The sequence below is a fragment of the Saccoglossus kowalevskii genome, chromosome 2, assembly GCF_978046115.1.
Source record: "Saccoglossus kowalevskii chromosome 2, keSacKowa6.1, whole genome shotgun sequence".
NCBI classification, from domain to species: Eukaryota; Metazoa; Hemichordata; class Enteropneusta; family Harrimaniidae; genus Saccoglossus; species Saccoglossus kowalevskii.
The window spans coordinates 37881317-37953405 of NC_140642.1; the positions used below are offsets into that span (position 1 = coordinate 37881317).

General features: G+C 36.7%; 7 protein-coding genes and 2 pseudogenes across 7 annotated transcripts; all 9 read right to left on the reverse strand.

Annotated features, from left to right (window-relative positions):
* Positions 1-23822: 23822 nt before the first annotated feature.
* Positions 23823-24350, reverse strand: LOC146748997 (uncharacterized). The gene has a single exon (XM_085505820.1). It carries the CDS (start codon positions 24348-24350, stop codon positions 23823-23825), a length of 528 nt encoding a protein of 175 aa, XP_085361946.1.
* A 35-nt stretch (positions 24351-24385) lies between these two features.
* On the reverse strand, positions 24386-25344 carry LOC146748998 (uncharacterized). Its single transcript, XM_085505821.1, has 2 exons — positions 25289-25344; positions 24386-25193 (listed from the first exon to the last, which is right to left on the reverse strand). The coding sequence occupies exons 1-2, from the start codon at positions 25342-25344 to the stop codon at positions 24386-24388; spliced, it is 864 nt and encodes a 287-aa protein (XP_085361947.1).
* Positions 25345-25514: 170 nt separating this feature from the next.
* LOC146748999 (uncharacterized) lies at positions 25515-26219 on the reverse strand. Its single transcript, XM_085505822.1, has one exon. The coding sequence runs from the start codon at positions 26217-26219 to the stop codon at positions 25515-25517; it is 705 nt and encodes a 234-aa protein (XP_085361948.1).
* Positions 26220-33711: 7492 nt separating this feature from the next.
* LOC144356877 (uncharacterized) lies at positions 33712-34220 on the reverse strand (annotated as a pseudogene).
* Positions 34221-34720: 500 nt separating this feature from the next.
* Positions 34721-35679, reverse strand: LOC146749000 (uncharacterized). The gene is made up of 2 exons (XM_085505823.1): positions 35624-35679; positions 34721-35528 (listed from the first exon to the last, which is right to left on the reverse strand). Exons 1-2 carry the CDS (start codon positions 35677-35679, stop codon positions 34721-34723), a joined length of 864 nt encoding a protein of 287 aa, XP_085361949.1.
* Positions 35680-35849: 170 nt separating this feature from the next.
* LOC146749001 (uncharacterized) lies at positions 35850-36554 on the reverse strand. Its single transcript, XM_085505824.1, has one exon. The coding sequence runs from the start codon at positions 36552-36554 to the stop codon at positions 35850-35852; it is 705 nt and encodes a 234-aa protein (XP_085361950.1).
* Positions 36555-43770: 7216 nt separating this feature from the next.
* On the reverse strand, positions 43771-44572 carry LOC146749002 (uncharacterized; annotated as a pseudogene).
* A 500-nt stretch (positions 44573-45072) lies between these two features.
* On the reverse strand, positions 45073-46031 carry LOC146749003 (uncharacterized). Its single transcript, XM_085505825.1, has 2 exons — positions 45976-46031; positions 45073-45880 (listed from the first exon to the last, which is right to left on the reverse strand). The coding sequence occupies exons 1-2, from the start codon at positions 46029-46031 to the stop codon at positions 45073-45075; spliced, it is 864 nt and encodes a 287-aa protein (XP_085361951.1).
* A 170-nt stretch (positions 46032-46201) lies between these two features.
* Positions 46202-46858, reverse strand: LOC146749004 (uncharacterized). Its single transcript, XM_085505826.1, has one exon. The coding sequence runs from the start codon at positions 46856-46858 to the stop codon at positions 46202-46204; it is 657 nt and encodes a 218-aa protein (XP_085361952.1).
* Between the last annotated feature and the right edge of the window lie 25231 nt (positions 46859-72089).

Genomic DNA, 72089 nt, shown 5'->3' on the forward strand with positions numbered 1-72089 from the left:
TAGAATGTTTAAAAATTTGCACGTATTTTCAATGCACAACTCCCTCTTGCGGTCGGCTATAGTGGATGTCAGCTATTAACATTGCGTACAAAGCTGTACAAAGTGAGTGCAAAGTTGGTAGAATAGCGTGTATGTTTGAACTAAGTTGTTGTCATGTCTAACCGTAAAATTATAAAGTACGGAAAGTGAATAAAAAGCAAGTGAACGTCTCGTATATTAGAATAGTGCCCTATGAGCTTACCGTAGCATGTTCTAAAACATCCTAAAACGATAGGAAAAGCGTTAGAAAAGTAGGTGGGTTTGCTAATACATTTTACCTAAGTCATTGTAATATCGACAACACGGTTAAAAATATAGTAAAATGGGCAAATGTGTTGGAAAAGTCGTATACATTAGCAGATTATATCACTATGAAATCGTGAAATGATAAACAAACTGATTACAAAGTAGTGAAAACTAGTTGTAAAGTTAGCAAAATTACATGGAAATGTGACCTATGTTGTTATATTATCGACACCCATAGTTAAATGTTAGGAAAAGTGAATTAATATGTCGTAAATGGCCGTTTACTAACGTACTGAATTTCGAAGCATGGATAGGTCATAGGTCAACTTACGAAAGACACACGTGATACGAATTACAATTCGAAACACTTTGAAATATTAAATGGCCGTCAATTCGAATAAAATTCAAATGATCCCAGTAGTCGAGTGATCATGTGATGGACCTGTCACAAAAGTTAAGATCAATAGGGCGTGCCTCGTAATTGCATGGGAGACTTCTTGAGCTAACAAGCTTGTTAAATACATTTTTTTTGGTTCCGAAACAAACATAGAAAAGACATAAAGTATTTTTTGTATTTTTATTTTTGAAATGTAACACCTTTATAGCAGAAAGTCGTGCTGGTTATTTTGGTAATTTAAGTTTATAGAATGTTTAACAATTTGCACGTATTTTCAATGCACAACTCCCTCTTGCGGTCGGCTATAGTGGATGTCAGCTATTAAAATTGCGTACAAAGCTGTACAAAGTGAGTGCAAAATTGGTAGAATAGCGTGTATGTTTGAACTAAGTTATTGTCATATCTAACCGTAAACTTATGAAGTATGGAAAGTGAATAAAATGCAAGTGAACGTCTCGTATATTAGAATAGCGCCATATGAGCTTACCGTAGCATGTTCTAAAACATCCTAAAACGATAGGAAAAGCATTAGAAAATTAGGTGGGTTTGCTAATACATTTCACCTAAGTCATTGTAATATCGACCCCACAGTTAAAAATATAGTAAAATGGGTAAATGTGTTGAAAAAGTCTTATACATTAGCAGATTATACCACTATGAAACCGTGAAATGATAAACAAACTGATTACAAAGTAGTGAAAAGTGGTTGTAAAGTTAGCAAAATTACATGGAAGTGTGACCTATGTTGTTATATTATTGAGACCCATAGTTAAATGTTAGGAAAAGTGAATTAATATGTCGTAAATGGCCGTCTACTAACGAACAGACTTTCGAAGCATGGATAGGTCATAGGTCAACTTACGAAAGACACACGTGAAACGAATGACAATTCGAAACACTTTCAAACATTAAATGGCTGCCATTTCGAATAAAATTCAAATGATCCCAGTAGTCGAGTGATCATGTGATGGACCTGTCACAAAAGTTAAGATCAATAGGGCGTGCATCGTAATTGCATGGGAGACCACTTGAGCTAACAAGCTTGATAAGTACATTTTTTATTGGTTCCGAAACAAACATGGAAAAGACATAAAGTACTTTTTTGTATTTTATTTTTGAAATGCAACACCTTTATAGCAGAAAGTCGTGCTGGTTATTTTGATAATTTAAGTTTATAGAATGTTTAAAAATTTGCACGTATTGTCAATGCACAACTCCCTCTTGCGGTCAGCTATAGTGGATGTCAGCTATTAAAATTGCGTACAAAGCTGTACAAAGTGAGTGCAAAGTTGGTAGAATAGCGTGTATGTTTGAACTAAGTTGTCATATCTAACCGTAATATTATAAAGTACGGAAAGTGAATACAATGCAAGTGAACGTCTCGTATATTAGAATAGTGCCCTACGAGCTTACCGTAGCATGTTCTAAAACATCCTAAAACGATAAGAAAAGCATTAGAAAAGTAGGTGGGTTTGCTAATACATTTTACCTAAGTCATTGTAATATCGACATCACGGTTAAAAATATAGTAAAATGGGCAAATGTGTTGAAAAAGTCTTATACATTAGCAGATTATACCACTATGAAACCGTGAAATGATAAACAAACTGATTACAAAGTAGTGGAAAGTAGTTGTAAAGTTAGCAAAATTACATGGAAATGTGACCTATGTTATTATATTATTGAGACCCATAGTTAAATATTAGGAAATTTAAAGTGAATTAATATGTCGTAAATGGCCGTTTACTAACGTACTGACTTTCGAAGCATGGATAGGTCATAGGTCAACTTACGAAAGACACACGTGAAACGAATGACAATTCGAAACACTTTCAAACATTAAATGGCCGCCAATTCGAATAAAATTCAAATGATCCCAGTAGTCGAGTGATCATGTGATGGACCTGTCACAAAAGTTAAGATCAATAGGGCGTGCCTCGTAATTGCATGGGAGACCACTTGAACTAACAAGCTTGTTAAATACATTTTTTTTTGGTTCCGAAACAAACATGGAAAAGACATAAAGCATTTTTTTGTATTTTTATTATTGAAATGTAACACCTTTATAGCAGAAAGTCGTGCTGGTTATTTTGATAATTTAAGTTTATAGAATGTTTATAAATTTGCACGTATTTTCAATGCACAATTCCCTCTTGCGGTCGGCTATAGTGGATGTCAGCTATTAAAATTGCGTACAAAGCTGTACAAAGTGAGTGAAAAGTTGGTAGAATAGCGTGTATGTTTGAACTAAGTTGTTGTCATATCTAACCGTAAAATTATAAAGTACGGAAAGTGAATAAAATGCAAGTGAACGTCTCGTATATTAGAATAGTGCCATATGAGCTTACCGTAGCATGTTCTAAAACATCCTAAAACGATAGGAAAAGCGTTAGAAAAGTAGGTGGGTTTGCTAATACATTCTACGTAAGTCATTGTAATATCGACCCCACAGTTAAAAATATAGAAAAAATAAGCAAATGTGCTGAAAAAGCCTCATATATTAGCAGATTATACCACTATGAATCCGTGAAATGACAAAAAAACTGATTACAAAGTAGTGAAAAGTGGTTGCAAAGTTAGCAAAATTACATGGAAATGTGACCTATATTGTTATATTATCGACACCCATAGTTAAATGTTAGGAAAAGTGAATTAATATGTCGTAAATGGCCGTTTACTAACGTACTGACTTTTGAAGCATGGATAGGTCATAGGTCAATTTACGAAAGACACACGTGAAACGAATGACAATTCGAAACACTTTCAAATATTAAATGGCCGCCAATTCGAATAGAAATCAAATGATCCCAGTAGTCGTGTGATCATGTGATGGACCTGTCACAAAAGTTAAGATCAATAGGGCGTGCCTCGTAATTGCATGGGAGACTACTTGAGCTAACAAGCTTGTTAAATACATTAGTTTTGGTTCCGAAACAAACATGGAAAAGACATAAAGTATTTTTTTGTATTTTTATTATTGAAATGTAACATCTTTAAGCAGAAAGTCGTGCTGGTTATTTTGATAATTTAAGTTTATAGAATGTTTAAAAATTTGCACGTATTTTCAATGCACAACTCCCTCTTGCGGTCGGCTATAGTTGATGTCAGCTATTAACATTGCGTACAAAGCTGTACAAAGTGAGTGCAAAGTTGGTAGAATAGCGTGGATGTTTGAACTAAGTTGATGTCATGTCTAACCGTAAAATTATAAAGTACGGAAAGTGAATAAAATGCAAGTGAACGTCTCGTACATTAGAATAGTGCCCTATGAGCTTACCGTAGCATGTTCTAAAACATCCTAAAACGATAGGAAAAGCGTTAGAAAAGTAGGTGGGTTTGCTAATACATTTTACCTAAGTCATTGTAATATCGACCCCACAGTTAAAAATATAGAAAAAATAAGCAAATGTGCTGAAAAAGCCTCATATATTAGCAGATTATACCACTATGAATCCGTGAAATGACAAACAAACTGATTACAAAGTAGTGAAAAGTGGTTGCAAAGTTAGTAAAATTACATGGAAATGTGACCTATGTTGTTATATTATCGACACCCATAGTTAAATGTTAGGAAAAGTGAATTAATATGTCGTAAATGGCCGTTTACTAACGTACTGACTTTTGAAGCATGGATAGGTCATAGGTCAATTTACGAAAGACACACGTGAAACGAATGACAATTCGAAACACTTTCAAATATTAAATGGCCGCCAATTCGAATAGAAATCAAATGATCCCAGTAGTCGTGTGATCATGTGATGGACCTGTCACAAAAGTTAAGATCAATAGGGCGTGCCTAGTAATTGCATGGGAGACTACTTGAGCTAACAAGCTTGTTAAATACATTAGTTTTGGTTCCGAAACAAACATGGAAAAGACATAAAGTATTTTTTTGTATTTTTATTATTGAAATGTAACACCTTTAAGCAGAAAGTCGTGCTGGTTATTTTGATAATTTAATTTTATAGAATGTTTAAAAATTTGCACGTATTTTCAATGCACAACTCCCTCTTGCGGTCGGCTATAGTTGATGTCAGCTATTAACATTGCGTACAAAGCTGTACAAAGTGAGTGCAAAGTTGGTAGAATAGCGTGGATGTTTGAACTAAGTTGTTGTCATGTCTAACCGTAAACTTATAAAGTATGGAATGTGAATAAAATGCAAGTGAACGTCTCGTATATTAGAATAGCGCCATATGAGCTTACCGTAGCATGTTCTAAAACATCCTAAAACGATAGGAAAAGCATTAGAAAATTAGGTGGGTTTGCTAATACATTTTACCTAAGTCATTGTAATATCGACCCCACAGTTAAAAATATAGTAAAATGGGTAAATGTGTTGAAAAAGTCTTATACATTAGCAGATTATACCACTATGAAACCGTGAAATGATAAACAAACTGATTACAAAGTAGTGAAAAGTAGTTGTAAAGTTAGCAAAATTACATGGAAGTGTGACCTATGTTGTTATATTATTGAGACCCATAGTTAAATGTTAGGAAAAGTGAATTAATATGTCGTAAATGGCCGTCTACTAACGAACAGACTTTCGAAGCATGGATAGGTCATAGGTCAACTTACGAAAGACACACGTGAAACGAATGACAATTCGAAACACTTTCAAACATTAAATGGCTGCCATTTCGAATAAAATTCAAATGATCCCAGTAGTCGAGTGATCATGTGATGGGCCTGTCACAAAAGTTAAGATCAATAGGGCGTGCATCGTAATTGCATGGGAGACCACTTGAGCTAACAAGCTTGTTAAGTACATTTTTTATTGGTTCCGAAACAAACATGGAAAAGACATAAAGTACTTTTTTGTATTTTATTTTTGAAATGCAACACCTTTATAGCAGAAAGTCGTGCTGGTTATTTTGATAATTTAAGTTTATAGAATGTTTAAAAATTAGCACGTATTGTCAATGCACAACTCCCTCTTGCGGTCAGCTATAGTGGATGTCAGCTATTAAAATTGCGTACAAAGCTGTACAAAGTGAGTGCAAAGTTGGTAGAATAGCGTGTATGTTTGAACTAAGTTGTCATATCTAACCGTAATATTATAAAGTACGGAAAGTGAATACAATGCAAGTGAACGTCTCGTATATTAGAATAGTGCCCTACGAGCTTACCGTAGCATGTTCTAAAACATCCTAAAACGATAAGAAAAGCATTAGAAAAGTAGGTGGGTTTGCTAATACATTTTACCTAAGTCATTGTAATATCGACATCACGGTTAAAAATATAGTAAAATGGGCAAATGTGTTGAAAAAGTCTTATACATTAGCAGATTATACCACTATGAAACCGTGAAATGATAAACAAACTGATTACAAAGTAGTGGAAAGTAGTTGTAAAGTTAGCAAAATTACATGGAAATGTGACCTATGTTATTATATTATTGAGACCCATAGTTAAATATTAGGAAATTTAAAGTGAATTAATATGTCGTAAATGGCCGTTTACTAACGTACTGACTTTCGAAGCATGGATAGGTCATAGGTCAACTTACGAAAGACACACGTGAAACGAATGACAATTCGAAACACTTTCAAACATTAAATGGCTGCCAATTCGAATAAAATTCAAATGATCCCAGTAGTCGAGTGATCATGTGATGGACCTGTCACAAAAGTTAAGATCAATAGGGCGTGCCTCGTAATTGCATGGGAGACCACTTGAACTAACAAGCTTGTTAAATACATTTTTTTTTGGTTCCGAAACAAACATGGAAAAGACATAAAGCATTTTTTTGTATTTTTATTATTGAAATGTAACACCTTTATAGCAGAAAGTCGTGCTGGTTATTTTGATAATTTAAGTTTATAGAATGTTTATAAATTTGCACGTATTTTCAATGCACAATTCCCTCTTGCGTTCGGCTATAGTGGATGTCAGCTATTAAAATTGCGTACAAAGCTGTACAAAGTGAGTGCAAAGTTGGTAGAATAGCGTGTATGTTTGAACTAAGTTGTTGTCATATCTAACCGTAAAATTATAAAGTACGGAAAGTGAATAAAATGCAAGTGAACGTCTCGTATATTAGAATAGTGCCCTATGAGCTTACCGTAGCATGTTCTAAAACATCCTAAAACGATAGGAAAAGCGTTAGAAAAGTAGGTGGGTTTGCTAATACATTTTACGTAAGTCATTGTAATATCGACCCCACAGTTAAAAATATAGAAAAAATAAGCAAATGTGCTGAAAAAGCCTCATATATTAGCAGATTATACCACTATGAATCCGTGAAATGACAAACAAACTGATTACAAAGTAGTGAAAAGTGGTTGCAAAGTTAGCAAAATTACATGGAAATGTGACCTATGTTGTCATATTATCGACACCCATAGTTAAATGTTAGGAAAAGTGAATTAATATGTCGTAAATGGCCGTTTACTAACGTACTGACTTTTGAAGCATGGATAGGTCATAGGTCAATTTACGAAAGACACACGTGAAACGAATGACAATTCGAAACACTTTCAAATATTAAATGGCCGCCAATTCGAATAGAAATCAAATGATCCCAGTAGTCGTGTGATCATGTGATGGACCTGTCACAAAAGTTAAGATCAATAGGGCGTGCCTCGTAATTGCATGGGAGACTACTTGAGCTAACAAGCTTGTTAAATACATTAGTTTTGGTTCCGAAACAAACATGGAAAAGACATAATGTATTTTTTTGTATTTTTATTATTGAAATGTAACACCTTTAAGCAGAAAGTCGTGCTGGTTATTTTGATAATTTAAGTTTATAGAATGTTTAAAAATTTGCACGTATTTTCAATGCACAACTCCCTCTTGCGGTCGGCTATAGTTGATGTCAGCTATTAACATTGCGTACAAAGCTGTACAAAGTGAGTGCAAAGTTGGTAGAATAGCGTGGATGTTTGAACTAAGTTGATGTCATGTCTAACCGTAAAATTATAAAGTACGGAAAGTGAATAAAATGCAAGTGAACGTCTCGTACATTAGAATAGTGCCCTATGAGCTTACCGTAGCATGTTCTAAAACATCCTAAAACGATAGGAAAAGCGTTAGAAAAGTAGGTGGGTTTGCTAATACATTTTACCTAAGTCATTGTAATATCGACCCCACAGTTAAAAATATAGAAAAAATAAGCAAATGTGCTGAAAAAGCCTCATATATTAGCAGATTATACCACTATGAATCCGTGAAAGGACAAACAAACTGATTACAAAGTAGTGAAAAGTGGTTGCAAAGTTAGCAAAATTACATGGAAATGTGACCTATGTTGTTATATTATCGACACCCATAGTTAAATGTTAGGAAAAGTGAATTAATATGTCGTAAATGGCCGTTTACTAACGTACTGACTTTTGAAGCATGGATAGGTCATAGGTCAATTTACGAAAGACACACGTGAAACGAATGACAATTCGAAACACTTTCAAATATTAAATGGCCGCCAATTCGAATAGAAATCAAATGATCCCAGTAGTCGTGTGATCATGTGATGGACCTGTCACAAAAGTTAAGATCAATAGGGCGTGCCTAGTAATTGCATGGGAGACTACTTGAGCTAACAAGCTTGTTAAATACATTAGTTTTGGTTCCGAAACAAACATGGAAAAGACATAAAGTATTTTTTTGTATTTTTATTATTGAAATGTAACACCTTTAAGCAGAAAGTCGTGCTGGTTATTTTGATAATTTAATTTTATAGAATGTTTAAAAATTTGCACGTATTTTCAATGCACAACTCCCTCTTGCGGTCGGCTATAGTTGATGTCAGCTATTAACATTGCGTACAAAGCTGTACAAAGTGAGTGCAAAGTTGGTAGAATAGCGTGGATGTTTGAACTAAGTTGTTGTCATGTCTAACCGTAAAATTATAAAGTACGGAAAGTGAATAAAAAGCAAGTGAACGTCTCGTATATTAGAATAGTGCCCTATGAGCTTACCGTAGCATGTTCTAAAACATCCTAAAACGATAGGAAAAGCGTTAGAAAAGTAGGTGGGTTTGCTAATACATTTTACCTAAGTCATTGTAATATCGACAACACGGTTAAAAATATAGTAAAATGGGCAAATGTGTTGGAAAAGTCGTATACATTAGCAGATTATATCACTATGAAATCGTGAAATGATAAACAAACTGATTACAAAGTAGTGAAAACTAGTTGTAAAGTTAGCAAAATTACATGGAAATGTGACCTATGTTTTATATTATTGAGACCCATAGTTAAAAGTTAGGAAAAGTGAAGTAATATGTCGTAAATGGCCGTTTACTGACGTACTGACTTTCGAAGCATGGATAGGTCATAGGTCAACTTACGAAAGACACACGTGAAACGAATGACAATTCGAAACACTTTCAAACATTAAATGGCCGCCAATTCGAATAAAATTCAAATGATCCCAGTAGTCGAGTGATCATGTGATGGACCTGTCACAAAAGTTAAGATCAATAGGGCGTGCCTCGTAATTACATGGGAGACTACTTGAACTAAAAAGCTTGTTTATTACATTTTTTTTTGGTTCCGAAACAAACATGGAAAAGACATAAAGTATTTTTTTGTATTTTTATTTTTGAAATGTAACACCTTTACAGAAGAAAGTTGTGATGGTTATTTTGATAATTTAAATTTATAGAATGTTTAGAAATGTGCACGTATTTTCAATGCACAACTCCCTCTTGCGGTCGGCTATAGTGGATGTCAGCTATTAAAATTGCGTACAAAGCTGTACAAAGTGAGTGCAAAATTGGTAGAATAGCGTGTATGTTTGAACTAAGTTGTTGTCATATCTAACCGTAAACTTATAAAGTATGGAAAGTGAAAAAAATGCAAGTGAACGTCTCGTATATTAGAATAGCGCCATATGAGCTTACCGTAGCATGTTCTAAAACATCCTAAAACGATAGGAAAAGCATTAGAAAATTAGGTGGGTTTGCTAATACATTTTACCTAAGTTATTGTAATATCGACGACACGGTTAAAAATATAGTAAAATGGGCAAATATGTTGGAAAAGTCTTATACATTAGCAGATTATACCACTATGAAACCGTGAAATGATAAACAAACTGATTACAAAGTAGTGAAAAGTAGTTGTAAAGTTAGCAAAATTACATGGAAATGTGACCTATGTTGTTATATTATTGAGAGCCATAGTTAAATGTTAGGAAAAGTGAAGTAATATGTCGTAAATGGCCGTTTACTGACGTACTGACTTTCGAAGAATGGATAGGTCATAGGTCAACTTACGAAAGACACACGTGAAACGAATGACAATTCGAAACACTTTCAAACATTAAATGGCCGCCAATTCGAATAAAATGCAAATGATCCCAGTAGTCGAGTGATCATGTGATGGACCTGTCACAAAAGTTAAGATCAATAGGGTGTGCCTCGTAATTACATGGGAGACTACTTGATCTAACAAGCTTGTTAAATACATTGTGTTTGGTTCCGAAACAAACATGGAAAAGACATAAAGTATTTTTTTGTATTTTTATTTTTGAAATGTAACACCTTTATAGCAGAAAGTTGTGCTGGTTATTTTGATAATTTAAGTTTATAGAATGTTTAAAAATTTGCACGTATTTTCAATGCACAACTCCCTCTTGCGGTCGGCTATAGTGGATGTCAGCTATTAAAATTGCGTACAAAGCTGTACAAAGCGAGTGCAAAGTTGGTAGAATAGCGTGTATGTTTGAACTAAGTTGTTGTCATATCTAACCGTAAAATTATCAAGTACGGAAAGTGAATAAAATGCAAGTGAACGTCTCGTATATTAGAATAGTGCCTTATGAGCTTACCGTAGCATGTTCTAAAACATCCTAAAACGATAGGAAAAGCATTAGAAAAGTAGGTGGGTTTGCTAATACATTTTACCTAAGTCATTGTAATATCGACCCCACAGTTAAAAATATAGAAAAAATGAGCAAATGTGTTGGAAAAGCCTGATATATTAGCAGATTATACCACTATGAATCCGTGAAATGATAAACAAACTGATTACAAAGTAGTGAAAAGTGGTTGTAAAGTTAGCAAAATTACGTGGAAATGTGACCTATTTTGTTATATTATTGAGACCCATAGTTAAATATTAGGAAAAGTGAATTAATATGTCGTAACTGGCCGTTTACTAACGTACTGACTTTCGAAGCATGGATAGGTCATAGGTCAACTTACGAAAGACACACGTGAAACGAATGACAATTCGAAACACTTTCAAACATTAAATGGCCGCCAATTCGAATAAAATGCAAATGATCCCAGTAGTCGAGTGATCATGTGATGGACCTGTCACAAAAGTTAAGATCAATAGGGTGTGCCTCGTAATTACATGGGAGACTACTTGATCTAACAAGCTTGTTAAATACATTGTGTTTGGTTCCGAAACAAACATGGAAAAGACATAAAGTATTTTTTTGTATTTTTATTTTTGAAATGTAACACCTTTATAGCAGAAAGTTGTGCTGGTTATTTTGATAATTTAAGTTTATAGAATGTTTAAAAATTTGCACGTATTTTCAATGCACAACTCCCTCTTGCGGTCGGCTATAGTGGATGTCAGCTATTAAAATTGCGTACAAAGCTGTACAAAGCGAGTGCAAAGTTGGTAGAATAGCGTGTATGTTTGAACTAAGTTGTTGTCATATCTAACCGTAAAATTATAAAGTACGGAAAGTGAATAAAATGCAAGTGAACGTCTCGTATATTAGAATAGTGCCTTATGAGCTTACCGTAGCATGTTCTAAAACATCCTAAAACGATAGGAAAAGCATTAGAAAAGTAGGTGGGTTTGCTAATACATTTTACCTAAGTCATTGTAATATCGACCCCACAGTTAAAAATATACAAAAAATTAGCAAATGTGTTGGAAAAGCCTCATATATTAGCAGATTATACCACTATGAATCCGTGAAATGATAAACAAACTGATTACAAAGTAGTGAAAAGTGGTTGTAAAGTTAGCAAAATTACATGGAAATGTGACCTACATGTATTTTGTTATATTATTGAGACCCATAGTTAAATATTAGGAAAAGTGAATTAATATGTCGTAACTGGCCGTTTACTAACGTACTGACTTTCGAAGCATGGATAGGTCATAGGTCAACTTACGAAAGACACACGTGAAACGAATGACAATTCGAAACACTTTCAAACATTAAATGGCCGCCAATTCGAAAAAAATTCAAATGATCCCAGTAGTCGAGTGATCATGTGATGGGCCTGTTACAAAAGTTAAGACCTATCGGGCGTGGCTAGTAATTGCGCGGGAGACTACTTGAGCTAACAAGCTGGTGAAATTCAATTTTTTGGTTCTGAAACAAACATGGAAAAGACATAACGCATTTTTTTGTATTTTTATTATAGAAATATAACACCTTTAAAGTAGAAAGTCGTGCTGGTTATTTTGATAATTTAAGTTTATAGAAAGTTTAAAAATTTGCACGTATTTTCAATGCACAACTTCCGCTTGCGGTCTGCTATAGTGGATGTCAGCTATTAAAATTGCGTACAAAGCTGCACAAAGTGAGTGCAAAGTTGGTAGAATAGCGTGTATGTTTGAACTAAGTTGTTTTCATATCTAACCGTAAAATTATAAAGTACGGAAAGTGAATAAAATGCAATTGAACGTCTCGTATATTAGAATAGTGCCCTATGAGCTTACCGAAGTATGTTCTAAAACATCCTAAAACGATAGGAAAAGCATTAGAAAAGTAGGTGGGTTTGCTAATACATTTTAGCTAAGTCATTGTAATATCGACCCCACAGTTAAAAATATAGAAAAAATGAGCAAATGTGTTGGAAAAGCCTCATATATTAGCAGATTATACTACTATGAATCCGTGAAATGATAACCAAACTGATTACAAAGTAGTGAAAAGTGGTTGTAAAGTTAGCAAAATTACATGGAAATGTGACCTATGTTGTTATATTATTGAGACCCATAGTTAAATATTAGGAAAAGTGAATTAATATGTCGTAAATGGCCGTTTACTAACGCACTGACTTTCGAAGCATGGGTAGGTCATAGGTCAACTTACGAGAGACACACGTGAAACGAATGACAATTCGAAACACTTCCACAGATTAAATGGCCGCCAATTCGAAACAATTCAAATGATCCCAGAAGTCGATTGATTATGTGATGGGCCTGTTACAAAAGTTAAGATCTATCGGGCGTGGCTAGTAATTGAACGGGAGACTACTTGAGCAATCAAGCTGGTGAAATTTATTTTTTTGGTTACGAAACAAACATGGAAAAGACATAACGCATTTCTTTGTATTTTTATAATTGTAATGTAAAACCTTTATAGCAGAAAGTCGTTCTCATTATTTTGATAATTTAAGTTTATAGAATGTTTAAATATTTGCACGTATTTTCAATGCACAACTCCCTCTTGCGGTCGGCTATAGTTAATGTCAGCTATTAAAATTGAGTACAAAGCTGTACAAAGTGAGTGCAAAGTTGGTAGAATAGCGTGGATGTTTGAACTAAGTTGTTGTCATGTCTAACCGTAAAATTATAAAGTACGGAAAGTGAATAAAATGCAAGTGAACGTCTCATATATTAGAATAGTGCCCTATGAGCTTACCGTAGCATGTTCTAAAACATCCTAAAACGATAGGAAAAGCGTTAGAAAAGTAGGTGGGTTTGCTAATACATTTTACGTAAGTCATTGTAATATCGACCCCACAGTTAAAAATATAGAAAAAATGAGCAAATGTGCTGGAAAAGCCTCATATATTAGCAGATTATACCATTATGAATCCGTGAAATGACAAACAAACTGATTACAAAGTAGTGAAAAGAGGTTGCAAAGTTAGCAAAATTACATGGAAATGTGACCGTTGTTGTTATATTATCGACACCCATAGTTAAATGTTAGGAAAAGTGAATTAATATGTCGTAAATGGCCGTTTACTAACGTACTGACTTTTGAAGCATGGATAGGTCATAGGTCAACTTACGAAAGACACACGTGAAACGAATGACAATTCGAAACACTTTCAAACATTAAATGGCCGCCAATTCGAATAAAATCCAAATGATCCCAGTAGTCGAGTGATCATGTGATGGACCTGTCACAAAAGTTAAGATCAATAGGGCGTGCCTGGTAATTGCGTGGGAGACTACTTGAGCTAACAAGCTTGTTAATTACATTTTTGTTTGGTTCCGAAACAAACATGGAAAAGACATAAAGTATTTTTTTGTATTTTTATTTTTGAAATGTAACACCTTTTTAGCAGAAAGTCGTGCTGGTTATTTTGATAATTTAAGTTTATAGAATGTTTAAAAATGTGCACGTAGTTTCAATGCACAACTCCCTCTTGCGGTCGGCTATAGTGGATGTCAGCTATTAAAATTGCGTACAAAGCTGTACAAAGTGAGTGCAAAGTTGGTAGAATAGCGTGTATGTTTGAACTAAGTTGTTGTCATATCTAACCGTAAAATTATAAAGTACGGAAAGTGAATAAAATGCAATTGAACGTCTCGTATATTAGAATAGTGCCCTATGAGCTTACCGAAGCATGTTCTAAAACATCCTAAAACGATAGGAAAAGCATTAGAAAAGTAGGTGGGTTTGCTAATACATTTTAGCTAAGTCATTGTAATATCGACCCCACAGTTTAAAATATAGAAAAAATGAGCAAATGTGTTGGAAAAGCCTCATATATTAGCAGATTATACTACTATGAATCCGTGAAATGATAAACAAACTGATTACAAAGTAGTGAAAAGTGGTTGTAAAGTTAGCAAAATTACATGGAAATGTGACGTATGTTGTTATATTATTGAGACCCATAGTTAAATATTAGGAAAAGTGAATTAATATGTCGTAAATGGCCGTTTACTAACGCACTGACTTTCGAAGCATGGGTAGGTCATAGGTCAACTTACGAGAGACACACGTGAAACGAATGACAATTCGAAACACTTACACAGATTAAATGGCCGCCAATGCGAAAAAATTCAAATGATCCCAGTAGTCGAGTGATCATGTGATGGGCCTGTTACAAAAGTTAAGACCTATCGGGCGTGGCTAGTAATTGCGCGGGAGACTACTTGAGCTAACAAGCTGGTGAAATTCATTGTTTTGGTTCTGAAACAAACATGGAAAAGACATAACGCATTTTTTTGTATTTTTATTATAGAAATATAACACCTTTATAGTAGAAAGTCGTGCTGGTTATTTTGATAATTTAAGTTTATTGAAAGTTTAAAAATTTGCACGTATTTTCAATGCACAACTTCCGCTTGCGGTCTGCTATAGTGGATGTCAGCTATTAAAATTGCGTACAAAGCTGTACAAAGTGAGTGCAAAGTTGGTAGAATAGCGTGTATGTTTGAACTAAGTTGTTGTCATATCTAACCGTAAAATTATAAAGAACGGAAAGTGAATAAAATGCAATTGAACGTCTCGTATATTAGAATAGTGCCCTATGAGCTTACCGAAGCATGTTCTAAAACATCCTAAAACGATAGGAATAGCATTAGAAAAGTAGGTGGGTTTGCTAATACATTTTAGCTAAGTCATTGTAATATCGACCCCACAGTTAAAAATATAGAAAAAATGAGCAAATGTGTTGGAAAAGCCTCATATATTAGCAGATTATACTACTATGAATCCGTGAAATGATAAACAAACTGATTACAAAGTAGTGAAAAGTGGTTGTAAAGTTAGCAAAATTACATGGAAATGTGACCTATGTTGTTATATTATTGAGACCCATAGTTAAATATTAGGAAAAGTGAATTAATATGTCGTAAATGGCCGTTTACTAACGCACTGACTTTCGAAGCATGGGTAGGTCATAGGTCAACTTACGAGAGACACACGTGAAACGAATGACAATTCGAAACACTTACACAGATTAAATGGCCGCCAATTCGAAAAAATTCAAATGATCCCAGTAGTCGAGTGATCATGTGATGGGCCTGTTACAAAAGTTAAGACCTATCGGGCGTGGCTAGTAATTGCGCGGGAGACTACTTGAGCTAACAAGCTGGTGAAATTCATTGTTTTGGTTCTGAAACAAACATGGAAAAGACATAACGCATTTTTTTGTATTTTTATTATAGAAATATAACACCTTTATATTAGAAAGTCGTGCTGGTTATTTTGATAATTTAAGTTTATTGAAAGTTTAAAAATTTGCACGTATTTTCAATGCACAACTTCCGCTTGCGGTCTGCTATAGTGGATGTCAGCTATTAAAATTGCGTACAAAGCTGTACAAAGTGAGTGCAAAGTTGGTAGAATAGCGTGTATGTTTGAACTAAGTTGTTGTCATATCTAACCGTAAAATTATAAAGAACGGAAAGTGAATAAAATGCAATTGAACGTCTCGTATATTAGAATAGTGCCCTATGAGCTTACCGAAGCATGTTCTAAAACATCCTAAAACGATAGGAATAGCATTAGAAAAGTAGGTGGGTTTGCTAATACATTTTAGCTAAGTCATTGTAATATCGACCCCACTGTTAAAAATATAGAAAAAATGAGCAAATGTGTTGGAAAAGCCTCATATATTAGCAGATTATACTACTATGAATCCGTGAAATGATAAACAAACTGATTACAAAGTAGTGAAAAGTGGTTGTAAAGTTAGCAAAATTACATGGAAATGTGACCTATGTTGTTATATTATTGAGACCCATAGTTAAATATTAGGAAAAGTGAATTAATATGTCGTAAATGGCCGTTTACTAACGCACTGACTTTCGAAGCATGGGTAGGTCATAGGTCAACTTACGAGAGACACACGTGAAACGAATGACAATTCGAAACACTTCCACAGATTAAATGGCCGCCAATTCGAAACAATTCAAATGATCCCAGAAGTCGATTGATCATGTGATGGGCCTGTTACAAAAGTTAAGATCTATCGGGCGTGGCTTGTAATTGCACGGGAGACTACTTGAGCAATCAAGCTGGTGAAATTTATTTTTTTGGTTCCGAAACAAACATGGAAAAGACATAACGCATTTTTTTGTTTTTTTATTATTGTAATGTAACACCTTTATAGCAGAAAGTCGTTCTCATTATTTTGATAATTTAAGTTTATAGAATGTTTAAATATTTGCACGTATTTTCAATGCACAACTCCCTCTTGCGGTCGGCTATAATTAATGTCAGCTATTAAAATTGCGTACAAAGCTGTACAAAGTGAGTGCAAAGTTGGTAGAATAGCGTGTATGTTTGAACTAAGTTGTTGTCATATCTAACCGTAAAATTATAAAGTACGGAAAGTGAATAAAATGCAATTGAACGTCTCGTATATTAGAATAGTGCCCTATGAGCTTACCGAAGCATGTTCTAAAACATCCTAAAACGATAGGAAAAGCGTTAGAAAAGTAGGTGGGTTTGCTAATACATTTTACGTAAGTCATTGTAATATCGACCCCACAGTTAAAAATATAGAAAAAATGAGCAAATGTGCTGGAAAAGCCTCATATATTAGCAGATTATACCATTATGAATCCGTGAAATGACAAACAAACTGATTACAAAGTAGTGAAAAGTGGTTGCAAAGTTAGCAAATTTAAATTACATGGAAATGTGACCTATGTTGTTATATTATCGACACCCATAGTTAAATGTTAGGAAAAGTGAATTAATATGTCGTAAATGGCCGTTTACTAACGCACTGACTTTCGAAGCATGGGTAGGTCATAGGTCAACTTACGAGAGACACACGTGAAACGAATGACAATTCGAAACACTTTCAAACATTAAATGGCCGCCAATTCGAATAAAATCCAAATGATCCCAGTAGTCGAGTGATCATGTGATGGACCTGTCACAAAAGTTAAGATCAATAGGGCGTGCCTCGTAATTGCGTGGGAGACTACTTGAGCTAACAAGCTTGTTAATTACATTTTTGTTTGGTTCCGAAACAAACATGGAAAAGACATAAAGTATTTTTTTGTATTTTTATTTTTGAAATGTAACACCTTTTTAGCAGAAAGTCGTGCTGGTTATTTTGATAATTTAAGTTTATAGAATGTTTAAAAATTTGCACGTATTTTCAATGCACAACTCCCTCTTGCGGTCGCCCATAGTGGATGTCACCTATAAAAATTGCGTACAAAGCTGTACAAACTGAGTGCAAAGTTGGTAGAATAGCGTGTATGTTTGAACTAAATTGTTGTCATATCTAACCGTAAAATTATAAAGTACGGAAAGTGAATAAAATGCAATTGAACGTCTCGTATATTAGAATAGTGCCCTATGAGCTTACCGAAGCATGTTCTAAAACATCCTAAAACGATAGGAAAAGCATTAGAAAAGTAGGTGGGTTTGCTAATACATTTTAGCTAAGTCATTGTAATATCGACCCCACAGTTTAAAATATAGAAAAAATGAGCAAATGTGTTGGAAAAGCCTCATATATTAGCAGATTATACTACTATGAATCCGTGAAATGATAAACAAACTGATTACAAAGTAGTGAAAAGTGGTTGTAAAGTTAGCAAAATTACATGGAAATGTGACCTATGTTGTTATATTATTGAGACCCATAGTTAAATATTAGGAAAAGTGAATTAATATGTCGTAAATGGCCGTTTACTAACGCACTGACTTTCGAAGCATGGGTAGGTCATAGGTCAACTTACGAGAGACACACGTGAAACGAATGACAATTCGAAACACTTACACAGATTAAATGGCCGCCAATGCGAAAAAATTCAAATGATCCCAGTAGTCGAGTGATCATGTGATGGGCCTGTTACAAAAGTTAAGACCTATCGGGCGTGGCTAGTAATTGCGCGGGAGACTACTTGAGCTAACAAGCTGGTGAAATTCATTGTTTTGGTTCTGAAACAAACATGGAAAAGACATAACGCATTTTTTTGTATTTTTATTATAGAAATATAACACCTTTATAGTAGAAAGTCGTGCTGGTTATTTTGATAATTTAAGTTTATTGAAAGTTTAAAAATTTGCACGTATTTTCAATGCACAACTTCCGCTTGCGGTCTGCTATAGTGGATGTCAGCTATTAAAATTGCGTACAAAGCTGTACAAAGTGAGTGCAAAGTTGGTAGAATAGCGTGTATGTTTGAACTAAGTTGTTGTCATATCTAACCGTAAAATTATAAAGAACGGAAAGTGAATAAAATGCAATTGAACGTCTCGTATATTAGAATAGTGCCCTATGAGCTTACCGAAGCATGTTCTAAAACATCCTAAAACGATAGGAATAGCATTAGAAAAGTAGGTGGGTTTGCTAATACATTTTAGCTAAGTCATTGTAATATCGACCCCACAGTTAAAAATATAGAAAAAATGAGCAAATGTGTTGGAAAAGCCTCATATATTAGCAGATTATACTACTATGAATCCGTGAAATGATAAACAAACTGATTACAAAGTAGTGAAAAGTGGTTGTAAAGTTAGCAAAATTACATGGAAATGTGACCTATGTTGTTATATTATTGAGACCCATAGTTAAATATTAGGAAAAGTGAATTAATATGTCGTAAATGGCCGTTTACTAACGCACTGACTTTCGAAGCATGGGTAGGTCATAGGTCAACTTACGAGAGACACACGTGAAACGAATGACAATTCGAAACACTTACACAGATTAAATGGCCGCCAATTCGAAAAAATTCAAATGATCCCAGTAGTCGAGTGATCATGTGATGGGCCTGTTACAAAAGTTAAGACCTATCGGGCGTGGCTAGTAATTGCGCGGGAGACTACTTGAGCTAACAAGCTGGTGAAATTCATTGTTTTGGTTCTGAAACAAACATGGAAAAGACATAACGCATTTTTTTGTATTTTTATTATAGAAATATAACACCTTTATATTAGAAAGTCGTGCTGGTTATTTTGATAATTTAAGTTTATTGAAAGTTTAAAAATTTGCACGTATTTTCAATGCACAACTTCCGCTTGCGGTCTGCTATAGTGGATGTCAGCTATTAAAATTGCGTACAAAGCTGTACAAAGTGAGTGCAAAGTTGGTAGAATAGCGTGTATGTTTGAACTAAGTTGTTGTCATATCTAACCGTAAAATTATAAAGAACGGAAAGTGAATAAAATGCAATTGAACGTCTCGTATATTAGAATAGTGCCCTATGAGCTTACCGAAGCATGTTCTAAAACATCCTAAAACGATAGGAATAGCATTAGAAAAGTAGGTGGGTTTGCTAATACATTTTAGCTAAGTCATTGTAATATCGACCCCACAGTTAAAAATATAGAAAAAATGAGCAAATGTGTTGGAAAAGCCTCATATATTAGCAGATTATACTACTATGAATCCGTGAAATGATAAACAAACTGATTACAAAGTAGTGAAAAGTGGTTGTAAAGTTAGCAAAATTACATGGAAATGTGACCTATGTTGTTATATTATTGAGACCCATAGTTAAATATTAGGAAAAGTGAATTAATATGTCGTAAATGGCCGTTTACTAACGCACTGACTTTCGAAGCATGGGTAGGTCATAGGTCAACTTACGAGAGACACACGTGAAACGAATGACAATTCGAAACACTTCCACAGATTAAATGGCCGCCAATTCGAAACAATTCAAATGATCCCAGAAGTCGATTGATCATGTGATGGGCCTGTTACAAAAGTTAAGATCTATCGGGCGTGGCTTGTAATTGCACGGGAGACTACTTGAGCAATCAAGCTGGTGAAATTTATTTTTTTGGTTCCGAAACAAACATGGAAAAGACATAACGCATTTTTTTGTTTTTTTATTATTGTAATGTAACACCTTTATAGCAGAAAGTCGTTCTCATTATTTTGATAATTTAAGTTTATAGAATGTTTAAATATTTGCACGTATTTTCAATGCACAACTCCCTCTTGCGGTCGGCTATAGTTAATGTCAGCTATTAAAATTGCGTACAAAGCTGTACAAAGTGAGTGCAAAGTTGGTAGAATAGCGTGTATGTTTGAACTAAGTTGTTGTCATATCTAACCGTAAAATTATAAAGTACGGAAAGTGAATAAAATGCAATTGAACGTCTCGTATATTAGAATAGTGCCCTATGAGCTTACCGAAGCATGTTCTAAAACATCCTAAAACGATAGGAAAAGCGTTAGAAAAGTAGGTGGGTTTGCTAATACATTTTACGTAAGTCATTGTAATATCGACCCCACAGTTAAAAATATAGAAAAAATGAGCAAATGTGCTGGAAAAGTCTCATATATTAGCAGATTATACCATTATGAATCCGTGAAATGACAAACAAACTGATTACAAAGTAGTGAAAAGTGGTTGCAAAGTTAGCAAATTTAAATTACATGGAAATGTGACCTATGTTGTTATATTATCGACACCCATAGTTAAATGTTAGGAAAAGTGAATTAATATGTCGTAAATGGCCGTTTACTAACGCACTGACTTTCGAAGCATGGGTAGGTCATAGGTCAACTTACGAGAGACACACGTGAAACGAATGACAATTCGAAACACTTTCAAACATTAAATGGCCGCCAATTCGAATAAAATCCAAATGATCCCAGTAGTCGAGTGATCATGTGATGGACCTGTCACAAAAGTTAAGATCAATAGGGCGTGCCTCGAAATTGCGTGGGAGACTACTTGAGCTAACAAGCTTGTTAATTACATTTTTGTTTGGTTCCGAAACAAACATGGAAAAGACATAAAGTATTTTTTTGTATTTTTATTTTTGAAATGTAACACCTTTTTAGCAGAAAGTCGTGTTGGTTATTTTGATAATTTAAGTTTATAGAATGTTTAAAAATTTGCACGTATTTTCAATGCACAACTCCCTCTTGCGGTCGCCCATAGTGGATGTCACCTATAAAAATTGCGTACAAAGCTGTACAAACTGAGTGCAAAGTTGGTAGAATAGCGTGTATGTTTGAACTAAATTGTTGTCATATCTAACCGTAAAATTATAAAGTACGGAAAGTGAATAAAATGCAAGTGAACGTCTTGTATATTAGAATAGTGCCCTATGAGCTTACCGTAACATGTTCTAAAACATCCTCAAGTGATAGGAAAAGCATTAGAAAAGTAGGTGGTTTTGCTAATACATTTTACCTAAGTCATTGTAATATCGACAACACGGTTAAAAATATAGAAAAAAATGAGCAAAGGTGTTGGAAAAGTCTTATACATTAGCAGATTATACCTCTATGAAACCGTGAAATGATAAACAAACTGAATACAAAGTAGAGAAAAGTAGTTGTAAAGTTAGCAAAATTACATAGAAATGTGACCTATGTTGTTATATTATCGACACCCATAGTTAAATGTTAGGAAAAGTGAATTAATATGTCGTAAATGGCCGTTTACTAACGTACTGACTTTCGAAGGATAGATAGGTCAGAGGTCAACTTACGAAAGAATCACGTGAAACGAATGACAATTCGAAACACTTCCGAAGATTAAATGTCCGCCAATTCGAATAAAATTCAAATGATCCCAGTAGTCAAGTGATCATGTTATGGGCCTGTCACAAAATTTAAGTTCTATCGGGCGTGGCTAGTAATTGCTCGGGAGACTACTTGAGCTAACAAGCTGGTGAAATACATTTTTTTTTGGTTCCGAAACAAACATAGAAAAGACATAAATCATTTTTTTGTATTTTTATTATTGAAATTTAACACCTTTATAGTAGAAAGTCGTGCTGGTTATTTTGATAATTTAAGTTTATATAATGTTTTAAAATTTGCACGTATTTTCAATGCACAACTCCCTCTTGCGGTCGGCTATAGTGGATGTCAGCTATTAAAATTGCGTACAAAGCTGTACAAAGTGAGTGCAAAGTTGGTAGAATAGCGTGTATGTTTTAACTAAGTTGTTGTTATATCTAACCGTAAAATTATAAAGTACGGAATGTTCTGGTGTCAAACTGCGTCTATTATACCCATAATAGTGTTAACCATGCTCAAATAATCATCCCTCCAGTGCGTCGGTTTAGGTCAGATTTATTTAAAACACGGTGAATTCTATAACATAAAAGCAATACAGACGCTGTGAAAGTAACTGTGAAACTATTTGTAACCATGAGGTAACGATCTCACTTCATGAATGACTTTAGAAATGTCACACATTTCCAGTAACACAATGTAACAAACAGGTCTTAAATAAACGTTCAAAAGATTGTAGACTTACATCGTTGGGTCTCTAAAGCAGTATTTCGGTTGAAATGTTCGGTAGTCGCTGCTTAGAAATGTGCTCGTAGCTTTTCATCATGGCTGCCTATTATAAACAAGCGTTTTAGCGCGATTCGAACATGACCTGTGATGGCGCACTCTACATGCGTAGGTGGTGCTATTAGCGGCCTTTCTGTTTTGACGAATCACGAAATAAAGATAACAATTGAAATTCTAAATAAACTTGTGTACAGCACACTCCCCGTCTAAAATGCACGGTAGAGCGTGATTTTACTAACTAACATATTTACTAACTACTAACAAGTCTTAAATGTCCATCTTGTTGTTTCTCTGAATTAAAACAAGTTCACTAATCGGCCTTTGGTAAACACGTCTGGTGTTATCACGACAGACCATCACATCGGCTTTCCTCACTAGATTGTCGTCACTGGGGTACTCCTTGATTATGCGAGCTAGTGGCCAGTCATTTCGACAGTGCTCTTTGTCACGTAGCAGAATAATGTCACCTTCCTTGATGTTTGGGGTTGTTTCATTCCATTTGCGCCTTGTTTGACGGATCTGTAGAAATTCTTTCCGCCATCGAAACTGATCGGCTAGATATTGTGTACGTCGCCACTGCTTTCTACTGTAGAGGTCTTGTTGTACAAAATATCCTGGGGGTGGGGGCAGCGAGTGTGGTTTCATGGTCAGGATCATATCTGGACTAAGTGCTTGTGGATCATTGGCGTCAGACGGTATGGTGGTTATAGGCTTTGCATTGACCACAGCACATACTTCCGCCATGAGGGTCGTGAGAGTGTCATGTGTAAACTGTGGTCTTCCAAGCTGTACGTGCATGGATTCTAGAATACGTCTCACTGTGCCGATCTGCCGCTCCCAGATGCCTCCAAAATGTGAAGCATGGGGTGGGTTCAGAATCCATTCACATTTGTGATATGTAAGGAACTTCTGTATCTGCTTCTGGTTAAGTTCCTTGATGGCGGCATTGAGCTCATCTTTGCACCTATGAAACTCGTGCCTTGATCACAACGCAGCCTCTTAACACGGACCACGGATGGCCATGAAACGACGAAGAGCATTTATGAATGCAGAAGTGTCCATTGAATCAATTATTTCTATGTGTATTGCTGTCATGTATAGACAGACAAAGTTAACTGCCCATCGTTTAACTCCTGATGCTCCGCCTCTGGTCCTCCTAGATACTATGTTCCACGGACCAAAGACGTCCATACCGACGTTAGTGAAAGGTGGGGTGTTAGCCATTCTGTCTGCAGGTAGGTCTGCCATTACTTGAGTCAATGGTTTTGCTCGTAATCTTCTACATGTTGTGCATTTATGTAATATGCTGCGTACTAGGTTGTGCAAAACAAGTATCCAGTAGCCTTTGGCTCTTACTGCAGCCAGTGTGAGATGTCGGCCTTGGTGTTGTGTTTCTTGGTGCACATGTTCTACGATGAGTTGTGAGATGTGATTGTTCTTCGGCAGTACTATTGAATGGCAACTGGATAGTTCAAGATCTGCTCTGCGAATTCTTCCACCAACACGGAGTAGTTGATCTTCATCCATAAATGTATTCAGTCGATAGAGAGTGCTATCTTTTCTCAACTCATTACCACCAGTGTCTGTTGGCCATAATTTTTTGAGTTCCTTGGGAAAACGTCTTTTTGTACTGTGCGAAGTATATGATTCTCTGCACGTTCCAGGATCTTGGGTGTAAGTCCTTCATTGGTAACTTCTTTACATTTAGTCTTGTAGGTCTGTATCTTTAGTATGAGGTTTGCTACAGCTCGTCTGAGGGAGGTCCATGATGAGAACTTTAGAAACCTTTTAGAGCCTAGGTGGCCAGACGGGTTATCTGGGCTTGGTTTGCGTTTTTTGATGTCTGTTGCAAACACGCAAGATTTTTTGTGCACTTCAGGATCTTCATCACTGATGTCATAAGTCTGTTGACCGTTGTTTGTTTCAGGTGTGTGATCTGGCTGCCAGAGAAGTTGTGGGCCTTTGAGCCACATGGTGTTACTAAGTTGATGGGCTGGGACTGAGCGTGTCGCTAGGTCAGCCGGGTTCTGGCTTGTGGGTATATGACACCACTGGTCTGGTGAGGACAAGTTATGGATTTCCTGGATGCGGTTAGCCACATATACATGGAATCGCTTAGCTTCATTATTCAGGTATCCCAGGACTATTGTACTGTCTGTGTAGTAGACTGTACAGTCTGTGGGACTTCTGATTTCTGCTTTGATCTTGCTTTCTAACTTAGTGGCTAGTACAGCTGCACACAGTTCTAGACGAGGTATCGATACTGCGTTGGTTGGGTTCACTTTTGCCTTTCCTAGGAGGAATGCAATGTTTACCTCATCTTTATCATTTATCTGTCTCAAGTATGCAACTGCTCCAATAGCTACATCACTGGCATCACAAAAGATGTGATATTCCCTTCTCTTTACTGGTCAAAATGCAGGAGGGGTGTAACAGCGAGGTATATGAACATTCTCAAGGTGAACCAGACTGTCTCGCCAGCATTTCCACCGTGGTAGGTATTCTTCTGGTAGTGGGTCATCCCATCCTACATGCGTGTCTTCCTTTACTTTAGAAGTTTCTGCTATTAGACCACGTAAAATCCGCTTACCCTCTATTGTGACTGGAGCCAAGACGCCTAAGGGATCGTAAATGGAGTTCACGATAGCTAGAACTCCCCGCCGTGAAAATGGCTTCTCTTGTAAGTTTACTTTATACAGAGTTCATGACTTCTTTGTTGTTAGAGGCAATTTTGTGGAAGTTTATATTCCTAGTAGACAACATCTCTCGTGTTCTCCTGATGAGACTGACAGCTGCTTCTGCATCTGGCTGGGAGGTAAGTCCGTCATCTACATAGAAGTCTGAATATACAAATTCTCGACCATCTTCTCCATATGTTGTATAATTCTCTTCTGCTATCATTCTTAGACCGTATGTTGCGATGGCTGGTGATGAAACATTCCCAAACAGATGAACATTCATCCGGTACTGAATCACAGGTTTCTCTGGGTTGTTTTCTTGGAACCAAAAGAAGCGTGGATAGTTACTGTGTTCCTCATTCACATGGAAACTATGAAACATCTGTTCTATATCACCCATAACTGCTATAGGGTAACATCTAAACCTCAGCAAGACACCAATGAGACTGTTCATCTGGTCTGGCCCTTGAAGCAATGCAACGTTCAGGGAAGTTCCATTACACCTTGCACTGGAGTCAAACACTACTCTGATCTGTGCTTTCCTTGGGTGGTATACCCCAAAGTGAGGTAAATACCAAGTGTTGTCAGAAGCTAATTCTGAATCAGGAACAGGACTGGCGTGTTGACGTTCTATTACCTTCTCCATGAATTGTAAGTATTGTTCCATCATCTCTGGTTTTCGTTCGAGCTGCTTCAAAAGATTTTTGAAGCGACTCATTGTTGCGGTTGATCTGCACTGGCTCGGAAGATGAATTCTGATTGGCTAAAAAAAAAAACTTGTGGCGTTGAATGCACGTTCATTGTCAGTATTGTTATGCAAATTCAAACTAGCTAATCATTTACAACCTTCAGAGCCAGTGCAGATTAGCCCCATTGTTGTCTGGTAGTTGTTTGGTAGTCGGCTTGGGTCGTATCTAAATGGTAGGGGTAGTTCTAAATTTCCCTTCCTGTTGATGTGGGTACCATTTTGCATGATGTGCAAGAAGCGCTTGTCTTCTATAGAGTGGGCTTTCTTCTCATCATCTGGTGTTTCTCGAAATACATCTTCTCCACTGGCTGTGTCAGGTGCTATATTTTCACTGATACGAATGTGATTGTCACATTTAAGTGGGTTCTGTATAGTTGTCCAGCCTACTGGGTTATGGTTGTTGAGACTTATTTTTGTGCGACGAACAGATGCTCTAACTGTACCTCTAACTGTTTAAAAGCACAGGTCGCCAGATACTGTCCACCCTAGGTCGGTACGTTGAGCCCAAGGTGCACTGACTGGTCCATTCCTGGATTCTCTAATTTTTAGGGGCTCCGGGCAGTTTCTCCCTATCAGGAGATGTATCCCAATGTCATCCTGTATCTTTGGGATTTTGTCTGCTATTGGTCTGAGATGAGTAAATGATCTGCATATTTCAGGTGTTGGTATTTCGTTCTTGTCGCAGGGTATATTGTTGTTCTCTAGTATAACTAGGAGGGTGAATTTCCTCTTACCATCAGTATCCTCGATGATAATGTGATTTCCTCGCCAACCTCTTCTATTTTCCCCTTGGCTGCTGCATGTGGTGAGTTCGTATTCCAGTTCTGGACCTTGTATTTTTAGTGCATCGAATAGGTATGTGTCTCCCATGCAGGCATTGGACTGGTCATCCAAGACAACATACGTTTCTATGATGTTCACTGGATTGTGTTGCATGTAGACTTTTGCAGGGACTATATTACCACATGAGCGTGCACCTGGACACTTGTTGAGCTTAGTACAATTTGATGTGGCCTCCTGACTTGTTTCATTCTTTGGTGTTTCTGTTTTCTGTTCTTTTGGTCTGGTTGTCACACCAGGTGTGGTGTGTAGACATGAGACATGTTTAGTACTGTTGCAGACTGAGCACTTCACATCAGTGTCGCAGTCTCTGGCCAGGTGTTTGCGTGTGCATTTGATGCACAGCCCTTTATTCTTACAAAGTTCTATTCTGTCTGCTATTGGAAGCTTTGTAAATGCCTTACATTCTGTCAGGTCATGCTTAGATGTCTCATGGTAATCACACTGCTTCTCGGTGTCCAGCATTTTCGTAGCGCGGACTCTAGCACTGCTTTTGGCATGTTGGTTCGATCTAGCCTTGTCAGATGTAGCGATTGAGTTAGCAAACCTCGGTATATCTGGGTCATTCTGTGTCCTAGCTGTATTTCTAAGAAATTCTGCAAAAAAACAGAATGGTGGGAATTTCCCATTGCTTTGCTTGTAACAGGATACCTTCTCTCTCCATTTGTTCAGGATGAATGCTGGTAGTTTTTCAACTATGGGATTCAGAACATGTGGTGTGTTCAATGTGCAAGTTCTTCCATGTGTGCCAGTGTGCCAGATCAGCCAACTCTAGGAGCTTCTGGTTGTCATCTGGACGGAATTGGGGAAATGAAATCAGCTTCTTTATGATAACAGCTGTGATCACTGCTGGGTTTCCAAACCTGTTTTCTAATTCTTTCCATGCCTCCTGGTAGGCAGTTTCGACATTCTTTACGAACTGCAGTCTAAATCTGTCAACTAAGATCTTAGGTTCTCCTTTGGTGTATTTACTGAGAAAAGACAATTTCTCAGTTGTTGGCACACACGCTGTCTGGACCATAGATTCAAAGGTTCTGCGCCATGGCAGAAACATGATAGGATCACCACCATATACTTCAGGTTCTTGAACTGGTAGGCGTTGACGAGCCAATATTTTGATGTATTCACTGGGAAGATGTGAGGATTCTGCATTTTCGCCTGCTGGTCTGAATTGCTGTTGTAATGTGTTATTCTGTACCATACTTGCATCCCCTGGCTGTTTTGTAGTTTGGAGTGGAGAAATTGTATCATACCCAGTAAGTTTAGTTTGGGGTGGAGGTCTTGGTTGTTCTAGGAAATAGGGTGAAGCTTGTGGTTTGAGGTTATGTTCGTTACGCGTACGAAAACGTAAGGCGTGATCATTAGACGTTTCCTGAGGTAATGTGAACATGTGTTGTGTTGCACCTTCTTCCACTACTTTCTGAAATGCTTCTGCACTTGCCTGTGTGACTGCTGCCTTTTTCTTTGCTTCTATTATTTTCAAATTGGCTTTGAAACTGGCTTCCATTGCTGCTTGCTCAGCTTGCTGTTTGGCTATGGTTATTTCATACTCAGCCTCTTCTGCTGCTGCCGCTGCATCGGCAATTGCTTGTGCGTGGGCGGTGCTTAACCTTGACGATGCCGTTGACATGACTGAACCCGATACTGAGAGTGCGTGTTGTGGTTCAGGTTTAATTCTTGGAGTTCTCTGCCTTGCCAGTAAGTCTGTTATTTCCATTTCAACAAGTTGTTTATTTCTACGGAAACGTGATTCTGTATAAGCTGCGTCATTGCGCGTTTCTTCTGAATGGTCTTGGTCATAAAGATTCATCACATCTACGTATGTACATTCATACTGGTGGGTAAGGGTACCTAGTTCATTCGTAATTAACGTGGGCTCACTTCGTGTGGTTGGAATACTCAACATGAGCTTATTTATTCGGTTCCAGATTGCTAACATGATTTTTTCTGCATCACTGATGGCATTTGCTAGTGCTTTAGGTGTTAGCTTTCTTTGGCGTTGAGGGCGCACCTCATCTCCGTGTTCACTGACAGATTCATCTTTCTGCTCATTTTTGTTATGTTGTTCATCATACTGTTCAGAATACACTGGAGTTTTATTGTCACCATATTCAGTCATATCTATTCCATCAAGTTGGATTTTACTATTTTCTGCCATTTCTATTCATAGGAGTTCAATAACAATGTTCTATGGGTTAATAACGGTATACACAAGTGACATCTGAGTTTACCAGTAACCTGCCTGATAATGTATATATGGTATTACATACAGATTGTTTCTGTTCACACTGGTGTACTTATACAGTACAAATGTTCAACCTAGCATATCATGTAGAGGTCACGCTAAACATCAGTATCCGTTGTGTTTACTGCCGCTGTACACTGAAGACATCAATAGATTTACTGCAGTATGGATTCCGATAATTCACTGTTCTGGGGTCAAACTACGTCTATTATACCCATACTAGTGTCAACCATGCTCAAATAATCATCCCTCCAGTGCGTCGGTTTAGGTCAGATTTATTTAAAACACGGTGAATTCTATAACATAAAAGCAATACAGACGCTGTGAAAGTAACTGTGAAACTATTTGTAACCATGAGGTAACGATCTCACTTCATGAATGACTTTAGAAATATCACACATTTCCAGTAACACAATGTAACAACCAGGTCTTAAATAAACGTTCAAAAGATTGTAGACTTACATCGTTGGGTCTCTAAAGCAGTATTTCGGTTGAAATGTTCGGTAGACACTGCGTAGAAATGAGCTCGTAACTTTTCATCATGGCTGCCTATTATAAACAAGCGTTTTAGCGCGATTCGAACATGACCTGTGATGGCGCACTCTACATGCGTAGGTGGTGATATGAGCGGCCTTTCTGTTTTGACGAATCACGAAATAAAGATAACAATTGAAATTCTAAATAAACTTGTGTACAGCACACGGAAAGTGAAAAAAATGCAAGTGAACGTCTCGTATATTAGAATAGTGACCTATGAGCTTACCGTAGCGTGTTCTAAAACATCCTAAAACGATAGGAAAAGCATTAGAAAAGTAGGTGGGTTTGCTAATACATTTTACCTAAGTCATTGTAATATCGACCCCACAGTTAAAAATACAGAAAAAATGTGCAAATGTGTTGGAAAAGCCTCATTAATTAGCAGATTATACCACAATGAATCCGTGAAATGATAAACAAACTGCTTACAAAGAAGTGAAAAGTAGTTGTAAAGTTAGCAAAATTACATGGAAATGTGACCTATGTTGTTATATTATTGAGCGCATAGTTAAATGTTAGGAAACGTGAATTAATATGTCGTAAATGGCCGTTTACTAACGTACTGACTTTCGAAGCATGGATAGGTCATAGGTCAACTTACGAGAGACACACGTGAAACGAATGACAATTCGAAACACTTACACAGATTAAATGGCCGCCAATTCGAAAAAATTCAAATGATCCCAGTAGTCGAGTGATCATGTGATGGGTCTGTTACAAAAGTTAAGACCTATCGGGCGTGGCTAGTAATTGCACGGGAGACTACTTGAGCTAACAAGCTGGTGAAATTCATTTTTTTGGCTCCGAAACAAACATGGAAAAGACATAAAGTATTTTTTTGTATTTTTATTATTGAAATGTAACACCTTTATAGCAGAAAGTCGTGCTGGTTATTTTGATAATTTAAGTTTATAGAATGTTTAAAAATTTGCACGTATTTTCAATGCACAACTCCCTCTTGCTGTCGGCTATAGTGGATGTCAGCTATTAAAATTGCCTACAAAGCTGTACAAAGTGAGTGCAAAGTTGGTAGAATAGCGTGTATGTTTGAACTAAGTTGTTGTCATATCTAACCGTAAAATTATAAAGTACGGAAAGTGAATAAAATGCAATTGAACGTCTCGTATATTAGAATAGTGCCCTATGAGCTTACCGAAGCATGTTCTAAAACATCCTAAAACGATAGGAAAAGCGTTAGAAAAGTAGGTGGGTTTGCTAATACATTTTACGTAAGTCATTGTAATATCGACCCCACAGTTAAAAATATAGAAAAAATGAGCAAATGTGCTGGAAAAGCCTCATATATTAGCAGATTATACCATTATGAATCCGTGAAATAACAAACAAACTGATTACAAAGTAGTGAAAAGTGGTTGCAAAGTTAGCAAAATTACATGGAAATGTGACCTATGTTGTTATATTATCGACACCCATAGTTAAATGTTAGGAAAAGTGAATTAATATGTCGTAAATGGCCGTTTACTAACGTACTGACTTTTGAAGCATGGATAGGTCATAGGTCAACTTACGAAAGACACACGTGAAACGAATGACAATTCGAAACACTTTCAAATATTAAATGGCCGCCAATTCAAATAGAAATCAAATGATCCCAGTAGTCGTGTGATCATGTGATGGACCTGTCACAAAAGTTAAGATCAATAGAGCGTGCCTCGTAATTGCATGGGAGACTACTTGAGCTAACAAGCTTGTTAAATACATTATTTTTGGTTCCGAAACAAACACGGAAAAGACATAAAGTATGTTTTTGTATTTTTACTATTGAAATTTAACACCTTTATAGTAGAAAGTCGTGCTGGTTATTTTCATAATTTAAGTTTATAGAATGTTTAAAAATTTGCACGTATTTTCAATGCACAACTCCCTCTTGCGGTCGGCTATAGTGGATGTCAGCTATTAAAATTGCGTACAAAGCTGTACAAAATGAGTGCAAAGTTTGTAGAATAGCGTGTATGTTTGAACTAAGTTGTTGTCATATCTAACCGCGAAATTATAAAGTACGAAAAGCGAATAAAATGCAAGTGAAAGTCTTGTATATTAGAATAGTGCCCTATGAGCTTACCGTAACATGTTCTAAAACATCCTCAAGTGATAGGAAAAGCATTAGAAAAGTAGGTGGTTTTGCTAATACATTTTACCTAAGTCATTGTAATATCGACAACACGGTTAAAAATATAGAAAAAAATGAGCAAAGGTGTTGGAAAAGTCTTATACATTAGCAGATTATACCACTATGAAACCGTGAAATGATAAACAAACTGAATACAAAGTAGAGAAAAGTAGTTGTAAAGTTAGCAAAATTACATGGAAATGTGACCTATGTTGTTATATTATCGACACCCATAGTTAAATGTTAGTAAAAGTGAATTAATATGTCGTAAATGGCCGTTTACTAACGTACTGACTTTCGAAGGATAGATAGGTCAGAGGTCAACTTACGAAAGACTCACGTGAAACGAATGACAATTCGAAACACTTCCGAAGATTAAATGTCCGCCAATTCGAATAAAATTCAAATGATCCCAGTAGTCAAGTGATCATGTGATGGGCCTGTCACAAAATTTAAGTTCTATCGGGCGTGGCTAGTAATTGCTCGGGAGACTACTTGAGCTAACAAGCTTGTGAAATACATTTTTTTTTGGTTCCGAAACAAACATGGAAAAGACATAAATCATTTTTTTGTATTTTTATTATTGAAATTTAACACCTTTATAGTAGAAAGTCGTGCTGGTTATTTTGATAATTTAAGTTTATATAATGTTTTAAAATTTGCACGTATTTTCAATGCACAACTCCCTCTTGCGGTCGGCTATAGTGGATGTCAGCTATTAAAATTGCGTACAAAGCTGTACAAAGTGAGTGCAAAGTTGGTAGAATAGCGTGTATGTTTTAACTAAGTTGTTGTTATATCTAACCGTAAAATTATAAAGTACGGAATGTTCTGGTGTCAAACTGCGTCTATTATACCCATAATAGTGTTAACCATGCTCAAATAATCATCCCTCCAGTGCGTCGGTTTAGGTCAGATTTATTTAAAACACGGTGAATTCTATAACATAAAAGCAATACAGACGCTGTGAAAGTAACTGTGAAACTATTTGTAACCATGAGGTAACGATCTCACTTCATGAATGACTTTAGAAATGTCACACATTTCCAGTAACACAATGTAACAAACAGGTCTTAAATAAACGTTCAAAAGATTGTAGACTTAATACATCGTTGGGTCTCTAAAGCAGTATTTCGGTTGAAATGTTCGGTAGTCCCTGCTTAGAAATGTGCTCGTAGCTTTTCATCATGGCTGCCTATTATAAACAAGCGTTTTAGCGCGATTCGAACATGACCTGTGATGGCGCACTCTACATGCGTAGGTGGTGCTATTAGCGGCCTTTCTGTTTTGACGAATCACGAAATAAAGATAACAATTGAAATTCTAAATAAACTTGTGTACAGCACACTCCCCGTCTAAAATGCACGGTAGAGCGTGATTTTACTAACTAACATATTTACTAACTACTAACAAGTCTTAAATGTCCATCTTGTTGTTTCTCTGAATTAAAACAAGTTCACTAATCGGCCTTCGGTAAACACGTCTGGTGTTATCACGACAGACCATCACATCAGCTTTCCTCACTAGATTGTCGTCACTGGGGTACTCCTTGATTATGCGAGCTAGTGGCCAGTCATTTCGACAGTGCTCTTTGTCACATAGCAGAATAATGTCACCTTCCTTGATGTTTGGGGTTGTTTCATTCCATTTGCGCCTTGTTTGACGGATCTGTAGAAATTCTTTCCGCCATCGAATCCAAAACTGATCGGCTAGATATTGTGTACGTCGCCACTGCTTTCTACTGTAGAGGTCTTGTTGTACAAAATATCCTGGGGGTGGGGGCAGCGAGTGTGGTTTCATGGTCAGGATCATATCTGGACTAAGTGCTTGTGGATCATTGGCGTCAGACGGTATGGTGGTTATAGGCTTTGCATTGACCACAGCACATACTTCCGCCATGAGGGTCGTGAGAGTGTCATGTGTAAACTGTGGTCTTCCAAGCTGTACGTGCATGGATTCTAGAATACGTCTCACTGTGCCGATCTGCCGCTCCCAGATGCCTCCAAAATGTGAAGCATGGGGTGGGTTCAGAATCCATTCACATTTGTGATATGTAAGGAACTTCTGTATCTGCTTCTGGTTAAGTTCCTTGATGGCGGCATTGAGCTCATTCTTTGCACCTATGAAACTCGTGCCTTGATCACAACGCAGCCTCTTAACACGGACCACGGATGGCCATGAAACGACGAAGAGCATTTATGAATGCAGAAGTGTCCATTGAATCAATTATTTCTATGTGTATTGCTGTCATGTATAGACAGACAAAGTTAACTGCCCATCGTTTAACTCCTGATGCTCCGCCTCTGGTCCTCCTAGATACTATGTTCCACGGACCAAAGACGTCCATACCGACGTTAGTGAAAGGTGGGGTGTTAGCCATTCTGTCTGCAGGTAGGTCTGCCATTACTTGAGTCAATGGTTTTGCTCGTAATCTTCTACATGTTGTGCATTTATGTAATATGCTGCGTACTAGGTTGTGCAAAACAAGTATCCAGTAGCCTTTGGCTCTTACTGCAGCCAGTGTGAGATGTCGGCCTTGGTGTTGTGTTTCTTGGTGCACATGTTCTACGATGAGTTGTGAGATGTGATTGTTCTTCGGCAGTACTATTGGATGGCAACTGGATAGTTCAAGATCTGCTCTGCGAATTCTTCCACCAACACGGAGTAGTTGATCTTCATCCATAAATGTATTCAGTCGATAGAGAGGGCTATCTTTTCTCAACTCATTACCACCAGTGTCTGTTGGCGATAATTTTTTGAGTTCCTTGGGAAAACGTCTTTTTGTACTGTGCGAAGTATATGATTCTCTGCACGTTCCAGGATCTTGGGTGTAAGTCCTTCATTGGTAACTTCTTTACATTTAGTCTTGTAGGTCTGTATCTTTAGTATGAGGTTTGCTACAGCTCGTCTGAGGGAGGTCCATGATGAGAACTTTAGAAACCTTTTAGAGCCTAGGTGGCCAGACGGGTTATCTGGGCTTGGTTTGCGTTTTTTGATGTCTGTTGCAAACACGCAAGATTTTTTGTGCACTTCAGGATCTTCATCACTGATGTTATAAGTCTGTTGACCGTTGTTTGTTTCAGGTGTGTGATCTGGCTGCCAGAGAAGTTGTGGGCCTTTGAGCCACATGGTGTTACTAAGTTGATGGGCTGGGACTGAGCGTGTCGCTAGGTCAGCCGGGTTCTGGCTTGTGGGTATATGACACCACTGGTCTGGTGAGGACAAGTTATGGATTTCCTGGATGCGGTTAGCCACATATACATGGAATCGCTTAGCTTCATTATTCAGGTATCCCAGGACTATTGTACTGTCTGTGTAGTAGACTGTACAGTCTGTGGGACTTCTGATTTCTGCTTTGATCTTGCTTTCTAACTTAGTGGCTAGTACAGCTGCACACAGTTCTAGACGAGGTATCGATACTGCGTTGGTTGGGTTCACTTTTGCCTTTCCTAGGAGGAATGCAATGTTTACCTCATCTTTATCATTTATCTGTCTCAAGTATGCAACTGCTCCAATAGCTACATCACTGGCATCACAAAAGATGTGATATTCCCTTCTCTTTACTGGTCAAAATGCAGGAGGGGTGTAACAGCGAGGTATATGAACATTCTCAAGGTGAACCAGACTGTCTCGCCAGCATTTCCACCGTGGTAGGTATTCTTCTGGTAGTGGGTCATCCCATCCTACATGCGTGTCTTCCTTTACTTTAGAAGTTTCTGCTATTAGACCACGTAAAATCCGCTTACCCTCTATTGTGACTGGAGCCAAGACGCCTAAGGGATCGTAAATGGAGTTCACGATAGCTAGAACTCCCCGCCGTGAAAATGGCTTCTCTTGTAAGTTTACTTTATACAGAGTTCATGACTTCTTTGTTGTTAGAGGCAATTTTGTGGAAGTTTATATTCCTAGTAGACAACATCTCTCGTGTTCTCCTGATGAGACTGACAGCTGCTTCTGCATCTGGCTGGGAGGTAAGTCCGTCATCTACATAGAAGTCTGAATATACAAATTCTCGACCATCTTCTCCATATGTTGTATAATTCTCTTCTGCTATCATTCTTAGACCGTATGTTGCGATGGCTGGTGATGAAACATTCCCAAACAGATGAACATTCATCCGGTACTGAATCACAGGTTTCTCTGGGTTGTTTTCTTGGAACCAAAAGAAGCGTGGATAGTTACTGTGTTCCTCATTCACATGGAAACTATGAAACATCTGTTCTATATCACCCATAACTGCTATAGGGTAACATCTAAACCTCAGCAAGACACCAATGAGACTGTTCATCTGGTCTGGCCCTTGAAGCAATGCAACGTTCAGGGAAGTTCCATTACACCTTGCACTGGAGTCAAACACTACTCTGATCTGTGCTTTCCTTGGGTGGTATACCCCAAAGTGAGGTAAATACCAAGTGTTGTCAGAAGCTAATTCTGAATCAGGAACAGGACTGGCGTGTTGACGTTCTATTACCTTCTCCATGAATTGTAAGTATTGTTCCATCATCTCTGGTTTTCGTTCGAGCTGCTTCAAAAGATTTTTGAAGCGACTCATTGTTGCGGTTGATCTGCACTGGCTCGGAAGATGAATTCTGATTGGCTAAAAAAAAAAACTTGTGGCGTTGAATGCACGTTCATTGTCAGTATTGTTATGCAAATTCAAACTAGCTAATCATTTACAACCTTCAGAGCCAGTGCAGATTAGCCCCATTGTTGTCTGGTAGTTGTTTGGTAGTCGGCTTGGGTCGTATCTAAATGGTAGGGGTAGTTCTAAATTTCCCTTCCTGTTGATGTGGGTACCATTTTGCATGATGTGCAAGAAGCGCTTGTCTTCTATAGAGTGGGCTTTCTTCTCATCATCTGGTGTTTCTCGAAATACATCTTCTCCACTGGCTGTGTCAGGTGCTATATTTTCACTGATACGAATGTGATTGTCACATTTAAGTGGGTTCTGTATAGTTGTCCAGCCTACTGGGTTATGGTTGTTGAGACTTATTTTTGTGCGACGAACAGATGCTCTAACTGTACCTCTAACTGTTTAAAAGCACAGGTCGCCAGATACTGTCCACCCTAGGTCGGTACGTTGAGCCCAAGGTGCACTGACTGGTCCATTCCTGGATTCTCTAATTTTTAGGGGCTCCGGGCAGTTTCTCCCTATCAGGAGATGTATCCCAATGTCATCCTGTATCTTTGGGATTTTGTCTGCTATTGGTCTGAGATGAGTAAATGATCTGCATATTTCAGGTGTTGGTATTTCGTTCTTGTCGCAGGGTATATTGTTGTTCTCTAGTATAACTAGGAGGGTGAATTTCCTCTTACCATCAGTATCCTCGATGATAATGTGATTTCCTCGCCAACCTCTTCTATTTTCCCCTTGGCTGCTGCATGTGGTGAGTTCGTATTCCAGTTCTGGACCTTGTATTTTTAGTGCATCGAATAGGTATGTGTCTCCCATGCAGGCATTGGACTGGTCATCCAAGACAACATACGTTTCTATGATGTTCACTGGATTGTGTTGCATGTAGACTTTTGCAGGGACTATATTACCACATGAGCGTGCACCTGGACACTTGTTGAGCTTAGTACAATTTGATGTGGCCTCCTGACTTGTTTCATTCTTTGGTGTTTCTGTTTTCTGTTCTTTTGGTCTGGTTGTCACACCAGGTGTGGTGTGTAGACATGAGACATGTTTAGTACTGTTGCAGACTGAGCACTTCACATCAGTGTCGCAGTCTCTGGCCAGGTGTTTGCGTGTGCATTTGATGCACAGCCCTTTATTCTTACAAAGTTCTATTCTGTCTGCTATTGGAAGCTTTGTAAATGCCTTACATTCTGTCAGGTCATGCTTAGATGTCTCATGGTAATCACACTGCTTCTCGGTGTCCAGCATTTTCGTAGCGCGGACTCTAGCACTGCTTTTGGCATGTTGGTTCGATCTAGCCTTGTCAGATGTAGCGATTGAGTTAGCAAACCTCGGTATATCTGGGTCATTCTGTGTCCTAGCTGTATTTCTAAGAAATTCTGCAAAAAAACAGAATGGTGGGAATTTCCCATTGCTTTGCTTGTAACAGGATACCTTCTCTCTCCATTTGTTCAGGATGAATGCTGGTAGTTTTTCAACTATGGGATTCAGAACATGTGGTGTGTTCAATGTGCTGAGATCAGCAAGTTCTTCCATGTGTGCCAGTGTGTCGGTACACAGATCAGCCAACTCTAGGAGCTTCTGGTTGTCATCTGGACGGAATTGGGGAAATGAAATCAGCTTCTTTATGATAACAGCTGTGATCACTGCTGGGTTTCCAAACCTGTTTTCTAATTCTTTCCATGCCTCCTGGTAGGCAGTTTCGACATTCTTTACGAACTGCAGTCTAAATCTGTCAACTAAGATCTTAGGTTCTCCTTTGGTGTATTTACTGAGAAAAGACAATTTCTCAGTTGTTGGCACACACGCTGTCTGGACCATAGATTCAAAGGTTCTGCGCCATGGCAGAAACATGATAGGATCACCACCATATACTTCAGGTTCTTGAACTGGTAGGCGTTGACGAGCCAATATTTTGATGTATTCACTGGGAAGATGTGAGGATTCTGCATTTTCGCCTGCTGGTCTGAATTGCTGTTGTAATGTGTTATTCTGTACCATACTTGCATCCCCTGGCTGTTTTGTAGTTTGGAGTGGAGAAATTGTATCATACCCAGTAAGTTTAGTTTGGGGTGGAGGTCTTGGTTGTTCTAGGAAATAGGGTGAAGCTTGTGGTTTGAGGTTATGTTCGTTACGCGTACGAAAACGTAAGGCGTGATCATTAGACGTTTCCTGAGGTAATGTGAACATGTGTTGTGTTGCACCTTCTTCCACTACTTTCTGAAATGCTTCTGCACTTGCCTGTGTGACTGCTGCCTTTTTCTTTGCTTCTATTATTTTCAAATTGGCTTTGAAACTGGCTTCCATTGCTGCTTGCTCAGCTTGCTGTTTGGCTATGGTTATTTCATACTCAGCCTCTTCTGCTGCTGCCGCTGCATCGGCAATTGCTTGTGCGTGGGCGGTGCTTAACCTTGACGATGCCGTTGACATGACTGAACCCGATACTGAGAGTGCGTGTTGTGGTTCAGGTTTAATTCTTGGAGTTCTCTGCCTTGCCAGTAAGTCTGTTATTTCCATTTCAACAAGTTGTTTATTTCTACGGAAACGTGATTCTGTATAAGCTGCGTCATTGCGCGTTTCTTCTGAATGGTCTTGGTCATAAAGATTCATCACATCTACGTATGTACATTCATACTGGTGGGTAAGGGTACCTAGTTCATTCGTAATTAACGTGGGCTCACTTCGTGTGGTTGGAATACTCAACATGAGCTTATTTATTCGGTTCCAGATTGCTAACATGATTTTTTCTGCATCACTGATGGCATTTGCTAGTGCTTTAGGTGTTAGCTTTCTTTGGCGTTGAGGGCGCACCTCATCTCCGTGTTCACTGACAGATTCATCTTTCTGCTCATTTTTGTTATGTTGTTCATCATACTGTTCAGAATACACTGGAGTTTTATTGTCACCATATTCAGTCATATCTATTCCATCAAGTTGGATTTTACTATTTTCTGCCATTTCTATTCATAGGAGTTCAATAACAATGTTCTATGGGTTAATAACGGTATACACAAGTGACATCTGAGTTTACCAGTAACCTGCCTGATAATGTATATATGGTATTACATACAGATTGTTTCTGTTCACACTGGTGTACTTATACAGTACAAATGTTCAACCTAGCATATCATGTAGAGGTCACGCTAAACATCAGTATCCGTTGTGTTTACTGCCGCTGTACACTGAAGACATCAATAGATTTACTGCAGTATGGATTCCGATAATTCACTGTTCTGGGGTCAAACTACGTCTATTATACCCATACTAGTGTCAACCATGCTCAAATAATCATCCCTCCAGTGCGTCGGTTTAGGTCAGATTTATTTAAAACACGGTGAATTCTATAACATAAAAGCAATACAGACGCTGTGAAAGTAACTGTGAAACTATTTGTAACCATGAGGTAACGATCTCACTTCATGAATGACTTTAGAAATATCACACATTTCCAGTAACACAATGTAACAACCAGGTCTTAAATAAACGTTCAAAAGATTGTAGACTTACATCGTTGGGTCTCTAAAGCAGTATTTCGGTTGAAATGTTCGGTAGACACTGCGTAGAAATGAGCTCGTAACTTTTCATCATGGCTGCCTATTATAAACAAGCGTTTTAGCGCGATTCGAACATGACCTGTGATGGCGCACTCTACATGCGTAGGTGGTGATATGAGCGGCCTTTCTGTTTTGACGAATCACGAAATAAAGATAACAATTGAAATTCTAAATAAACTTGTGTACAGCACACGGAAAGTGAAAAAAATGCAAGTGAACGTCTCGTATATTAGAATAGTGACCTATGAGCTTACCGTAGCGTGTTCTAAAACATCCTAAAACGATAGGAAAAGCATTAGAAAAGTAGGTGGGTTTGCTAATACATTTTACCTAAGTCATTGTAATATCGACCCCACAGTTAAAAATACAGAAAAAATGTGCAAATGTGTTGGAAAAGCCTCATTAATTAGCAGATTATACCACAATGAATCCGTGAAATGATAAACAAACTGCTTACAAAGAAGTGAAAAGTAGTTGTAAAGTTAGCAAAATTACATGGAAATGTGACCTATGTTGTTATATTATTGAGCGCATAGTTAAATGTTAGGAAACGTGAATTAATATGTCGTAAATGGCCGTTTACTAACGTACTGACTTTCGAAGCATGGATAGGTCATAGGTCAACTTACGAGAGACACACGTGAAACGAATGACAATTCGAAACACTTACACAGATTAAATGGCCGCCAATTCGAAAAAATTCAAATGATCCCAGTAGTCGAGTGATCATGTGATGGGTCTGTTACAAAAGTTAAGACCTATCGGGCGTGGCTAGTAATTGCACGGGAGACTACTTGAGCTAACAAGCTGGTGAAATTCATTTTTTTGGCTCCGAAACAAACATGGAAAAGACATAAAGTATTTTTTTGTATTTTTATTATTGAAATGTAACACCTTTATAGCAGAAAGTCGTGCTGGTTATTTTGATAATTTAAGTTTATAGAATGTTTAAAAATTTGCACGTATTTTCAATGCACAACTCCCTCTTGCTGTCGGCTATAGTGGATGTCAGCTATTAAAATTGCCTACAAAGCTGTACAAAGTGAGTGCAAAGTTGGTAGAATAGCGTGTATGTTTGAACTAAGTTGTTGTCATATCTAACCGTAAAATTATAAAGTACGGAAAGTGAATAAAATGCAATTGAACGTCTCGTATATTAGAATAGTGCCCTATGAGCTTACCGAAGCATGTTCTAAAACATCCTAAAACGATAGGAAAAGCGTTAGAAAAGTAGGTGGGTTTGCTAATACATTTTACGTAAGTCATTGTAATATCGACCCCACAGTTAAAAATATAGAAAAAATGAGCAAATGTGCTGGAAAAGCCTCATATATTAGCAGATTATACCATTATGAATCCGTGAAATAACAAACAAACTGATTACAAAGTAGTGAAAAGTGGTTGCAAAGTTAGCAAAATTACATGGAAATGTGACCTATGTTGTTATATTATCGACACCCATAGTTAAATGTTAGGAAAAGTGAATTAATATGTCGTAAATGGCCGTTTACTAACGTACTGACTTTTGAAGCATGGATAGGTCATAGGTCAACTTACGAAAGACACACGTGAAACGAATGACAATTCGAAACACTTTCAAATATTAAATGGCCGCCAATTCAAATAGAAATCAAATGATCCCAGTAGTCGTGTGATCATGTGATGGACCTGTCACAAAAGTTAAGATCAATAGAGCGTGCCTCGTAATTGCATGGGAGACTACTTGAGCTAACAAGCTTGTTAAATACATTATTTTTGGTTCCGAAACAAACACGGAAAAGACATAAAGTATGTTTTTGTATTTTTACTATTGAAATTTAACACCTTTATAGTAGAAAGTCGTGCTGGTTATTTTCATAATTTAAGTTTATAGAATGTTTAAAAATTTGCACGTATTTTCAATGCACAACTCCCTCTTGCGGTCGGCTATAGTGGATGTCAGCTATTAAAATTGCGTACAAAGCTGTACAAAATGAGTGCAAAGTTTGTAGAATAGCGTGTATGTTTGAACTAAGTTGTTGTCATATCTAACCGCGAAATTATAAAGTACGAAAAGCGAATAAAATGCAAGTGAAAGTCTTGTATATTAGAATAGTGCCCTATGAGCTTACCGTAACATGTTCTAAAACATCCTCAAGTGATAGGAAAAGCATTAGAAAAGTAGGTGGTTTTGCTAATACATTTTACCTAAGTCATTGTAATATCGACAACACGGTTAAAAATATAGAAAAAAATGAGCAAAGGTGTTGGAAAAGTCTTATACATTAGCAGATTATACCACTATGAAACCGTGAAATGATAAACAAACTGAATACAAAGTAGAGAAAAGTAGTTGTAAAGTTAGCAAAATTACATAGAAATGTGACCTATGTTGTTATATTATCGACACCCATAGTTAAATGTTAGTAAAAGTGAATTAATATGTCGTAAATGGCCGTTTACTAACGTACTGACTTTCGAAGGATAGATAGGTCAGAGGTCAACTTACGAAAGACTCACGTGAAACGAATGACAATTCGAAACACTTCCGAAGATTAAATGTCCGCCAATTCGAATAAAATTCAAATGATCCCAGTAGTCAAGTGATCATGTGATGGGCCTGTCACAAAATTTAAGTTCTATCGGGCGTGGCTAGTAATTGCTCGGGAGACTACTTGAGCTAACAAGCTGGTGAAATACATTTTTTTTTGGTTCCGAAACAAACATGGAAAAGACATAAATCATTTTTTTGTATTTTTATTATTGAAATTTAACACCTTTATAGTAGAAAGTCGTGCTGGTTATTTTGATAATTTAAGTTTATATAATGTTTTAAAATTTGCACGTATTTTCAATGCACAACTCCCTCTTGCGGTCGGCTATAGTGGATGTCAGCTATTAAAATTGCGTACAAAGCTGTACAAAGTGAGTGCAAAGTTGGTAGAATAGCGTGTATGTTTTAACTAAGTTGTTGTTATATCTAACCGTAAAATTATAAAGTACGGAATGTTCTGGTGTCAAACTGCGTCTATTATACCCATAATAGTGTTAACCATGCTCAAATAATCATCCCTCCAGTGCGTCGGTTTAGGTCAGATTTATTTAAAACACGGTGAATTCTATAACATAAAAGCAATACAGACGCTGTGAAAGTAACTGTGAAACTATTTGTAACCATGAGGTAACGATCTCACTTCATGAATGACTTTAGAAATGTCACACATTTCCAGTAACACAATGTAACAAACAGGTCTTAAATAAACGTTCAAAAGATTGTAGACTTAATACATCGTTGGGTCTCTAAAGCAGTATTTCGGTTGAAATGTTCGGTAGTCCCTGCTTAGAAATGTGCTCGTAGCTTTTCATCATGGCTGCCTATTATAAACAAGCGTTTTAGCGCGATTCGAACATGACCTGTGATGGCGCACTCTACATGCGTAGGTGGTGCTATTAGCGGCCTTTCTGTTTTGACGAATCACGAAATAAAGATAACAATTGAAATTCTAAATAAACTTGTGTACAGCACACTCCCCGTCTAAAATGCACGGTAGAGCGTGATTTTACTAACTAACATATTTACTAACTACTAACAAGTCTTAAATGTCAATCTTGTTGTTTCTCTGAATTAAAACAAGTTCACTAATCGGCCTTCGGTAAACACGTCTGGTGTTATCACGACAGACCATCACATCAGCTTTCCTCACTAGATTGTCGTCACTGGGGTACTCCTTGATTATGCGAGCTAGTGGCCAGTCATTTCGACAGTGCTCTTTGTCACATAGCAGAATAATGTCACCTTCCTTGATGTTTGGGGTTGTTTCATTCCATTTGCGCCTTGTTTGACGGATCTGTAGAAATTCTTTCCGCCATCGAATCCAAAACTGATCGGCTAGATATTGTGTACGTCGCCACTGCTTTCTACTGTAGAGGTCTTGTTGTACAAAATATCCTGGGGGTGGGGGCAGCGAGTGTGGTTTCATGGTCAGGATCATATCTGGACTAAGTGCTTGTGGATCATTGGCGTCAGACGGTATGGTGGTTATAGGCTTTGCATTGACCACAGCACATACTTCCGCCATGAGGGTCGTGAGAGTGTCATGTGTAAACTGTGGTCTTCCAAGCTGTACGTGCATGGATTCTAGAATACGTCTCACTGTGCCGATCTGCCGCTCCCAGATGCCTCCAAAATGTGAAGCATGGGGTGGGTTCAGAATCCATTCACATTTGTGATATGTAAGGAACTTCTGTATCTGCTTCTGGTTAAGTTCCTTGATGGCGGCATTGAGCTCATTCTTTGCACCTATGAAACTCGTGCCTTGATCACAACGCAGCCTCTTAACACGGACCACGGATGGCCATGAAACGACGAAGAGCATTTATGAATGCAGAAGTGTCCATTGAATCAATTATTTCTATGTGTATTGCTGTCATGTATAGACAGACAAAGTTAACTGCCCATCGTTTAACTCCTGATGCTCCGCCTCTGGTCCTCCTAGATACTATGTTCCACGGACCAAAGACGTCCATACCGACGTTAGTGAAAGGTGGGGTGTTAGCCATTCTGTCTGCAGGTAGGTCTGCCATTACTTGAGTCAATGGTTTTGCTCGTAATCTTCTACATGTTGTGCATTTATGTAATATGCTGCGTACTAGGTTGTGCAAAACAAGTATCCAGTAGCCTTTGGCTCTTACTGCAGCCAGTGTGAGATGTCGGCCTTGGTGTTGTGTTTCTTGGTGCACATGTTCTACGATGAGTTGTGAGATGTGATTGTTCTTCGGCAGTACTATTGGATGGCAACTGGATAGTTCAAGATCTGCTCTGCGAATTCTTCCACCAACACGGAGTAGTTGATCTTCATCCATAAATGTATTCAGTCGATAGAGAGGGCTATCTTTTCTCAACTCATTACCACCAGTGTCTGTTGGCGATAATTTTTTGAGTTCCTTGGGAAAACGTCTTTTTGTACTGTGCGAAGTATATGATTCTCTGCACGTTCCAGGATCTTGGGTGTAAGTCCTTCATTGGTAACTTCTTTACATTTAGTCTTGTAGGTCTGTATCTTTAGTATGAGGTTTGCTACAGCTCGTCTGAGGGAGGTCCATGATGAGAACTTTAGAAACCTTTTAGAGCCTAGGTGGCCAGACGGGTTATCTGGGCTTGGTTTGCGTTTTTTGATGTCTGTTGCAAACACGCAAGATTTTTTGTGCACTTCAGGATCTTCATCACTGATGTCATAAGTCTGTTGACCGTTGTTTGTTTCAGGTGTGTGATCTGGCTGCCAGAGAAGTTGTGGGCCTTTGAGCCACATGGTGTTACTAAGTTGATGGGCTGGGACTGAGCGTGTCGCTAGGTCAGCCGGGTTCTGGCTTGTGGGTATATGACACCACTGGTCTGGTGAGGACAAGTTATGGATTTCCTGGATGCGGTTAGCCACATATACATGGAATCGCTTAGCTTCATTATTCAGGTATCCCAGGACTATTGTACTGTCTGTGTAGTAGACTGTACAGTCTGTGGGACTTCTGATTTCTGCTTTGATCTTGCTTTCTAACTTACTGACTAGTACAGCTGCACACAGTTCTAGACGAGGTATCGATACTGCGTTGGTTGGGTTCACTTTTGCCTTTCCTAGGAGGAATGCAATGTTTACCTCATCTTTATCATTTATCTGTCTCAAGTATGCAACTGCTCCAATAGCTACATCACTGGCATCACAAAAGATGTGATATTCCCTTCTCTTTACTGGTCAAAATGCAGGAGGGGTGTAACAGCGAGGTATATGAACATTCTCAAAGTGAACCAGACTGTCTCGCCAGCATTTCCACCGTGGTAGGTATTCTTCTGGTAGTGGGTCATCCCATCCTACATGCGTGTCTTCCTTTACTTTAGAAGTTTCTGCTATTAGACCACGTAAAATCCGCTTACCCTCTATTGTGACTGGAGCCAAGACGCCTAAGGGATCGTAAATGGAGTTCACGATAGCTAGAACTCCCCGCCGTGAAAATGGCTTCTCTTGTAAGTTTACTTTATACAGAGTTCATGACTTCTTTGTTGTTAGAGGCAATTTTGTGGAAGTTTATATTCCTAGTAGACAACATCTCTCGTGTTCTCCTGATGAGACTGACAGCTGCTTCTGCATCTGGCTGGGAGGTAAGTCCGTCATCTACATAGAAGTCTGAATATACAAATTCTCGAACATCTTCTCCATATGTTGTATAATTCTCTTCTGCTATCATTCTTAGACCGTATGTTGCGATGGCTGGTGACGAAACATTCCCAAACAGATGAACATTCATCCGGTACTGAATCACAGGTTTCTCTGGGTTGTTTTCTTGGAACCAAAAGAAGCGTGGATAGTTACTGTGTTCCTCATTCACATGGAAACTATGAAACATCTGTTCTATATCACCCATAACTGCTATAGGGTAACATCTAAACCTCAGCAAGACACCAATGAGACTGTTCATCTGGTCTGGCCCTTGAAGCAATGCAACGTTCAGGGAAGTTCCATTACACCTTGCACTGGAGTCAAACACTACTCTGATCTGTGCTTTCCTTGGGTGGTATACCCCAAGGTGAGGTAAATACCAAGTGTTGTCAGAAGCTAATTCTGAATCAGGAACAGGACTGGCGTGTTGACGTTCTATTACCTTCTCCATGAATTGTAGGTATTGTTCCATCATCTCTGGTTTTCGTTCTAGCTGCTTCAAAAGATTTTTGAAGCGACTCACTGTTGCGGTTGATCTGCACTGGCTCGGAAGATGAATTCTGATTGGCTAAAAAAAAAAACTTGTGGCGTTGAATGCACGTTCATTGTCAGTATTGTTATGCAAATTCAAACTAGCTAATCATTTACAACCTTCAGAGCCAGTGCAGATTAGCCCCATTGTTGTCTGGTAGTTGTTTGGTAGTCGGCTTGGGTCGTATCTAAATGGTAGGGGTAGTTCTAAATTTCCCTTCCTGTTGATGTGGGTACCATTTTGCATGATGTGCAAGAAGCGCTTGTCTTCTATAGAGTGGGCTTTCTTCTCATCATCTGGTGTTTCTCGAAATACATCTTCTCCACTGGCTGTGTCAGGTGCTATATTTTCACTGATACGAATGTGATTGTCACATTTAAGTGGGTTCTGTATAGTTGTCCAGCCTACTGGGTTATGGTTGTTGAGACTTATTTTTGTGCGACGAACAGATGCTCTAACTGTACCTCTAACTGTTTAAAAGCACAGGTCGCCAGATACTGTCCACCCTAGGTCGGTACGTTGAGCCCAAGGTGCACTGACTGGTCCATTCCTGGATTCTCTAATTTTTAGGGGCTCCGGGCAGTTTCTCCCTATCAGGAGATGTATCCCAATGTCATCTTGTATCTTTAGGATTTTGTCTGCTATTGGTCTGAGATGAGTAAATGATCTGCATATTTCAGGTGTTGGTATTTCGTTCTTGTCGCAGGGTATATTGTTGTTCTCTAGTACAACTAGGAGGGTGAATTTCCTCTTACCATCAGTATCCTCGATGATAATGTGATTTCCTCGCCAACCTCTTCTATTTTCCCCTTGGCTGCTGCATGTGGTGAGTTCGTATTCCAGTTCTGGACCTTGTATTTTTAGTGCATCGAATAGGTATGTGTCTCCCATGCAGGCATTGGACTGGTCATCCAAGACAACATACGTTTCTATGATGTTCACTGGATTGTGTTGCATGTAGACTTTTGCAGGGACTATATTACCACATGAGCGTGCACCTGGACACTTGTTGAGCTTAGTACAATTTGATGTGGCCTCCTGACTTGTTTCATTCTTTGGTGTTTCTGTTTTCTGTTCTTTTGGTCTGGTTGTCACACCAGGTGTGGTGTGTAGACATGAGACATGTTTAGTACTGTTGCAGACTGAGCACTTCACATCAGTGTCGCAGTCTCTGGCCAGGTGTTTGCGTGTGCATTTGAAGCACAGCCCTTTATTCTTACAAAGTTCTATTCTGTCTGCTATTGGAAGCTTTGTAAATGCCTTACATTCTGTCAGGTCATGCTTAGATGTCTCATGGTAATCACACTGCTTCTCGGTGTCCAGCATTTTCGTAGCGCGGACTCTAGCACTGCTTTTGGCATGTTGGTTCGATCTAGCCTTGTCAGATGTAGCGATTGAGTTAGCAAACCTCGGTATATCTGGGTCATTCTGTGTCCTAGCTGTATTTCTAAGAAATTCTGCAAAAAAACAGAATGGTGGGAATTTCCCATTGCTTTGCTTGTAACAGGATACCTTCTCTCTCCATTTGTTCAGGATGAATGCTGGTAGTTTTTCAACTATGGGATTCAGAACATGTGGTGTGTTCAATGTGCTGAGATCAGCAAGTTCTTCCATGTGTGCCAGTGTGTCGGTACACAGATCAGCCAACTCTAGGAGCTTCTGGTTGTCATCTGGACGGAATTGGGGAAATGAAATCAGCTTCTTTATGATAACAGCTGTGATCACTGCTGGGTTTCCAAACCTGTTTTCTAATTCTTTCCATGCCTCCTGGTAGGCAGTTTCGACATTCTTTACGAACTGCAGTCTAAATCTGTCAACTAAGATCTTAGGTTCTCCTTTGGTGTATTTACTGAGAAAAGACAATTTCTCAGTTGTTGGCACACACGCTGTCTGGACCATAGATTCAAAGGTTCTGCGCCATGGCAGAAACATGATAGGATCACCACCATATACTTCAGGTTCTTGAACTGGTAGGCGTTGACGAGCCAATATTTTGATGTATTCACTGGGAAGATGTGAGGATTCTGCATTTTCGCCTGCTGGTCTGAATTGCTGTTGTAATGTGTTATTCTGTACCATACTTGCATCCCCTGGCTGTTTTGTAGTTTGGAGTGGAGAAATTGTATCATACCCAGTAAGTTTAGTTTGGGGTGGAGGTCTTGGTTGTTCTAGGAAATAGGGTGAAGCTTGTGGTTTGAGGTTATGTTCGTTACGCGTACGAAAACGTAAGGCGTGATCATTAGACGTTTCCTGAGGTAATGTGAACATGTGTTGTGTTGCACCTTCTTCCACTACTTTCTGAAATGCTTCTGCACTTGCCTGTGTGACTGCTGCCTTTTTCTTTGCTTCTATTATTTTCAAATTGGCTTTGAAACTGGCTTCCATTGCTGCTTGCTCAGCTTGCTGTTTGGCTATGGTTATTTCATACTCAGCCTCTTCTGCTGCTGCCGCTGCATCGGCAATTGCTTGTGCGTGGGCGGTGCTTAACCTTGACGATGCCGTTGACATGACTGAACCCGATACTGATAGTGCGTGTTGTGGTTCAGGTTTAATTCTTGGAGTTCTCTGCCTTGCCAGTAAGTCTGTTATTTCCATTTCAACAAGTTGTTTATTTCTACGGAAACGTGATTCTGTATAAGCTGCGTCATTGCGCGTTTCTTCTGAATGGTCTTGGTCATAAAGATTCATCACATCTACGTATGTACATTCATACTGGTGGGTAAGGGTACCTAGTTCATTCGTAATTAACGTGGGCTCACTTCGTGTGGTTGGAATACTCAACATGAGCTTATTTATTCGGTTCCAGAATGCTAACATGTTTTTTTCTGCATCACTGATGGCATTTGCTAGTGCTTTAGGTGTTAGCTTTCTTTGGCGTTGAGGGCGCACCTCATCTCCGTGTTCACTGACAGATTCATCTTTCTGCTCATTTTTGTTATGTTGTTCATCATACTGTTCAGAATACACTGAAGTTTTATTGTCACCATATTCAGTCATATCTATTCCATCAAGTTGGATTTTACTATTTTCTGCCATTTCTATTCATAGGAGTTCATTAACAATGTTCTATGGGTTAATAACGGTATACACAAGTGACATCTGAGTTTACCACTAACCTGCCTGATAATGTATATATGGTATTACATACAGATTGTTTCTGTTCACACTGGTGTACTTATACAGTACAAATGTTCAACCTAGCGTATCATGTAGAGGTCACGCTAAACATCAGTATCCGTTGTGTTTACTGCCGCTGTACACTGAAGACATCAATAGATTTACTGCAGTATGGATTCCGATAATTCACTGTTCTGGGGTCAAACTGCGTCTATTATACCCATACTAGTGTCAACCATGCTCAAATAATCATCCCTCCAGTGCGTCGGTTTAGGTCAGATTTATTTAAAACACGGTGAATTCTATAACATAAAAGCAATACAGACGCTGTGAAAGTAACTGTGAAACTATTTGTAACCATGAGGTAACGATCTCACTTCATGAATGACTTTAGAAATATCACACATTTCCAGTAACACAATGTAACAACCAGGTCTTAAATAAACGTTCAAAAGATTGTAGACTTACATCGTTGGGTCTCTAAAGCAGTATTTCGGTTGAAATGTTCGGTAGACACTGCGTAGAAATGTGCTCGTAACTTTTCATCATGGCTGCCTATTATAAACAAGCGTTTTAGCGCGATTCGAACATGACCTGTGATGGCGCACTCTACATGCGTAGGTGGTGATATGAGCGGCCTTTCTGTTTTGACGAATCACGAAATAAAGATAACAATTGAAATTCTAAATAAACTTGTGTACAGCACACGGAAAGTGAATAAAATGCAAGTGAACGTCTCGTATATTAGAATAGTGACCTATGAGCTTACCGTAGCATGTTCTAAAACATCCTAAAACGATAGGAAAAGCATTAGAAAAGTAGGTGGGTTTGCTAATACATTTTACCTAAGTCATTGTAATATCGACCCCACAGTTAAAAATACAGAAAAAATGTGCAAATGTGTTGGAAAAGCCTCATTAATTAGCAGATTATACCACAATGAATCCGTGAAATGATAAACAAACTGCTTACAAAGAAGTGAAAAGTAGTTGTAAAGTTAGCAAAATTACATGGAAATGTGACCTATGTTGTTATATTATTGAGCGCATAGTTAAATGTTAGGAAACGTGAATTAATATGTCGTAAATGGCCGTTTACTAACGTAGTGACTTTCGAAGCATGGATAGGTCATAGGTCAACTTACGAAAGACACACGTGAAACGAATGACAATTCGAAACACTTTCAAACATTAAATGGCCGCCAATTCGAATAAAATTCAAATGATCCCAGTAGTCGAGTGATCATGTGATGGACCTGTCACAAAAGTTAAGATCAATAGGGCGTGCCTCGTAATTGCATGGGAGACCACTTGAGCTAACAAGCTTGTTAAATATATTTATTTTTGGTTCCGAAACAAACATGGAAAAGACATAAAGTATTTTTTTGTATTTTTGTTATTGAAATGTAACACCTTTATAGCAGAAAGTCGTGCTGGTAATTTTGATAATTTAAGTTTATAGAATGTTTAAAATTTTGCACGTATTTTCAGTGCACAACTCCCTCTTGCGGTCGGCTATAGTGGATGTCAGCTATTAAAATTGCGTACAAAGCTGTACAAAGTGAGTGCAAAGTTGGTAGAATAGCGTGTATGTTTGAACTAAGTTGTTGTCATGTCTAACCGTAAAATTATAAAGTACGGAAAGTGAATAAAATGCAAGTGAACGTCTCGTATATTAGAATAGTGCCCTATGAGCTTACCGTAGCATGTTCTAAAACATCCTAAAACGATCGGAAAAGCATTAGAAAAGTAGGTGGGTTTGTTAATACATTTTACCTAAGTCATTGTAATATCGACAACACAGTTAAAAATATAGTAAAATGGGCAAATGTGTTGAAAAAGTCTTATACATTAGCAGATTATACCACTATGAAACCGTGAAATGATAAACAAACTGATTACAAAGTAGTGAAAAGTAGTTGTAAAGTTAGCAAAATTACATGGAAATGTGACCTATGTTGTTATATATTATTGATACCCATAGTTAAATGTTAGGAAACGTGAATTAATATGTCGTAAATGGCCGTTTACTAACGTACTGACTTTCGAAGCATGGATAGGTCATAGGTCAACTTACGAAAGACACACGTGATACGAATGACAATTCGAAACACTTTCAAACATTAAATGGCCGCCAATTCGAATAAAATTCAAATGATCTCAGTAGTCGAGTGATCATGTGATGGACCTGTCACAAAAGTTAAGATCAATAGGGCGTGCCTCGTAATTGCATGGGTGACTACTTGAGCTAACAAGCTTGTCAAATTCATTTATTTTTGGTTCCGAAACAAACATGGAAAAGACATAAAGTATTTTTTTTGTATTGTTATTATTGAAATATAACACCTTTATAGCAGAAAGTCGTGTTGGTTATTTTGATAATTTAAGTTTATATAATGTTTAAAAATTTGCACGTATTTTCAATGCACAACTCCCTCTTGCGGTCGGCTATAGTGGATGTCAGCTATTAAAATTGCGTACAAAGCTGTACAAAGTGAGTGCAAAATTGGTAGAATAGCGTGTATGTTTGAACTAAGTTGTTGTCATATCTAACCGTAAACTTATAAAGTATGGAAAGTGAATAAAATGCAAGTGAACGTCTCGTATATTAGAATAGCGCACTATGAGCTTACCGTAGCATATTCTAAAACATCCTAAAACGATAGGAAAAGCATTAGAAAATTAGGAGGGTTTGCTAATATATTTTACCTAAGTCATTGTAATATCGACCCCACAGTTAAAAATATAGAAAAAATGATCAAATGTGTCGGAAAAGCCTCATATATTAGCAGATTATACCACTAGGAATCCGTGAAATGATAAACAAACAGATTACAAAGTAGTGAAAAGTGGTTGTAAAGTTAGCAAACTTACATGGAAATGTGACCTATGTTGTTATATTATCGACACCCATAGTTAAATGTTAGGAAAAGTGAATTAATATGTAGTAAATGGCCGTTTACTAACGTACTGAATTGCGAAGCATGGATAGGTCATAGGTCAACTTACGAAAGAAACACGTGATACGAATGACAATTCGAAACACTTTCAAACATTAAATGGCCGCCAATTCGAATAAAATTCAAATGATCCAAGTAGTCGAGTGATCATGTGATGGACCTGTCACAAAAGTTAAGATCAAAAGGGCGTGCCTCGTAATTGCTTGGGAGACCTCTTGAGCTAACAAGCTTGTTAAATACATTTTTTTTGGTTCCGAAACAAACATGGAAAAGACATAAAGTATTTTTTTGTATTTTTATTATTGAAATGCAACACCTTTATAGCAGAATGTCGTGCTGGTTATTTTGATAATTTAAGTTTATAGAATGTTTAAAAATTTGCACGTATTTTCAATGCACAACTCCCTCTTGCGGTCGGATATAGTGGATGTCAGCTATTAAAATTGCGTACAAAGCTGTACAATGTGAGTGCAAAGTTGGCAGAATAGCGTGTATGTTTGAACTAAGTTGTTGTCATATCTAACCGTAAAATTATAAAGTACGGAAAGTGAATAAAATGCAAGTGAACGTCTCGTATATTAGAATAGTGCCCTATGAGCTTACAGTAGCATGTTCTAAAACATTCTAAAACGATAAGAAAAGCATTAGAAAAGAAGGTGGGTTTGCTACTACATTTTACCTAAGTCATTGTGATATCGACAACACGATTACAAATATAATAAAATGGGCAAATGTGTTGAAAACGTCTTATACATTAGCAGATTATACCACTATGAAACCGTGAAATGATAAACAAACTGATTACAAAGTAGTGGAAAGTTGTTGTAAAGTTAGCAAAATTACATGGAAATGTGACCTATGTTGTTATATTATCGGCACCCATAGTTAAATGTTAGAAAAAGTGAATTAATATGACGTAAATGGCCGTTTACTAACGTACTGACTTTCGAAGCATGGATAGGTCATAGGTCAACTTACGAAAGAAACACGTGATACGAATGACAATTCGAAACACTTTCAAACATTAAATGGCCGCCAATTCGAATAAAATTCAAATGATCCCAGTAGTCGAGTGATCATGTGATGGACATGTCACAAAAGTTAAGATCAATAGGGCGTGCCTCGTAATTGCATGGGAGACTGCTTGAGCTAACAAGCTTGTTGAATACATTTTTTTTTGGTTCCAAAACAAACATGGAAAAGACATAAAGTATTTTTTGTATTGTTATTATTGAAATATAACACCTTTATAGCAGAAAGTCGTGTTGGTTATTTTGATAATTTAAGTTTATATAATGTTTAAAAATTTGCACGTATTTTCAATGCACAACTCCCTCTTGCGGTCGGCTATAGTGGATGTCAGCTATTAAAATTGCGTACAAAGCTTACAAAGTGAGTGCAAAATTGGTAGAATAGCGTGTATGTTTGAACTAAGTTGTTGTCATACCTAACCGTAAACTTATAAAGTATGGAAAGTGAATAAAATGCAAGTGAACGTCTCGTATATTAGAATAGCGCACTATGAGCTTACCGTAGCATATTCTAAAACATCCTAAAACGATAGGAAAAGCATTAGAAAATTAGGTGGGTTTGCTAATATATTTTACCTAAGTCATTGTAATATCGACCCCACAGTTAAAAATATAGAAAAAATGATCAAATGTGTTGGAAAAGCCTCATATATTAGCAGATTATACCACTAGGAATCCGTGAAATGATAAACAAACTGATTACAAAGTAGTGAAAAGTGGTTGTAAAGTTAGCAAACTTACATGGAAATGTGACCTATGTTGTTATATTATCGACACCCATAGTTAAATGTTAGGAAAAGTGAATTAATATGTAGTAAATGGCCGTTTACTAACGTACTGAATTTCGAAGCATGGATAGGTCATAGGTCAACTTACGAAAGAAACACGTGATACGAATGACAATTCGAAACACTTTCAAACATTAAATGGCCGCCAATTCGAATAAAATTCAAATGATCCAAGTAGTCGAGTGATCATGTGATGGACCTGTCACAAAAGTTAAGATCAAAAGGGCGTGCCTCGTAATTGCTTGGGAGACCTCTTGAGCTAACAAGCTTGTTAAATACATTTTTTTTGGTTCCGAAACAAACATGGAAAAGACATAAAGTATTTTTTTGTATTTTTATTATTGAAATGCAACACCTTTATAGCAGAAAGTCGTGCTGGTTATTTTGATAATTTAAGTTTATAGAATGTTTAAAAATTTGCACGTATTTTCAATGCACAACTCCCTCTTGCGGTCGGATATAGTGGATGTCAGCTATTAAAATTGCGTACAAAGCTGTACAATGTGAGTGCAAAGTTGGCAGAATAGCGTGTATGTTTGAACTAAGTTGTTGTCATATCTAACCGTAAAATTATAAAGTACGGAAAGTGAATAAAATGCAAGTGAACGTCTCGTATATTAGAATAGTGCCCTATGAGCTTACAGTAGCATGATCTAAAACATTCTAAAACGATAAGAAAAGCATTAGAAAAGAAGGTGGGTTTGCTACTACATTTTACCTAAGTCATTGTGATATCGACAACACGATTACAAATATAATAAAATGGGCAAATGTGTTGAAAAAGTCTTATACATTAGCAGATTATACCACTATGAAACCGTGAAATGATAAACAAACTGATTACAAAGTAGTGGAAAGTTGTTGTAAAGTTAGCAAAATTACATGGAAATGTGACCTATGTTGTTATATTATCGGCACCCATAGTTAAATGTTAGAAAAAGTGAATTAATATGACGTAAATGGCCGTTTACTAACGTACTGACTTTCGAAGCATGGATAGATCATAGGTCAACTTACGAAAGAAACACGTGATACGAATGACAATCCGAAACATTAAATGGCCGCCAATTCGAATAAAATTCAAATGATCCCAGTAGTCGAGTGATCATGTGATGGACATGTCACAAAAGTTAAGATCAATAGGGCGTGCCTCGTAATTGTATGGGAGACTGCTTGAGCTAACAAGCTTGTTGAATACATTTTTTTTGGGTTCCAAAACAAACATGGAAAAGACATAAAGTATTTTTTTTGTATTGTTATTATTGAAATATAACACCTTTATAGCAGAAAGTCGTGTTGGTTATTTTGATAATTTAAGTTTATATAATGTTTAAAAATTTGCACGTATTTTCAATGCACAACTCCCTCTTGCGGTCGGCTATAGTGGATGTCAGCTATTAAAATTGCGTACAAAGCTGTACAAAGTGAGTGCAAAATTGGTAGAATAGCGTGTATGTTTGAACTAAGTTGTTGTCATACCTAATCGTAAACTTATAAAGTATGGAAAGTGAATAAAATGCAAGTGAACGTCTCGTATATTAGAATAGCGCACTATGAGCTTACCGTAGCATATTCTAAAACATCCTAAAACGATAGGAAAAGCATTAGAAAATTAGGTGGGTTTGCTAATACATTTTACCTAAGTCATTGTAATATCGACCCCACAGTTAAAAATATAGAAAAAATGAGCAAATGTGTTGGAAAAGCCTCATATATTAGCAGATTATACCACTATGAATCCGTGAAATGATGAACAAACTGATTACAAAGTAGTGAAAAGTGGTTGCAAAGTTAGCAAAATTACATGGAAATGTGACCTATGTTTTTATATTATTGAGACCCATAGTTAAATGTTAGGAAAAGTGAATTAATATATCGTAAATGGCCGTTTACTAACGTACTGACTTTCGAAGCATGGATAGGTCATAGGTCAACTTACGAAAGACACATGTGATACGAATGACAATTCGAAATACTTTCAAACATTAAATGGCCGCCAATTCGAATAAAATTCAAATGATCCCAGTAGTTGAGTGATCATGTGATGGACCTGTCACAGAAGTTAAGATCAATAGGGCGTGCCTCGTAATTGCATGGGAGACTACTTGAGCTAACAAGCTTGTTAAATACATTTTTTTCTGGTTCCGAAACAAACATGGAATACATAAAGAATTGTTTTGCATTTTTATTTTTGAAATGTAACACCTTTATAGCAGAAAGTCGTGCTGGTTATTTTGATAATTTAAGTTTATAGAATGTTTAATAATGTGCACGTAGTTTCAATGCACAACTCTCTCTTGCGGTCGGATATAGTGGATGTCAGCTATTAAAATTGCGTACAAAGCTGTACAAAGTGAGTGCAAAGTTGGTAGAATAGCGTGTATGTTTGAACTAAGTTGTTGTCATATCTAACCGTAAAATTATAAAGTACGGAAAGTGAACAAAATGCAAGTGAACGTCTCGTATATTAGAATAGTGCCCTATGAGCTTACCGTAGCATATTCTAAAACATCCTAAAACGATAGGAAAAGCATTAGAAAAGTAGGTGGTTTTGCTAATACATTTTACGTAAGTCATTGTAATATCGACAACACGGTTAAAAATATTGAAAAAATGAGCAAAGGTGTTGGAAAAGTCTTATACATTTGCAGATTATACCACTAGGAATCCGTGAAATGATAAACAAACTGATTACAAAGTAGTGAAAAGTGGTTGTAAAGTTAGCAAACTTACATGGAAATGTGACCTATGTTGTTATATTATCGACACCCATAGTTAAATGTTAGGAAAAGTGAATTAATATGTAGTAAATGGCCGTTTACTAACGTACTGAATTTCGAAGCATGGATAGGTCATAGGTCAACTTACGAAAGAAACACGTGATACGAATGACAATTCGAAACACTTTCAAACATTAAATGGCCGCCAATTCGAATAAAATTCAAATGATCCAAGTAGTCGAGTGATCATGTGATGGACCTGTCACAAAAGTTAAGATCAAAAGGGCGTGCCTCGTAATTGCTTGGGAGACCTCTTGAGCTAACAAGCTTGTTAAATACATTTTTTTGGTTCCGAAACAAACATGGAAAAGACATAAAGTATTTTTTTGTATTTTTATTATTGAAATGCAACACCTTTATAGCAGAAAGTCGTGCTGGTTATTTTGATAATTTAAGTTTATAGAATGTTTAAAAATTTGCACGTATTTTCAATGCACAACTCCCTCTTGCGGTCGGATATAGTGGATGTCAGCTATTAAAATTGCGTACAAAGCTGTACAATGTGAGTGCAAAGTTGGCAGAATAGCGTGTATGTTTGAACTAAGTTGTTGTCATATCTAACCGTAAAATTATAAAGTACGGAAAGTGAATAAAATGCAAGTGAACGTCTCGTATATTAGAATAGTGCCCTATGAGCTTACAGTAGCATGATCTAAAACATTCTAAAACGATAAGAAAAGCATTAGAAAAGAAGGTGGGTTTGCTACTACATTTTACCTAAGTCATTGTGATATCGACAACACGATTACAAATATAATAAAATGGGCAAATGTGTTGAAAAAGTCTTATACATTAGCAGATTATACCACTATGAAACCGTGAAATGATAAACAAACTGATTACAAAGTAGTGGAAAGTTGTTGTAAAGTTAGCAAAATTACATGGAAATGTGACCTATGTTGTTATATTATCGGCACCCATAGTTAAATGTTAGAAAAAGTGAATTAATATGACGTAAATGGCCGTTTACTAACGTACTGACTTTCGAAGCATGGATAGATCATAGGTCAACTTACGAAAGAAACACGTGATACGAATGACAATCCGAAACATTAAATGGCCGCCAATTCGAATAAAATTCAAATGATCCCAGTAGTCGAGTGATCATGTGATGGACATGTCACAAAAGTTAAGATCAATAGGGCGTGCCTCGTAATTGTATGGGAGACTGCTTGAGCTAACAAGCTTGTTGAATACATTTTTTTTGGGTTCCAAAACAAACATGGAAAAGACATAAAGTATTTTTTTTGTATTGTTATTATTGAAATATAACACCTTTATAGCAGAAAGTCGTGTTGGTTATTTTGATAATTTAAGTTTATATAATGTTTAAAAATTTGCACGTATTTTCAATGCACAACTCCCTCTTGCGGTCGGCTATAGTGGATGTCAGCTATTAAAATTGCGTACAAAGCTGTACAAAGTGAGTGCAAAATTGGTAGAATAGCGTGTATGTTTGAACTAAGTTGTTGTCATACCTAATCGTAAACTTATAAAGTATGGAAAGTGAATAAAATGCAAGTGAACGTCTCGTATATTAGAATAGCGCACTATGAGCTTACCGTAGCATATTCTAAAACATCCTAAAACGATAGGAAAAGCATTAGAAAATTAGGTGGGTTTGCTAATACATTTTACCTAAGTCATTGTAATATCGACCCCACAGTTAAAAATATAGAAAAAATGAGCAAATGTGTTGGAAAAGCCTCATATATTAGCAGATTATACCACTATGAATCCGTGAAATGATGAACAAACTGATTACAAAGTAGTGAAAAGTGGTTGCAAAGTTAGCAAAATTACATGGAAATGTGACCTATGTTTTTATATTATTGAGACCCATAGTTAAATGTTAGGAAAAGTGAATTAATATATCGTAAATGGCCGTTTACTAACGTACTGACTTTCGAAGCATGGATAGGTCATAGGTCAACTTACGAAAGACACATGTGATACGAATGACAATTCGAAATACTTTCAAACATTAAATGGCCGCCAATTCGAATAAAATTCAAATGATCCCAGTAGTTGAGTGATCATGTGATGGACCTGTCACAGAAGTTAAGATCAATAGGGCGTGCCTCGTAATTGCATGGGAGACTACTTGAGCTAACAAGCTTGTTAAATACATTTTTTTCTGGTTCCGAAACAAACATGGAATACATAAAGAATTGTTTTGCATTTTTATTTTTGAAATGTAACACCTTTATAGCAGAAAGTCGTGCTGGTTATTTTGATAATTTAAGTTTATAGAATGTTTAATAATGTGCACGTATTTTCAATGCACAACTCCCTCTTGCGGTCGGCTATAGTGGATGTCAGCTATTAAAATTGCGTACAAAGCTGTACAAAGTGAGTGCAAAATTGGTAGAATAGCGTGTATGTTTGAACTAAGTTGTTGTCATACCTAATCGTAAACTTATAAAGTATGGAAAGTGAATAAAATGCAAGTGAACGTCTCGTATATTAGAATAGCGCACTATGAGCTTACCGTAGCATATTCTAAAACATCCTAAAACGATAGGAAAAGCATTAGAAAATTAGGTGGGTTTGCTAATACATTTTACCTAAGTCATTGTAATATCGACCCCACAGTTAAAAATATAGAAAAAATGAGCAAATGTGTTGGAAAAGCCTCATATATTAGCAGATTATACCACTATGAATCCGTGAAATGATGAACAAACTGATTACAAAGTAGTGAAAAGTGGTTGCAAAGTTAGCAAAATTACATGGAAATGTGACCTATGTTTTTATATTATTGAGACCCATAGTTAAATGTTAGGAAAAGTGAATTAATATATCGTAAATGGCCGTTTACTAACGTACTGACTTTCGAAGCATGGATAGGTCATAGGTCAACTTACGAAAGACACATGTGATACGAATGACAATTCGAAATACTTTCAAACATTAAATGGCCGCCAATTCGAATAAAATTCAAATGATCCCAGTAGTTGAGTGATCATGTGATGGACCTGTCACAGAAGTTAAGATCAATAGGGCGTGCCTCGTAATTGCATGGGAGACTACTTGAGCTAACAAGCTTGTTAAATACATTTTTTTCTGGTTCCGAAACAAACATGGAATACATAAAGAATTGTTTTGCATTTTTATTTTTGAAATGTAACACCTTTATAGCAGAAAGTCGTGCTGGTTATTTTGATAATTTAAGTTTATAGAATGTTTAATAATGTGCACGTAGTTTCAATGCACAACTCTCTCTTGCGGTCGGATATAGTGGATGTCAGCTATTAAAATTGCGTACAAAGCTGTACAAAGTGAGTGCAAAGTTGGTAGAATAGCGTGTATGTTTGAACTAAGTTGTTGTCATATCTATGTGTAAAATTATATAGTACGGAAAGTGAATAAAATGCAAGTGAACGTCTCGTATATTAGAATAGTGCCCTATGAGCTTACCGTAGCATGTTCTAAAGCATCCTAAAACGATAGGAAAAGCATTGGAAAAGTAAGTGGGTTTGCTAATACATTTTACCTAAGTCATTGTAATATCGACCCCACAGTTAAAAATATAGAAAAAATGAGCAAATGTGTTGGAAAAGCCTCATATATTAGCAGATTATACCACTATGAATCCGTGAAATGATAAACAAACTGATTACAAAGTAGTAAAAAGTGGTTGCAAAGTTAGCAAAATTACATGGAAATGTGAACTATGTTGTTATATTATCGACACCCATAGTTAAATGTTAGGAAAAGTGAATTAATATGTCGTAAATGGCCGTTTACTAACGTACTGACTTTCGAAGCATGGTTAGGTCATAGGTCAACTTACGAAAGACACACGTGATACGAATGACAATTCGAAACACTTTCAAACATTAAATGGCCGCCAATTCGAATAAAATTCAAATGATCCCAGTAGTCGAGTGATCATGTGATGGACCTGTTACAAAAGTTAAGATCAATAGGGCGTGCCTCGTAATTGCATGGGAGACTACTTGAGCTAACAAGCTTGTTAAATACATTTTTTTTGGTTCCGAAACAAACATGGAATACATAAAGTATTTTTTTGTATTTTTATTATTGAAATGTAACACCTTTATAGCAGAAAGTCGTGCTGGTTATTTTGATAATTTAAGTTTATAGAATGTTTAAAAATGTGCACGTAGTTTCAATGCACAACTCCCTCTTGCGGTCGGCTATAGTGGATGTCAGCTATTAAAATTGCGTACAAAGCTGTACAAAGTGAGTGCAAAGTTGGTAGAATAGCGTGTATGTTTGAACTAAGTTGTTGTCATATCTAACTGTAAAATTATAAAGTACGGAAAGTGAATAAAATGCAAGTGAACGTCTCGTATATTAGAATAGTGCCCTATGAGCTTACCGTAGCATGTTCTAAAGCATCCTAAAACGATAGGAAAAGCATTGGAAAAGTAAGTGGGTTTGCTAATACATTTTACCTAAGTCATTGTAATATCGACAACACGGTTAAAAATATAGTAAAATGGGCAAATGTGTTGGAAAAGTCTTATACATTAGCAGATTATACCACTATGAAACCGTGAAATGATAAACAAACTGCTTACAAAGTAGTGAAAAGTAGTTGTAAAGTTAGCAAAATTACATGGAAATGTTGCCTATGTTGTTATATTATCGACACCCATAGTTAAATGTTAGGAAACGTGAATTAATATGTCGTTAATGGCCGTCTACTAACGAACTGACTTTCGAAGCATGGATAGGTCATAGGTCAACTTACGAAAGACACACGTGAAACGAATGACAATTGGAAACACTTACAAACATTAAATGACCGCCAATTCGAATAAAATTCAAATGATCCCAGTAGTCGAGTGATCATGTGATGGACATGTCACAAAAGTTAAGATCAATAGGGCGTGCCTCGTAATTGCATGGGAGACTACTTGAGCTAACAAGCTTGTTATATACATTTTTTTTGGTTCCGAAACAAACATGGAATACATAAAGTATTTTTTTGTATTTTTATTATTGAAATGTAACACCTTTATAGCAGAAAGTCGTGCTGGTTATTTTGATAATTTAAGTTTATAGAATGTTTAAAAATGTGCTCGTAGTTTCAATGCACAACTCCCTCTTGCGGTCGGCTATAGTGGATGTCAGCTATTAAAATTGCGTACAAAGCTGTACAAAGTGAGTGCAAAGTTGGTAGAATAGCGTGTATGTTTGAACTAAGTTGTTGTCATATCTAACTGTAAAATTATAAAGTACGGAAAGTGAATAAAATGCAAGTGAACGTCTCGTATATTAGAATAGTGCCCTATGAGCTTACCGTAGCATGTTCTAAAGCATCTTAAAACGATAGGAAAAGCATAAGAAAAGTAGGCGGGATTGCTAATACATTTTACCTAAGTCATTGTAATATCGACCCCACGGTTAAAAATATAGAAAAAATTAGCAAATGTGTTGGAAAAGCCTCATATATTAGCAGATTATACCACTATGAATCCGTGAAATGATAAACAAACTGATTACGAAGTAGTGAAAAGTGGTTGTAAAGTTAGCAAAATTACATGGAAATGTGACCTATGTTGTTATATTATTGAGACCCATAGTTAAATATTAGGAAAAGTGAATTAATATGTCGTAAATGGCCGTTTACTAACGTACTGACTTTCGAAGCATAGATAGGTCAAAGGTCAACTTACGAAAGACACACGTGAAACGAATGACAATTCGAAACACTTCCAAAGATTAAATGGCCGCCAATTCGAATAAAATTCAAATGATCCCAGTAGTCGAGTGATCATGTGATGGACATGTCACAAAAGTTAAGATCAATAGGGCGTGCCTCGTAATTGCATGGGAGACTACTTGAGCTAACAAGCTTGTTAAATACATTTTTTTTTTGGTTCCGAAACAAACTTGGAAAAGACATAAAGTATTTTTTTGTATTTTTATTATTGAAATGTAACACCTTTATAGCAGAAAGTCGTGCTGGTTATTTTGATAATTTAAGTTTATAGAATGTTTAAAAATTTGCACGTATTTTCAATGCACAACTCCCTCTTGCGATCGGCTATAGTGGATGTCAGCTATTAAAATTGCGTACAAAGCTGTACAAAGTGAGTGCAAAGTTGGTAGAATAGCGTGTATGTTTGAACTAAGTTGTTGTCATATCTAACCGTAAAATTATAAAGTACGGAAAGTGAATAAAATGCAAGTGAACGTCTCGTATATTAGAATAGTGCCCTATGAGCTTACCGTAGCATGTTCTAAAACATCCTAAAACGATAGGAAAAGCATTAGAAAAGTAGGTGGTTTTGCTAATACATTTTACCTAATTCATTGTAATATCGACAACACGGTTAAAAATATAGAAAGAATGAGCAAAGGTGTCGGAAAAGTCTTATACATTAGCAGATTATACCACTATGAAACCGTGAAATGATAAACAAACTGATTACAAAGTAGTGAAAAGTAATTGTAAAGTTAGCAAAATTACATGGAAATGTGACCTATGTTGTTATATTATCGACACCCATAGTTAAATGTCAGGAAAAGTGAATTAATATGTCGTAAATGGCCGTTTACTAACGTACTGACTTTCGAAGCATAGATAGGTAAGAGGTCAACTTACGAAAGACACACGTGAAACGAATGACAATTCGAAACACTTCCAAAGATTAAACGGCCGCCAATTCGAATAAAATTCAAATGATCCCAGTAGTCAAGTAATCGTGTGATGGACATGTCACAAAAGTTAAGATCAATAGGGCGTGCCTCGTAATTGCATGGGAGACTACTTGTGCTAACAAGCTTGTTAAATACATTTTTTTTTGGTTCTAAACATTCTAAATCAAGAGGAAAAGCATTAGAAAAGTAGGTGGTTTTGCTAATACATTTTACCTAAGTCATTGTAATATCGACAACACGGTTAAAAATATAGAAAAAATGAGCAAAGGTGTTGGAAAAGTCTTATACATTAGCAGATTATACCACTATGAAACCGTGAAATGATAAACAAACTGATTACAAAGTAGTGAAAAGTAATTGTAAAGTTAGCAAAATTACATGGAAATGTGACCTATGTTGTTATATTATCGACACCCATAGTTAAATGTCAGGAAAAGTGAATTAATATGTCGTAAATGGCCGTTTACTAACGTACTGACTTTCGAAGCATAGATAGGTCAGAGGTCAACTTACGAAAGACACACGTGAAACGAATGACAATTCGAAACACTTCCAAAGATTAAACGGCCGCCAATTCGAATAAAATTCAAATGATCCCAGTAGTCAAGTAATCGAGTGATGGTCATGTCACAAAAGTTAAGATCAATAGGACGTGCCTCGTAATTGCATGGGAGACTACTTATGCTAACAAGCTTGTAAAATACATTTTTTTTTGGTTCCGAAACAAACATGGAAAAGACATAAAGTATTTTTTTGTATTTTTATTATTGAAATGTAACACCTTTATAGCAGAAAGTCGTGCTGGTTATTTTGATAATTTAAGTTTATAGAATGTTTAAAAATTTGCACGTATTTTCAATGCACAACTCCCTCTTGCGGTTGGCTATTGTGGATGTCAGCTATTAAAATTGCGTACAAAGCTGTACAAAGTGAGTGCAAAGTTGGTAGAAGAGCGTGTATGTTTGAACTAAGTTGTTGTCATATCTAACCGTAACATTATAAAGTACGGAAAGTGAATAAAATGCAAGTGAACGTCTCGTATATTAGAATAGTGCCCTATGAGCTTACCGTAGCATGTTCTAAAACATCCTAAATCGATAGGAAAAGCATTAGAAAAGTAGGTGGTTTTGCTAATACATTTTACCTAAGTCATTGTAATATCGACAACACGGTTAAAAATATAGAAAAAATGAGCAAAGGTGTTGGAAAAGTCTTATACATTAGCAGATTATACCACTATGAAACCGTGAAATGATAAACAAACTGATTACAAAGTAGCGAAAAGTAGTTGTAAAGTTAGCAAAACTACATGGAAATGTGACCTATGTTGTTATATTATCGAAGCCCATAGTTAAATGTTAGGAAAAGTGAATTAATATGTCGTAAATGGCCGTTTACTAACGTACTGACTTTCGAAGCATAGATAGGTCAGAGGTCAACTTACGAAAGACACACGTGAAACGAATGACAATTCGAAACACTTCCAAAGATTAAATGGCCGCCAATTCGAATAAAATTCAAATGATCCCAGTAGTCGAGTGATCATGTGATGGACATGTCACAAAAGTTAAGATCAATAGGGCGTGCCTCGAAATTGCATGGGAGACTACTTGAGCTAACAAGCTTGTTAAATACATTTTTTTGGTTCCGAAACAAACGTGGAAAAGACATAAAGTATTTTTTTTGTATTTTTATTATTGAAATGTAACACCTTTATAGCAGAAAGTCGTGCTGGTTATTTTGATAATTTAAGTTTATAGAATGTTTAAAAATTTGCACGTATTTTCAATGCACAACTCCCTCTTGCGGTCGGCTATAGTGGATGTCAGCTATTAAAATTGCGTACAAAGCTGTACAAAGTGAGTGCAAAGTTGGTAGAAGAGCGTGTATGTTTGAACTAAGTTGTTGTCATATCTAACCGTAACATTATAAAGTACGGAAAGTGAATAAAATGCAAGTGAACGTCTCGTATATTAGAATAGTGCCCTATGAGCTTACCGAAGCATGTTCTAAAACATCCTAAATCGATAGGAAAAGCATTAGAAAAGTAGGTGGTTTTGCTAATACATTTTACGTAAGTCATTGTAATATCGACAACACGGTTAAAAATATAGAAAAAATGAGCAAAGGTGTTGGAAAAGTCTTATACATTAGCAGATTATACCACTATGAAACCGTGAAATGATAAACAAACTGATTACAAAGTAGTGAAAAGTAGTTGTAAAGTTAGCAAAACTACATGAAAATGTGACCTATGTTGTTATATTATCGACACCCATAGTTAAATGTCAGGAAAAGTGAATTAATATGTCGTACATGGCCGTTTACTAACGTACTGACTTTCGAAGCATAGATAGGTCAGAGGTAAACTTACGAAAGACACACGTGAAACGAATGACAATTCGAAACACTTCCAAAGATTAAACGGCCGCCAATTCGAATAAAATTCAAATGATCCCAGTAGTCAAGTAATCGTGTGATGGACATGTCACAAAAGTTAAGATCAATAGGGCGTGCCTCGTAATTGCATGGGAGACTACTTGAGCTAACAAGCTTGTTAAATACATTTTTTTTTGGTTCCGAAACAAACATGGAAAAGACAGAAAGTATTTTTTTGCATTTTTTTTATTGAAATGTAACACCTTTATAGCAGAAAGTCGTGCTGGTTATTTTGATAATTTAAGTTTATAAAATGTTTAAAAATTTGCACGTATTTTCAATGCACAACTCCCTCTTGCGATCGGCTATAGTGGATGTCAGCTATTAAAATTGCGTACAAAGCTGTACAAAGTGAGTGCAAAGTTGGTAGAAGAGCGTGTATGTTTGAACTAAGTTGTTGTCATATCTAACCGTAACATTATAAAGTACGGAAAGTGAATAAAATGCAAGTGAACGTCTCGTATATTAGAATAGTGCCCTATGAGCTTACCGAAGCATGTTCTAAAACATCCTAAATCGATAGGAAAAGCATTAGAAAAGTAGGTGGTTTTGCTAATACATTTTACATAAGTCATTGTAATATCGACAGCACGGTTAAAAATATAGAAAAAATGAGCAAAGGTGTTGGAAAAGTCTTATACATTAGCAGATTATACCACTATGAAACCGTGAAATGATAAACAAACTGATTACAAAGTAGTGAAAAGTAGTTGTAAAGTTAGCAAAACTACATGAAAATGTGACCTATGTTGTTATATTATCGACACCCATAGTTAAATGTCAGGAAAAGTGAATTAATATGTCGTACATGGCCGTTTACTAACGTACTGACTTTCGAAGCATAGATAGGTCAGAGGTAAACTTACGAAAGACACACGTGAAACGAATGACAATTCGAAACACTTCCAAAGATTAAACGGCCGCCAATTCGAATAAAATTCAAATGATCCCAGTAGTCAAGTAATCGTGTGATGGACATGTCACAAAAGTTAAGATCAATAGGGCGTGCCTCGTAATTGCATGGGAGACTACTTGAGCTAACAAGCTTGTTAAATACATTTTTTTTTGGTTCCGAAACAAACATGGAAAAGACAGAAAGTATTTTTTTGCATTTTTTTTATTGAAATGTAACACCTTTATAGCAGAAAGTCGTGCTGGTTATTTTGATAATTTAAGTTTATAAAATGTTTAAAATTTGCACGTATTTTCAATGCACAAATCCATCTTGCGGTCGGCTATAGTGGATGTCAGCTATAAAAATTGCGTACAAAGCTGTACAAAGTGAGTGCAAAGTTGGTAGAATAGCGTGTATGTTTGAACTATGTTGTTGTCATATCTAACCGTAAAATTATAAAGTACGGAAAGTGAATAAAATGCAAGTGAACGTCTCGTATATTAGAATAGTGCCCTATGAGCTTACCGTAGCATGTTCTAAAACATCCTAAAACGATAGGAAAAGCATTAGAAAAGTAGGTGGTTCTGCTAATACATTTCACCTAGGTCATTGTAATATCGACAACACGGTTAAAAATATAGAAAAAAAGAGCAAAGGTGTTGGAAAAGTCTTATACATTAGCAGATTATACCACCATGAAACCGTGAAATGATAAACAAACTGATTACAAAGTAGTGAAAAGTAGTTGTAAAGTTAGCAAAATTACATGGAAATGTGACCTATGTTGTTATATTATTGACACCCATAGTTAAATGTTAGGAAAAGTGAATTAACATGTCGTAAATGGCCGTTTACTAACGTACTAACTTTCGAAGCATAGATAGGTCAGAGGTCAACTTACGAAAGACACACGTGAAACGAATGACAATTCGAAACACTTCCAAAGATTAAATGGCCGCCAATTCGAATAAAATTCAAATGATCTCAGAAGTCGAGTGATCATATGATGGACATGTCACAAAGAAAAGATCAATAGAGCGTGCCTCGTAATTGCATGGGAGACTACTTGAGCTAACAAGCTTGTTAAATACATTTTGTTTGGTTCCAAAACAAACATGGAAAAGACATAAAGTATTTTTTTGTATTTTTATTATTGAAATGTAACACCTTTATAGCAGAAAGTCGTGCTGGTTATTTTGATAATTTAAGTTTATAGAATGTTTAAATATTTGCACGTATTTTCAATGCACAACTCCCTCTTGCGGTCGGCTATAGTGGATGTCAGCTATAAAAATTGCGTACAAAGCTGTACAAAGTGAGTGCAAAGTTGGTAGAATAGCGTGTATGTTTGAACTAAGTTGTTGTCATATCTAACCGTAAAATTATAAAGTACGGAAAGTGAATAAAATGCAAGTGAACGTCTCGTATATTAGAATAGTGCCCTATGAGCTTACCGTAGCATATTCTAAAACATCCTAAAACGGTAGGAAAAGCATTAGAAAAGTAGGTGGTTTTGCTAATACATTTTACGTAAGTCATTGTAATATCGACAACACGGTTAAAAATATTGAAAAAATGAGCAAAGGTGTTGGAAAAGTCTTATACATTTGCAGATTATACCACTATGAAACCGTGAAATGATAAACAAACTGATTACAAAGTAGTGAAAATTAGTTGTAAAGTTAGCAAAATTACATGGAAATGTGACCTATGTTGTTATATTATTGACACCCATAGTTAAATGTTAGGAAAGGTGAATTAACATGTCGTAAATGGCCGTTTACTAACGTACTGACTTTCGAAGCATAGATAGGTCAGAGGTCAACTTACGAAAGACACACGTGAAACGAATGACAATTCGAAACACTTCCAAAGATTAAATGGCCGCCAATTCGAATAAAATTCAAATGATCCCAGTAGTCGAGTGATCATGTGATGGACATGTCACAAAAGTTAAGATCAATAGAGCGTGCCTCGTAATTGCATGGGAGACTACTTGAGCTAACAAGCTTGTTAAATACATTTTTTTTGGTTCCAAAACAAACATGGAAAAGACATAAAGTATTTTTTTGTATTTTTATTATTGAAATGTAACACCTTTATAGCAGAAAGTCGTGCTGGTTATTTTGATAATTTAAGTTTATAGAATGTTTAAATATTTGCACGTATTTTCAATGCACAACTCCCTCTTGCGGTCGGCTATAGTGGATGTAAGCTATAAAAATTGCGTACAAAGCTGTACAAAGTGAGTGCAAAGTTGGTAGAATAGCGTGTATGTTTGAACTAAGTTGTTGTCATATCTAACCGTAATATTATAAAGTACGCAAAGTGAATAAAATGCAAGTGAACGTCTCGTATATTAGAATAGTGCCCTATGAGCTTACTGTAGCATGTTCTAAAACATCCTAAAACGATAGGAAAAGCATTAGAAAAGTAGGTGGTTTTGCTAATACATTTTACCTAAGTCATTGTAATATCGATAACACGGTTATAAATATATAGAAAAAATGAGCAAATGTGTTGGGAAAGCCTCATATATTAGCAGATTTTACTACTATGAATCCGTGAAATGATAAACAAACTGATTACAAAGTAGTGAAAAGTAGTTGTAAAGTTAGAAAAATTACATGGAAATGTGACCTATGTTGTTATATTATTGACACCCATAGTTAAATGTTAGGAAAAGTGAATTAACATGTCGTAAATGGCCGTTTACTAACGTACTGACTTTCGAAGCATAGATAGGTCAGAGGTCAACTTACGAAAGACACACGTGAAACGAATGACAATTCGAAACCCTTCCAAAGATTAAATGGCCGCCAATTCGAATAAAATTCAAATGATCCCAGTAGTCGAGTGATCATGTAATGGACACGTCACAAAAGTTAAGATCAATAGGGCGTGCCTCGTAATTGCATGGGAGACTACTTGAGCTAACAAGCTTGTTAAATACATTTGTTTTGGTTCCAAAAGAAACATGGAAAAGACATAAAGTATTTTTTTGTATTTTTATTATTGAAATGTAACACCTTTATAGCAGAAAGTCGTGCTGGTTATTTTGATAATTTAAGTTTATAGAATGTTTAAATATTTGCACGTATTTTCAATGCACAACTCCCTCTTGCGGTCGGCTATAGTGGATGTCAGCTATAAAAACTGCGTACAAAGCTGTACAAAGTGAGTGTAAAGTTAGTAGAATAGCGTGTATGTTTGAACTAAGTTGTTGTCATATCTAACCGTAAAATTATAAAGTACGGAAAGTGAATAAAATGCAAGTGAACGTCTCGTATATTAGAATAGTGCCCTATGAGCTTACTGTAGCATGTTCTAAAACATCCTAAAACGATTGGAAAAGCATTAGAAAAGTAGGTGGTTTTGCTAATACATTTTACCTAAGTCATTGTAATATCGACAACACGGTTAAAAATATAGAAAAAATGAGCAAAGGTGTTAGAAAAATCTTATACATTAGCAGATTATACCACTATGAAACCGTGAAATGATAAACAAACTGATTACAAAGTAGTGAAAAGTAGTTGTAAAGTTAGCAAAATTACATGGAAATGTGACCTATGTTGTTATATTATTGACACCCATAGTTAAATGTTAGGAAAAGTGAATTAACATGTCGTAAATGGCCGTTTACTAACGTACTGACTTTCGAAGCATAGATAGGTCAGAGGTCAACTTACGAAAGACACACGTGAAACGAATGACAATTCGAAACACTTCCAAAGATTAAATGGCCGCCAATTCGAATAAAATTCAAATGATCCCAGTAGTCGAGTGATCATGTGATGGACATGTCACAAAAGTTAAGATCAATAGGGCGTGCCTCGTAATTGCATGGGAGACTACTTGAGCTAACAAGCTTGTTAAATACATTTTTTTGGTTCCAAAACAAACATGGAAATGACATAAAGTATTTTTTTTTGTATTTTTCTTATTGAAATGTAACACCTTTATAGCAGAAAGTCGTGCTGGTTATTTTGATAATTTAAGTTTATAGAATGTTTAAATATTTGCACGTATTTTCAATGCACAACTCCCTCTTGCGGTCGGCTATAGTGGATGTAAGCTATAAAAATTGCGTACAAAGCTGTACAAAGTGAGTGCAAAGTTGGTAGAATAGCGTGTATGTTTGAACTAAGTTGTTGTCATATCTAACCGTAAAATTATAAAGCACGCAAAGTGAATAAAATGCAAGTGAACGTCTCGTATATTAGAATAGTGCCCTATGAGCTTACTGTAGCATGTTCTAAAACATCCTAAAACGATAGGAAAAGCATTAGAAAAGTAGGTGGTTTTGCTAATACATTTTACCTAAGTCATTGTAATATCGATAACACGGTTATAAATATATAGAAAAAATGAGCAAATGTGTTGGGAAAGCCTCATATATTAGCAGATTTTACTACTATGAATCCGTGAAATGATAAACAAACTGATTACAAAGTAGTGAAAAGTAGTTGTAAAGTTAGAAAAATTACATGGAAATGTGACCTATGTTGTTATATTATTGACAC

Bases quoted from the DNA above. Each gene is read 5' to 3' on its own strand.
- LOC146748998 (XM_085505821.1), bottom strand. From the start codon at position 25,344: ATGACCCACTACCAGAAGAATACCTACCACGGTGGAAATGCTGGCGAG. The intron at 25,194-25,288 runs GTTCACCTTGAG...TTGTGATGCCAG, and splicing joins AATGCTGGCGAGACAGTCTG to TGATGTAGCTATTGGAGCAG.
- LOC146749001 (XM_085505824.1), bottom strand. From the start codon at position 36,554: ATGAGTCGCTTCAAAAATCTTTTGAAGCAGCTCGAACGAAAACCAGAG.
- LOC146749000 (XM_085505823.1), bottom strand. From the start codon at position 35,679: ATGACCCACTACCAGAAGAATACCTACCACGGTGGAAATGCTGGCGAG. The intron at 35,529-35,623 runs GTTCACCTTGAG...TTGTGATGCCAG, and splicing joins AATGCTGGCGAGACAGTCTG to TGATGTAGCTATTGGAGCAG.
- LOC146748997 (XM_085505820.1), bottom strand. From the start codon at position 24,350: ATGGATGAAGATCAACTACTCCGTGTTGGTGGAAGAATTCGCAGAGCA.
- LOC146748999 (XM_085505822.1), bottom strand. From the start codon at position 26,219: ATGAGTCGCTTCAAAAATCTTTTGAAGCAGCTCGAACGAAAACCAGAG.
- LOC146749004 (XM_085505826.1), bottom strand. From the start codon at position 46,858: ATGATGGAACAATACCTACAATTCATGGAGAAGGTAATAGAACGTCAA.
- LOC146749003 (XM_085505825.1), bottom strand. From the start codon at position 46,031: ATGACCCACTACCAGAAGAATACCTACCACGGTGGAAATGCTGGCGAG. The intron at 45,881-45,975 runs GTTCACTTTGAG...TTGTGATGCCAG, and splicing joins AATGCTGGCGAGACAGTCTG to TGATGTAGCTATTGGAGCAG.